This window comes from Clinocottus analis, unplaced genomic scaffold (genome assembly GCF_023055335.1).
Source record: "Clinocottus analis isolate CAN_PGR_092001 unplaced genomic scaffold, fCliAna1.0.p SCAF_21, whole genome shotgun sequence".
Taxonomy (NCBI): domain Eukaryota; kingdom Metazoa; phylum Chordata; class Actinopteri; order Perciformes; family Cottidae; genus Clinocottus; species Clinocottus analis.
The window spans coordinates 7,262,121-7,334,025 of record NW_027175943.1 but is presented as its reverse complement, the minus strand read 5'-3'; the positions used below and the strand labels follow the sequence as shown (position 1 = coordinate 7,334,025).

General features: G+C 42.0%; 3 protein-coding genes across 8 annotated transcripts; 2 read left to right on the top strand and 1 right to left on the bottom strand.

The window, feature by feature from the left end:
* Positions 1–3,016: 3,016 nt before the first annotated feature.
* On the top strand, positions 3,017–6,320 carry LOC137792202 (5,6-dihydroxyindole-2-carboxylic acid oxidase-like). Its single transcript, XM_068587751.1, has 7 exons — positions 3,017–3,371; positions 3,795–4,117; positions 4,783–4,987; positions 5,085–5,252; positions 5,340–5,519; positions 5,634–5,780; positions 5,881–6,320. Exons 1-7 carry the CDS (start codon positions 3,017–3,019, stop codon positions 6,066–6,068), a joined length of 1,566 nt encoding a protein of 521 aa, XP_068443852.1. The 3' UTR covers positions 6,069–6,320.
* Positions 6,321–7,595: 1,275 nt separating this feature from the next.
* On the top strand, positions 7,596–11,461 carry LOC137792414 (leucine rich adaptor protein 1-like). The gene is made up of 2 exons (XM_068588081.1): positions 7,596–7,959; positions 10,084–11,461. The coding sequence occupies exons 1-2, from the start codon at positions 7,741–7,743 to the stop codon at positions 10,471–10,473; spliced, it is 609 nt and encodes a 202-aa protein (XP_068444182.1). The 5' UTR covers positions 7,596–7,740; the 3' UTR covers positions 10,474–11,461.
* Positions 11,462–27,231: 15,770 nt separating this feature from the next.
* On the bottom strand, positions 27,232–71,301 carry LOC137791988 (multiple PDZ domain protein). 6 transcript variants are annotated; one of them, XM_068587287.1, is made up of 48 exons: positions 71,216–71,301; positions 68,273–68,358; positions 66,218–66,384; positions 63,699–63,860; positions 63,240–63,379; positions 62,744–62,957; positions 62,234–62,356; positions 61,745–61,942; positions 61,122–61,224; positions 60,465–60,553; positions 59,497–59,761; positions 57,324–57,410; positions 56,948–57,027; positions 56,654–56,800; positions 56,209–56,379; positions 55,291–55,476; positions 54,651–54,860; positions 53,089–53,241; positions 50,895–51,239; positions 50,371–50,482; positions 49,329–49,527; positions 48,433–48,474; positions 47,208–47,315; positions 46,434–46,514; positions 46,011–46,188; positions 45,656–45,766; positions 43,258–43,350; positions 41,859–41,921; positions 41,525–41,596; positions 40,577–40,754; positions 39,396–39,592; positions 39,127–39,218; positions 38,351–38,429; positions 37,899–37,967; positions 35,812–35,907; positions 35,655–35,729; positions 35,383–35,491; positions 35,151–35,296; positions 34,333–34,416; positions 33,097–33,290; positions 30,870–31,017; positions 30,695–30,781; positions 30,512–30,608; positions 30,242–30,405; positions 29,448–29,552; positions 29,095–29,189; positions 28,858–28,981; positions 27,232–28,746 (listed from the first exon to the last, which is right to left on the bottom strand). In XM_068587287.1, exons 2-48 carry the CDS (start codon positions 68,286–68,288, stop codon positions 28,600–28,602), a joined length of 6,201 nt encoding a protein of 2,066 aa, XP_068443388.1. In that variant the 5' UTR covers positions 68,289–68,358; positions 71,216–71,301; the 3' UTR covers positions 27,232–28,599. The 6 variants fall into 6 exon arrangements, with proteins under 6 accessions (XP_068443388.1, XP_068443390.1, XP_068443391.1 ...); XM_068587289.1 differs by lacking the exon at positions 37,899–37,967; XM_068587290.1 differs by lacking the exon at positions 41,525–41,596.
* Between the last annotated feature and the right edge of the window lie 604 nt (positions 71,302–71,905).

Sequence of the window (71,905 nt, the reverse complement as noted above, 5' to 3'; positions counted from 1 at the left end):
GGTTTAAAATAATTGATCGTTAGGACTATTACGATATTCATCTTGACGTTTTTAAAATAATTGTGGAGAACGAGGTTAAGTCTCCATACAAATGATGTTTAAATGGTCATAACATCCATGACACGCTAATGAATCTCCTGCTAATTCTCCAGGGGAACATGGGAACTCCACACACATCAGGAATGTGGCAGTATTGTTCAAGTGTACTTCATGAGAATGAGCTTAGCGCTAGCTTTGTGTAATCCTCGCCGTCACGCCCCAATTATAAAACAATACATGCAACTGGAATAATGATGACCAACGTGAAACACATGTGACTAGGTTCCAAATATTTGCCCTTCATTGTGTAAGATCACATTGGAAAAGATCCACCTGTACAAAACTGCTGTTTTTTATGTGCCTGAAGGGTACATTTAAATATAAATCATTTGGGTTTCAAGGTTACGTGCAAAGTATTCAGCCTGACAGCATCGGGGTCATCACATCTTTCTAAGACAAAACGTTATAAATGTTCTTTTTACCGAGGGTGGTAAGAGTATAAAATAACTGTTACTGAACAAAAACTAACAATACAACAATGTAAATGTACTCCATTATATCATCTGCATTCTAAATCCTACTTAAGTAAATGTGAAAAAGTCATTGAAACAAAATGTATTAAAAATATAGCACTAATTTCACAGAAAAAGATGCCGCTACTACAGATATAATTCTGTATTTTCTTATTCGATTAATACTTACTGTATGAAGCATTTCACTGTTAGGTATGTATTTTCCTTTTCATGCACTTGTGTCCAGTGCTCCCAACCTGTCGGCCACAAGATGAATCAAAGGGGTTGTAAGGAAATAAGGACAAGTTCTGCTTCATATATGTGTATTCATTCCATCACAAAAAAAATCACCTGTTTCACTGCTAATAGTGATGTCTTTTTCCTCTTCGTCGCCATCATTTGATGGGTGAATCGGTAGAGCATTGGTTTGCTAATTAGTGAGTGTTGATCCCCTTAAGGAAAACTGATAAACATGTTGGAACAATGACTGCACCCAAACTACTGTTGTGCACGCCGTCCTGTGTCCTCTCCGTGACCCAGTGTGGCGTTCACTGTGACTGATGAGAAGAGTCTGCGACTTAGGAGGGTTTTTTTTTCCGAAAGAACCGTCCTTGCTGATCTTGCCCCAGATTCTAACTCCCTGGGGTTAGCTGTCGGTTTTATCAACAATAACAGCCAATCATTTCCCCTCGCTCAAAAAATGTGCTGAGGTTATAGCAGAATGCCAAAAACAAACTTGTGATTTTGTCATTGGTGTCATCAGCTCATTTAAACTAATCAAAGGTTTTTGTTTTTTCAGCCCGGCTCCTCACCTGCAGAACACTGAAGCAAATAAACAAACGGTGCACCTGCTGGAGGGGCGATCAAGGGGAGAATTTAAATGCACGGTTCATAAGGTAAGCAAAACATAAATGGTGGTAAGAAAAACAACTTTCTTTCATACTAGCTTTCACCTGTAATTTACACTTTGTTTGACTGAGTATCAGTTTACTAGTCAAGAAAAATGCCAGATGATGTCACATCTCAGCATTGGTTCAAAGGTGAAATATGTGTTCAACGTAATGGAGTGGAGTAAGAAAGATATGGGCATTTACCAGGCAAGGAGGGTGTAGTGCTGCATTCGTGTCATGCTGGAGTTGTAGTATGTGCCGGTTCCCTTGTCTCGAGTGTTTAAATTAACATCAAGTTTGTCAATTATGACAACTCTGATATGCCCCACGCTGAAAGTGCCTGAAAACCAAACAAGCCTGGTGTCAACCAACTCATACAACAGTCAGATGACATGCCTGCTGGGTATTTTTTCCTTCTCTACCATCCAGGAAGATGCTATTGATTTGCATCATTATGAGTGGAGGATCCATTGCTGGAGTTTCTCCTCTAGGGACTAAAAGTCAGGATGTGTCTGTGTTTGCTATCTCAAAAAAGGCTCATTTTGTAAACCATAAGCCTTCTAACTTAATGGAAGTGTCAAATGAAATCTCTCCAGAACCCTATGTGTAACGCTTTCACAGGCCCGCTTTTGCGAATATTACAAACATGTTTTTAAATAGGATTCATAAAAAAATATCTTTTGAATGTTTCACTTTGGTTTGAAACGTAGAAATCACAGAAAGAGTCGTGCATTCCTTCAGGATATCTTTTTAGAGAGCAAATACCCTCGTGCCTCCACGGCTCACATGCTCATGGCAGCACAAGCAGCCTGGAGGTGGGGGAGAGGAAGAGGAGGTGGAGAGGAAGAGAGGCCTCCTTGAGAAGTCAAATGACCAGAAATCACTCAAACAAAAACATTAACCTCTTCAGCTTTTCAAGATTAGATTGTTCTTTTATTGCTGCGGTGGGATTGACCATTAGGAGAATAAACTAACACATGTGGTTATGTTGCTTTTCTGTTTATTGTTTAGTAATGGACAAAAGTGAATAAGTTAAAAGAACATTAGAATAAACAAGACCAATATTGTTTGTCTGAGCTTGTTTATTTGAAGTCTAAAAACATCTATTTGTGTGCCAGCGGCTTATGAAAGGCTAAAAACCTAAATCCGTGAACTCATAGTAAAGTTCATATAGGGCTACTAATTCATCTTAATTTGTGTTGACACAGTATCGTCAACCCTCATTTAATGTGGGACTCATTGAGGCAACTTTAGAAGCCCAGTGAGTTTTTAGAAGAATACTACTGTTCATAAAAGGATCACACTCCTTGCCCAGTAGGAAATGTGAAGTTGTGTGATGCCATCACGCGGGGGAAAATCCGGTCATGCGCTAATCTGGTATTTAAGGTTCATCGGTTTGGGGGAGGTAGAAGCAGGGGCCTGGGCGCATGAAAGGGGACACAGAACATATCTGATGCTGCGCTCAAGGGATTCACATTCATTTAGGGTAAAGGCTTAGTTTAAGTGCATAATTACAGTAAAATCATCAGTCGGTAGAATCAGCCGTGCGTAAAATCTGACGACCGTTTTTGGAAAATGTGGCAGTGCTGTTGGTTGGTGCTCGTGGGCGCGGTGGTCGTGAGCGCGCAGTTCCCCAGAGGGTGTGTGACACCCGAAGGACTCCGCAGTGGACAGTGCTGTCCGTCGCCCTCTGGACTCAACGACGACCCGTGTGGCTCCAGCGCGGGGCGCGGGCAGTGCGTATCCGTTTCCGTGGACGCGCGCCCGCACGGTCCTCAGTATCCGCACGACGGACGGGATGACCGGGAGCGATGGCCGGTCCGTTTCTTCAACCGCACTTGTCAGTGTAACGGAAACTTCAGCGGCTTCAACTGCGGCCGCTGCAGACACGGATGGACGGGGCCCGGCTGCGACCAGCGCGTTACTGTTGGTAAGTGCGCAAAGATGGGGACATCTTCACATCATAATCATAATGCATATTATTATAGTATATGGAGTCGAACTCAAGTTGAGAGGGGGCATAGCAAGCACATCTGGGGGTGGCTTGATTCTGTATTGTTGCACAGTGGCACTTTAAAGCACTCCATTGGAACACCACGCCGACCAAAATGGCATGATTTAACCATGTCAAAGAGATTATTTTATTATAATTAATTCCTATTATTGCCCCATGAAAAAACACGGAATGCATTTGAAATAGTTACAGCCTGAAAATAAGAAAAGGGCATTGGATTGAAAAATGAATGGATCAAAACGTCCCCTTACGTGCTTTCCTCAGTCATTAAAACCTGATCCCCAATTACCGCATGACTGGCTGAGTTAATCCACTCTACCTCTTCCGTAATCCCCGCAGTAAGAAGGAACGTGATGCAGCTCAGCGCGGACCAGAAGCGGGCCTTCGTGAGCGCGCTGGACCAGGCCAAGCGCACCGTGCACCCCGACCTGGTGATCGCCACGCGGCGCTACCCGGAGATCTTCGGGCCCGACGGCAACAGCGCGCAGTTCGAGAACATCACCATCTACAACTACTTCGTGTGGACCCACTACTTCTCGGTCAGCAAGACGTTCCTGGGTGCGGGGCAGGCCAGTTTCGGGGGAGTGGACTTCTCCCACGAGGGCCCGGGGTTTGTCACTTGGCACAGGTTCCACCTGTTGCAGCTGGAGCGAGACATGCAGGTGAGATAGGAGGCGTGGCGACTGGAGTGATGGTGACGTCATCACATGCTCGATGTGATGGGCCATGGCTTATCCACATCTTGGAATTACCCCAGCTTGTTTATTTGTCACTAATGCTTTTCCCCACAACTGTATTGTTGAAGAAACCATAACCAATGCCATGTTTTACGAGTCCATTCAAAGTATATATGTTTCCTATTTAGCGGAAATTACTGTTTTAATGCACTATACAGTCAAAACTAGTTTCTAAGATGTCTAAATCCATCATCTGCTGCCCTGTAGTTGCATGTGCATGCTCATTTTCTTAAATCTTTGTATATATTGTATATATTATGTTTTTCATGTTGAGCTATATTAGAGAACATAATAGGATTTTCACAAAGGCTTTTAGATCATTATTATTCAGATGTATTCATGCAGTGTAAACAGACATTGTTTGTCTGCAAATGCCTATCAGTGTGTGTGTGGGAAAATGAAACGCGATATACTCCGTGCTCTGACTCCATAACCAAATGAGACTCGAAAAACTGACACATACTTAAGGAGGTGGAAATACATCGTTAGCAACATAAGAAAATAAACCCTCAACCAAACTCCAAGCCTTGACCTTCACATTCACAAAACTAACTCGGCCGTGCTTTCGTTCATGCGTTTCAAACAACCAGGACATGCTGCAGGACCCCTCCTTCGCCCTGCCCTACTGGAACTTTGCCATCGGTGGGAGCACGTGCGACATCTGCACAGATGACCTCATGGGAGCCAGGAGCAGCTTTGACATGAATTCCCTCAGCACCAACTCCCTCTTCGCCCAGTGGAGAGTCATATGTGAGAGCGTGGAAGACTACGACACACTGGGAACCATCTGCAACAGTGAGGCGCTTGTTAATTCACCGTGCCACATGATCCCCCTTTATGCTGTTAGCGTTGAGTTAAATGTGTATTTAATGTGGTTCCTGTCTCCTCCCAGACACCGAGACGTCTCCCCTCAGAAGAAACCCCGCCGGGAACGTCAACAGGCCGATGGTCCAGCGTCTCCCGGAGCCAAAGGATGTGGCCGACTGTCTGCAGGTCAACGCTTTCGACACGCCGCCCTACTACTCCACGTCCTCTGAAAGCTTCCGGAACACCATTGAAGGTGAGCCATATTTCTGTCAAAATGTTTTTCACACTGACATACAACGTTTCTGCATTTTCATGAGTTTTCGTGGTGTTTTGTCGGCAGGCTACAGCGCCCCCCAGGGGAACTACGACCCCGCGGTGAGGAGCCTCCACAACCTGGCCCATCTGTTCCTGAATGGGACGGGAGGACAGACTCACCTCTCCCCCAATGACCCCATCTTCGTCCTGCTGCACACCTTCACCGACGCTATATTTGATGAATGGTTGAGAAGACACAGTCCAGGTTTTTTTTTCAAAACACTTGTTCTTGTTGTTTACTTTATGAGACCTGCATATTTGTACTGCTTTAATTACAGCATGGTGATTTTATAGGCTAATTTTAAGTATTTCTTTACAGATTCCTCTCTGTATCCTGAAGAAAATGCCCCCATTGGTCACAACAGGGGCTACAACATGGTGCCTTTCTGGCCTCCGGTGACTAACGCCGAGATGTTTGTGACTGCACCGGAAAATCTGGGTTACTCTTACGAAGCTGAATGGCCAGGTAATTCCTTTTGGATGACTTCTCGGACTCTGCACATTTCCGTGCCTTTAAATAAATCCAGACGACGAAAGGTAGTAATCATCCTCCTCTATCCCGCCAGCTCAAGCTTTCACCATGACTGAAATCATCACCTTGGCGATAGTCGCCGCCCTCGTGCTCGTCGCGGTCGTCTTCGCCGCCACCACGTGTGCCGTGCGTGCCAGGTCTCACAAGATGGAGGGCCACCAGCCCCTGCTGGGAGACCACTACCAGCGCTACGACGATGAGAAAAGCCAGTCCGTGGTCTAAGTTTGTTGTTTGAATATGATCCTCTCTCTTCTTTCTACTTTTGAGGTCACACAGCAATGCAGGTTGTTGAGGCGTTGATCCGTTCTCACTGAAGAGCATGTGTAGATTCTTTGAATGCGACAACAATATATTTTGGCTATGTTCATTTACGAGTAGTACAAATATGAAGCACTCATCGAAGATGAATTTTGGGGTTGAAAAGGTTTTGGATACATTACTTTACAGTACTTTCTAAGAGATTTGTTTTGCAATGATTACAATGGTTCAAACTTTGACATTTTCAGTTTCGGGAAATGGCCAACTGAAGTGTTGGTGTGCGAGTGATGCCAGCAGATGGTGCTGAACTGGTGCTATCAGAGCTTTTACTGTAAATGACTTTTTCAGGGTCAGCAATGCTGCCTCCTGTAGTTTAGATTTTGATATTGCACAAAGTAATAAAGTGATCAGCTGTAAAGACTATCGATTCTGATTTGATATTTAGCTTTTGAACACATTTAAAGGACTAGAGTAAAACAAATTAATTAAAACATACACAACTACTAACTAACTAAGTCCCACTATGTCTGTAGTCCGTAGATCGTTATAGAAGTGGATGGTTTACAATACACTGCCTGTGTAATGGAGGATTAACGTCCACAAGGGGGTGCGAAAGCTCAATTTCTAAAACTTCATGTTGTTGGGAGGAGAGCTGTGCTTTGAGGTGTGGGGAGCGGGGGTATTTAAATGATAGATTAAGATAAATGTATCAAAATGGCTAGCTGAAATGTAATTCACGAAAGAAGAGTTGAAAGAAAATTGTCTATAAAGTGGTTATAATCCAGTGTGCTTACGTCATATGTATCTCTTTTGGTCTTTTATTTTATTTTTTACAAAGCATCAAAGTGAAATGGTCATTAAGGCTGTTTTACATGTATACTTTTTACCAGAATGTTGTTGAATATGGGTTGATGACAAAACTATTTAAATGAGTTACGTGTATGTTCACAAGGTAGTTTGTTCGACTGGGTGATTAAAAAACATTGATAAAGTCAGCAGGAATATAGTTATGTACATGACAAATCACAAGTTATTCTATGTCATCTGTTGTCATCTCCTCTGCACATGTATAGAGGGTTGAGTTGCTTTTCATTAATGATTCCGCTTCACTTTGTTTACCTGCATTCATCTCTGCAGAAACACATAAATAAAGAAATCGCTTAGTGCGTATTCCATATTATTGGGGAAAATAAGTCCAGCCATTTGCACAACTCCTGAATTTGTAAAGGAACACCTGAAAGAAAAAACACAAACACAAAAAACCGGCGGGTTTGTTTGTTTTCCATAACTGCGCGGTGTGGCTTCACCTGTCAGGTGTCAGGTTTCAGAGGAAGCTCCCTCGTGGGCGGGTCTACCGAGCACGTTGTTGTCCCACAGTCTCCCTACTGGTCAACCGCGTAATTAGGGAGGTCTGTCGGCGGCGTGTTATTGGCCCTTCAAAACGTCGCCCTGTTAGCCGGCAGAGCTCAAGTCCCGTGTGGAGTTAAGCGCCTGTTGCGACTCCAGACTCGACTTTTCCTCTGAATGTGGCTCGCGCGCGTCTCCCCCACTGCCAACTCTCAAAGCGCTGCGCGTCAACGCGTCCGCTCGCCGCTTCCGAAGTTTAAACGGGTGCTTCTGCTTTTGACGGTCCACCATGGATGAGGACAAACACGTCATGCCGGATTTGAAGGATATAGAGACGAAACTGGGTCTTAAGGTCCCGGACAGCCTCGCTCGTTCTCTCGCCGCAGGAACGCATCCCGACAAGCACGAGAAGTCTGCAGCGCCGCATTTAGGGAACCGCAAACTGTGCGCCGACAATGCGGACTTGAAGAGGCTGGAGAGCAAAATGCTGTTCCTTAAACAAGAAATGGTAAGCCTCCTTTTTCTTTTTCTGCCGCCTATTTAAACTTTTAAGGGACGCATGCCAATTGATAAATAGCCTTAATGTGCTACAGACCATATGGCTCCAGTTTAGAGTGTGTTGAAAGTTTACTGACTTGTAATTACAAGCTAAGCTAGGTCACTAATGCTGAACATTACAGCTACCGTTCTAATTAGGCTAATGGAACAGGAAGTACAATTGGCTGCATTATTAAACCGGCTATTTGAGCTTAATGTCAGATGAGTTAACCTCTCTCTCTCTCTCTCTCTCTCTCTCTCTCTCTCTCTCTCTCTCTCTCTCTCTCTCTCTCTCTAATGCACACATCACATGTGTTGGCAGCCAGGGCTTACAGGAAATGTCTGGTGCTCGATGCAAAACAAGTTCACATATCAACAAGTGGTTGCATGTAGGTGCTCTGTGCATCATTGTATCATGAAGCACCTTGAACCCGGCCAATCTCGAGGCAATTAAACCTGAGCACTGGAGGTAGCAGATACCATCCTCATTATTTAAGAGGTAAATAGACATAGTGCCTGTGTAATTACCTTTAAAAAATATTAATTGCAAAGTTATATCTACAATTACACATTATTTCCATGTGTTATACTTGTTAGACTGAAGCTTTGAAGATCCAGAGTCACTCCCCTCCCCATTTTAAAAAAGGTCACGAAAGGTATTAAGGATTCCTGAGCAGATGTCCAAGTTAAATGAGTTTTGTCGATTGCAGTGGTGCTGCATCCCGGCCAGCAGACCCAGAGAGTTTGTGTTGATGGGCTGACATTTACGTGACGGAGGCATGGAGACCGGTAACACGCCGATAACAGTATAGAAAAAATGCATCGGCCTTAGGTGGTGTTGCCTCGCTTGTGTTTCAACCTGACAGTCCACGCTGTCTCGTAATAGATTTGATGTAAGAAAAAAGAAAAGAAAAAACATATTTACTTGGGTTGTCTTGGGCTTCCCTGTTGCAGCTACTAACACAATTTAATCACAAATCCAATCAGACCTCTTTGTATTGGTGCGCACATGCCTAGTAGACACACACATTTTATAATACTTAAGGGGCCTATCAAAGGAGCAAATGAACTCTGAAATGTGCAGTTCAGAAAAAAGCTTATGGATCAGCCCTTATTAGGTTCATATGACAAATTAAACTTGTGTTTCTATCCAATGGAGACAAGATCATGGAGCGCTGATGGTGTTGCCCAAACTCATCTAGTGCTACCGAGCCACAGTAGCTACCTTATTAACACGAGATCGCCGCTTGTATTCAGCGATGTGACTACATCTGCTCGTCTTCAAGTGTGTGTGAAGCGGGTGGTTATTCTCACAAAACAAACACACCGGGAGCAATGCGAGTCAAATGCAGCCGGGTTGTAAATCCACTCCAAAGAAGGGCTGATGTATCAAGCCAGCTGTCTGGAGCACTGTACCAGCCTTGTTTACCTTCATCTGCCTTGTCGTGTTTTGAATGTCGCAGGCTGTTACAGCTGTTCCTTCCCCATGTTTCATTCTGACAGTGTCTCAGTGTTGGTCACTCAGTGACACAGCAATCCCTTTAATTGACCCCCTATATGCTGTCCACTTCCATCCCCCAGTCAATGGCCTGGTTTGTCATGGCAGGGAGTTAAATCAATGGCCATACTGTGTCAAGTAGGCATATCTGTTTAGAATCTTGGAAGCAAATGGTTTCCTGTATGTGCTGTTAAATGAGTAGTATGTCCTTTTTCCGGTGCCACATTGTTAAGTCTCTTTGTTGACAACAAAGCTTGATAATCTAAACATAATGGCACATGGTGTTCTGCCCATATGAGGAAATAAGAATGCTAACAATTGTTGAGAAAAGAAAAATGTAAGCACAGGGTTCATTCAGCACCTGACCCAGAGCTTTTCTTCATATCACATGATCTTCGAGAGCAGTTGGAGATTGCCCCATTGTTATAGAATTGTAGATTGCACTTTCAGCTCTTGCATCGATTTTGGTTTAAAAGCTGAAGTTTAGTCTGCTAATGAAAACCATTCTATATGAACTGTTGAACCTCTAGCTTTTAAATGTTGGATCACCCCATAAGTACCATGACCTTGACCAGGATGCTTTTCTCCAACCCATAGGCACATCTACGAGCCATCGATGTGAAGCTGATGCAGCAGCTTATGTCAATCAACGAGGGCATCGAGTCCATCCGTTGGATGATCGAAGACAAGGGAGGCGTGGCCAGCCAAGAGGGCAGCCTGACGGGCAGCTTGTACAGCCTGTCAGACAGCCAGGACGGTACCTCGCTGCGGGGCAGCTTCAACAGCCTGAACGACGGCAACAGCGACGGGCTCGATAGCCTGTCTGTGGGTAGCTACTTGGACACTCTCGCAGACGACCTCCCGGACGACCCCTCACCGTCTGATCTTGACTGTTTTGTTGATAAAACAGTTATTGATGGGGATACTTTCAGCAAATCACCACTGAAACTCAGGGTGGAATCTGATGAATACTACTGCTTCGGATAAGGGGCTAAGCACAGCGGGGACAGAGACTACTGAGATGTTGTGTGAAGAACGATTTAAAAAATGGGTTCTTCACTTTGACAAGTCGAAATATTTTTGGTCAATGTGTTGGCAAAGACTTTCCAAAAATGACTCGTCACTTTTCACCCTAAAACCAGTGTCCTTATGCTGTGGTTTGAACACACCTCATCAAACCCTTTGCCACTTACTGTCACACCACAAGTGAAAACATCTTCACGCAGTTCTTTGAGTCTTAATATTTTTATCATGCAGGTCAATTGAATACAAAAGGTGCTCAGTTCTGATTTAAAGATTGTATTTATTGTGAGAGTTATCTAATACCTCGGCAGTTTATTTTCACAGACGGAGTACTTCTCGGACTAAAATTGCTGAAGATGGGGTGAATGAGAGTCGCAACATAAGCTGACCAACAAATCTTCTTTATCTGTGAAAATTTCAGCTTTGTGTTAGGTCAACCCCAATCACCTGACAGTGAAGGAGTAGATTAGGATTTAGCAACCACTTGGAAAATTGGACGTTTCCTGCCGAGCGATTCAAGTGGAGTAAACTATTTAATGTGGAAAAATGGTACATTTAAGTGTTAAAGCAAGTGCAATTTGCTTCCATGCCAAATTTTGGGCTCCACCTGCTAAAAATGTTAAGCTTGTAATTATTTTGACTTCAATATTTAGACTGATGGAAGTTTTTAAGCTAAATCACAGTCTGCAATAGTCAAACACACATGTACACTCAAGAGATTAGTGCATGCAGAGCACAGATGCTTGACTGAAAACCAAAGCAATTTGATTGTCTTATAGATAACTTCGGCCTGAGCCAAAACCCTGCTAATGCCTGATGGGAGATGTTGATGACGGTGGACACATGGAACGTGTGTTTGCTTTGTGTGCACATTTTAATTCTCTGTTGTCAAAAACAGGTTTGTTGTTTTAGCTTTAAACGTTATGTTGATTTGTCATTTGTACTTTACACCGCCTGCATTTGTAAGAAAAAAATACATGTTTTTTTTTTAATTGGTTGCTGTTCATTTTGTTGTGGAAATGAAATAATATATTGTGATTTTACTGCTCACATTGTCTTTTATGCAGAGTTTCTTCCCCCCTACTCCCTCCCCCAAAAGAAAAGAGTTCACAGACCCCGTTGTGGAACCTTAATGAGATGGGAAGTGAACATTGTGGTGGTTTCTTTTTTGGGTGTATAATTAAGTTAAAAATAATCTCTTGCCCTGTGTAATGCAGCATGGAAAATTACCCTTATTAATTCACTTTGTCACTATTCTCGATTCTAAATTTTGCAAATGGTTGTGTACTTGTGCCCTTTAAACTTCCCGAGCTCATAGCAGAGGAATGACACTCAGGATTATATTCAGGATGGCATACCAAGTATTATAATAGCTGATGATTTATATTACCAAAACTCTGAGCACAATGCTAAAGTTATTCTGAAAATATCTCCAAAGGGGAGACTGAATTGAAATCCCAGTCCTGGAGAATATTTGATAGTCCAGTAAATTAATATTTATTTTGTTATGCATCTCACTCGCTTCTTATCTTTCATGAGATAATTGAAGTTCCAGACAGACTATACAGGGAAAGTCATTAGAGGAAAGATGAGACCCTTGGTCTCTTTGGCTTGCATGTGAATGACTGGCCACGGGGCACAGCGCTCCAGTAGTTCTCAGACTGGGATCTGACAGCCGGACTTTGCTTTGGAAATGTTGCCGTGTTGGATTAGTCGTCATTGACTCACTTTGTCCAAAAAGCTGTCTCGCGTGATGATTTTGTCTCATTTGAAACTGGATTCATGACACCATGGCTGAAGGGTCGTGTGGATGTTTTCTGAACGCGTTGCAGTCATTGTGCGTAACATGAAATGCCCAAAATTAGTAGGTTGAGCACAAAGGACACTTTTAGTGTTGGTCAGTTCCAGACAGATATAATCACTTTATCCAGGCACGTGAAGCACACTTGTAACTTTGTCTCGCACCAAGTGCAAAGCAGCTTTATTTGGTTTTATGCTGCCTTTCCTTATCTCTCCCTCCCAGAGGCTTTGGCAAGCTTAAGCTCCCTGTCTAGCTGAACCACACTAAACCAACGAGCCTTTCGAATGGCAGCATGACCTCCTTGTCAGCAATTCAATTAAAAACACACACAAGTTCCCTCAACTTCCCTAAATTTCATGTCTTGACAAATGTAACCGTGTCATGACAGTTAAGTTAAGTTAATATCCCTCGGGGAAAATGTTGAGTCGAACTTGTGTCATTGAAATAATTGGACACACAGAACAGGTTCTGCAGGTTTACATTGTAATAGCTCTGAGTCAAGATTCCTCAGAGCTACATGGTACACCACACTTGAACAGAAGTTGCCTTTTGGGCCTTTCTCTGCCCATGTAAGTGTGCATTTCCAACATAAAAGGGAGAACCATTTGACACTGGCTTTGTAGTAAAGATGAGTGCATTTAAGAAAATTCAAGCAAAAACTATTTAACATATTCCCACATAACTGTCCGGTTTAGGAAATGTGAGAGAGAACCCATTATATTTTTATATTATAGTCCAGGCTTTGTGGAAAGCAAACGGAAGTAAAATCAGCTGCAGTGCCCTGAATTTGGCAGCCGAGTGCATACTAATTACTTTTTTTCCCCTTTATTTTCTTAGTTAGTCCTCAGTTACTTTGCTTGAGCACAAATATTAACACTTGTGCACAGTCGAGACAGCAGCATCCAGCGGGAATTCATTAACAAATTAGACACTGGGGTTGAGACTTTGCCACAAGATGAAGGGAAACCAATACCTCTGCTATCTGGGAGACTGTCACCATGCTACCAAATGAGGATACAGGATACGGGTTACTGGAGTTGGTTTTGGGCGGAGGGGGGGATGAAAAGAGCCGAAGACACAGTCGACCCCTCAGACAGGAAGCTACAGATAGCTGGTAAATATACACAATTGTCAAGTTACTTTATTCTGGTTCTATTACCTTTTCCTTCTTTGGGCCTCTGGTTTGGTTCACAGTTCTGTTGGTGTTCCCACAGCTTTATAAACATTACAGTTGTATTAAAGAGAGTGCACGTCTTGTGCATAACAAGGTTGACTTAAGAACCAATGTTTGTGATGGCCCTGCATGCTATGCAGAAACAGTAATGCTTGTGATGGATGAAGCACATTAGATCCACTATGTCGACCCTATTACATTCCCAGACACGAGGAGCTCCATGTCGGGAGATTTATGAAGCCGTGGAAAACTTAATAAGGCCTGTCCCATAGCATGAATATCTTGTTTCGTCTAGGAAAATACTTAATGAACGTCAAGGTTAGCCACAAGCTCAATATTGTGCTTGACATGAGATTTTCCACACTGCCGACGCGATGATGGTGGCAACTTCAGACCAAGCATGTACCTCATTCTGAGAAGATTACATCAGGGGAAGTCATATATGTTGACCGTATACGTTAGGAAAACATCCGTTGCGGAGAAGTAAAGTCTTGACGGAGCTCCCAGCTGGTCTTCTGCCAAGCTGTGGATCTGTGAGTCACTTCTTGGGAGCCTTGTTAAGCTGCAGGGCTCCTGGGAGCCACCGTTAACCAAACGCAGCCGAAGAGATGCAACACTGCTAACGTCAGAGCAAATATTAAACATTAACAATGGCTGCCACTGCTCTCGTAAATTAGCTCAGCAGAGATTTAGAACGAGCACCCTCTGGGAGCTCCTGTAAACATGACAGAAAACATCCGAGAAACCCAAATGCAGAAAGTGGCCAGCCTGAGAACGTCGCGCTCTTGCAGGCTGGTCCGGCTGCATTCCGTTCATAACTCATGGAGTTATTTTTAATCAGCATGTACACAAAAGAGTTCTTGATTATTTATCAGATGTAGTTTCAGCGAAAAAGATTAAAAATCGTCCCGTGAGACTTCTCTTTTGGGAAATTTCTCCTCTGGTATTTCGGAATGAATCGCTACAGTCTTAATTGTTGAACCGAGTCAATGACCCTTTGGTTTGTTTACATTCCAGCGCCACACTTTAACCTATGAACCACTGATGATTTAGCAGACATTATTGGAGAGCTTATATTGTTTGGGACGCTGCACTATGCTATGTGAGAACATAAGCTGCACTAGCTGTATTAGTGGATATAATGAACCAGACAAAATGAATATTATATTGAAAATGTTTCAAGGTTTTTAATATACAATATAAAACTACTTTCTACATAGTGTAGGAATGTCTACCTGAGTAGAGAAAGTAGTTCTACCTCTGTGTGTGGTGTTGTTCAAGCTTCTCCTTGCCTTGTTGACATAACTGGGCTAGCTGCGCATGCCTTTTAGTGCGGCGGAGTGAGCCCAACTGGCTAGCTCGCGGCTGCTGCTCTGCACGACACTTATACGAGGGTTAAACCCGAGAACACCGAACCTCCGGTGCCCCCTGCGGTTAACACAGTTAGCTCTCAATTAGCTCTCAGTTAACACTGTTGCCATTGTTTGCGATGTTATCACCGTTAGCTGAGCTGGGTCAGCGGTCCGCATCTCGAGAGCTTTGTGGAGGCAATACGGTACTTTATTGAGCACTTTTAATAAATGTGAATTGTGAAGATTTTCCACCAAATGTTGCAAAAACAACACCATGTACCTCAAATTACAAAACAGCATGGCAATGACATTAGCCTAAATGACCAAATACAGTTGGTTAAGTTAGCATAGTTTGATGTGTCCTAGTTATTCTCAACTGAATGAATACTAACTAATTACCTCTGAAACATATGTAGATATATTTAAAATCAAAGTCATGTCTACATTTACCAATAATGTATTATTCTTCTGAACAGCTATGACTCCCTTTTTTATATGCGGTAGTTGATTTCTTTTGTATCTGCTCTGCTTGATGAATCACAAGTTTTAAAGCGGCGAAACCTAAGAACGTAGGACACACAAAAAGTAACTGATTTACAAATATCTCAAACAACCTAATGCTAATATCAGAAAGAATGACAAAACAAGAAACTATTCATCCCCTTGAAAAATTAAAAACGATGAATTAAACCTAATTGATCATTCATTATACATTTAATTATGCTGTGATGCTGACGCAATTAGGGGCTCGTTGCGAACTTATTTTATATTGAAAGAACACACTGGTTGAACCAGTTATGCAATGTGACCACCGCTAATGTCGGCATACTCAGCACCTATTACGTGTTCCCATTCATGCTGAAAACTAAGGATTGGCCAATTAGTCATCATTAGTCACTAAAAGAGTGTGTCCTTTATGCTGAAGATCAGTGAATATCTCCTTCGCTCTACTTACAGCCAGCAGAGTTTAAGATGTCACATTTTGCAGTGCAGGTAAAGGGCACCACAGTGGATATGTAAACTGATGATAAGTCGTGAGCAGTGTACAGTAGGTCCAATCATAAAAGTAGCTATAGTCGTACATACAAGCCACCCTGATCAACTGGTTCAGATTCAGTTCAGTGTCTCCAGTATTCTCAACCAATTTTCCATTTGTCACTATTTCACCCCTTGTATCTTTTGCGTCACCCTCTCCCTCCCTCTCTGTGTGTGTGATGGCTCTCTGCATTGGGTGCCTTTTCCTCGACCACACTACCGCGGGCCGAGCCTGTTGAGCCGGGTGAGATTAAACAGCAGGCTCCATCAGCCAGGAACCTTCAACGGATAGAGAGGAGAGAACAAAACAAACCTCTATCCCATTTGATCCCCCCGTTTTTCACTCCCTTCCCTTTCTATCCGGGCCAGGAAGCCTTTCCATGACTATATTAGGAATCAAAGGGACTTCTACAGAAGCCACTGACCCGGCCACAGCTTTTGAACTTTTGCTTTGCTCTTTGATAGCCAAGTTGTGACTCATAAAAAAGAAATACATGTTATCATGGTTGCTTTGAGGCTTACGGAAGTTGCAGTGTATGTGATTATTCCAGCTGTGCTGCGCGTTTGTCTGTGGGTTCGCCTTGTATTTGATGAGTTATGGAACAAGACAGACATGCAATCAAAACAGACACAAACAACCATTTAAGATAGCCTCACATTGATTATTTCCACACTGGCTTTAACAGCATGTGCATGGGAAACCCTCCCAGCAACATGGCCAAAGCCAAAAGGTCAAAAGTCTTTTCAAGTGTTTCCTGGCAACAAGATGACCGTGTGTCGTTAAGTGAGCAGAGCTGCGGCTACTCCTTCGTTGGCAAACATGACCGATGCTTCCCCGTGGATGGCTGCTTTGTAATTTACCTGGACACTGCTTCAGTCAAATGAGGGCGGTTTGGGGTCAACAGGAAAGCAGTACAATCGATTGACCCAGAAGGTCAAGGAACGTTCATCGGGTGACTTTTTGTTGAAGTCGTTTGGATTTTCTACTAATCTTGTGTTTATGGTCTTCTGCCAGGAGGTGTTTTCGGGATTTTGTTATTTTATTATCCTAACTGGTCCACATGTGAGCCGGCTTTGTTTTAATCCAAGACACACATATGATTTTAAGTGAAAGATTGCCAGTACAGAGAAAGAAATAGCGGCCATAGATCATGTTTGTTGTGTTTACTCCAAAGTATTTTTCTTCCTTTTGTCAAGATTTATTCATCTGTCAAGCATTATTCATCTGTTGCCTCAAGCTCTCCAAGTCTTGCCTTCTGTCTGTTATTTTCTGCCTTTCTTTCTTTAAATTCACTCTTCTATCTTTATTACTGTACACAAGAGTATCATAGCTTTCTTGTCACCGTGGGATTCCATTTTCCCAATCGTCGTGTCTGTCTGCACCCTCTCATAAACTGTCATCCTTCCTGGGAAAGAGATGTGATCCCCTTGGGAAAGAATAAATAGTTTAGTCCCCCACAACTGTCCTGCGAGGCAAAAGACACTCCCATGGTCATCTCATGGCACTGCAGTAGGCAGTGCTGTTGTCTGATGTCCTGTTTGGAAATGTATTTTCTAATATATTTGAAAACAATACAACTTTAAGATTGGTTGGTAATGAAATGCTCAAATTGTTCATCCAATTTTCAGCACTGACAGTTGTTTAATAATCCCTTTCGTGGCTTATCAAGATGCATTCTTAGCTATCATCCGGATTTTGGTTTCTCTTTGTGTTCAGTGTATTTCTGCTCATTCTCAGTCTTCTAAATGTTTATATCTGATCGCCATGTTTCTCAGCAAACAGTTTGATTCCGCGCTGACTGACAGACGTTCTTGTGGGACCCTTCATCCCTATTGTGCAAAAATGTGCCAGGAATTGGAATTCATCATTCAGTTCTGATGTCGGCCCAAAGTAAAATCCTCGTTTTCTTCCTCGTAGCACTGATTCCCAGGGCCATCCAAGTTCAAACCTTGAGACTGAAACCCTCGTCTGCATCTCAAAACTGTTGTAACAGGACCTGGAAGATCTCGCTCAAATGCTTTGGTTTGAGACCTTCTAATATCTGCAGGGATTAGGATGCAAAACTGGCGTGGTTTTCTTGGCACCCTCTTAAAGCCCCCTCATTCAAACCCAGAGCTTCAAAAAAAAACCTCTCCTACTTGAGCGGGATTTGAATGGTCTCCTCGTGGAAGTGTTTTTGGAGGGTTTGGATTACCGGCGGGCATACTCCCTGAAAGTTAGCAGGCAAAAGAAAAGTAGATTCAGAGTTGGGTGTAAATATGGAGAAACAGTTTAACCATATGTTATTTAATTTACAGTCTCTTAAAGAAATCCACAGGTGTCATTTCCTTTATGGATACAAAGACAATCAAAGGCATTGCTTTTTAAATGTTCATACACACATCTATTTAAATTAGGGACGCTATGGAAAGTATTGTCGGAGAGAGGGGGCAGAACTTTATGTTGGATTTTTACATTTAATTTTTTTGTATTTGTATTTGAATTTTGTATTTGTTGTATTTTTTTTTTTTTTTTAAAGCATAGGCTCTTTTAGTGTTCATATTTATTTGGACATCCCTGAAAACTACTCAGAAAAAAACCACAGCCTCCCACCACAATGTCAAACATAGAAATATATGCAGAGCTTCGTCGGGTGCGGCTGCAACGGCCGCTGCTTTATTGTTTGATTGAATACATAGTGTCCACAAATGGCTTACGTCTGTCGAGAATGAATTATATCAGACGTGTTTTTCACTCGCATTTCTCACAATAGATACGCTCTCATTTTAATTTATGCAAATGTCAGCACCAGCTCAGTGCCAGCGTAACCAGGACTTTAAGCGTTTATTTAGGCTTCAAGTCTATTTCTTTGACAGTAGGTGGGTAAACATAAGGTTGCATAAAAAGACAACTGTGTTGTCAGCTGTGTTCCTGGTTGCTTTAGCTGTTAGCTGACAGTCACACTTGTCATCTGAAACAAGGGCAAACTTAAGAGTAGTGAGTGAGGAATCACCAGTCAATCAATGGCAGTATCAAACATGCAAAAAAAAGGTGTTTTGAAAAAGTGTGAGTCACTGCGACAACGAGATCCTTAAGCATACAGACTAAAAGAAGTACTCACAATAACATGCAGTTGGGTGCAGTAGTATATGTAAGATTATCTCTGGACAGATAGACAAGCATGGACTCAGTCACTTACACAAACAATCTCATTATCCCCTGGCGGAGATCATGATAAAAAAAAACATTTAATTGGTTCCACTTATTTGATCAAAATCTGAAAGAGGCTTGATGTACCTCAATTCAAACCAATCGTAGTGTTTTTTCTTACATTAAGTTGTTTAAGGGGAAGAACTCACAAAAAATGCAACCTTACCCCACACATTATTCTTTAACAGCCCTTAATTGAAAAGCGTTCGGAAATATGTAAATTATTTATTTTCATGTGTCTCGGCTGCAGTTCTAGACACTCGAGATGGACCAAAAATACACTCCTTTATCTTCCTTTGCTGTGGTGTTGCCATCCACCAAACATTTAACCCAGACATTCAACAGTAGGAAACCCACACGCTGAAATAACGACAAGCTTTTGTCTTGACTTGTCTCTGATTACTCCGGCGTTCAGCCTCCCAGCCCCCACATACATACCCTGTGGGGATAGCCACCTGTCTCGGCTGACTCCTGGGATGCCTCCCTGGCCCAACAGACAGCTCTTTGTGCTGGGGGGAGTAAAGCCTCTTAGCAGGCTGTTACTGATAGGACTCGCCACTGTCGGGGAGGGGCTACAGTGTAATACAGTGACGTCGTTCTCCTGCTGTCTCCCGTGGGAAGGATAGTTTCATGAAACAGCTTCTGGTGGGCTTTTGTACTTGTGAAAGTTCTCAAAAGCAGGGTCAATAGCACAGTGCAGGCGAGTCCACGTGACAGCAGCTTGAAAGCACACCGTATGACCGCAGGCACCAATAAGTGACCTCACAGTGTTCAGGCCACTGGCAGTTAATGATTGCTTCTACACCGATCATCATATGAATCACTAGGGCAGCGCTCACTGACAGCCTGTCCGCTCATGTAGTCAGATGGCTTGACGTGCCCACACACACACACACACACACACACACACACACACACACACACACACACACACACACACACAGCTTCTCTGAGTGCCATGACCACATAGGTGAGGATGTTGTAATCAAGATTAATAAAGACAGATGATGGTGCAGATTGCAGATAGGGTAAACGTGCAGGAGGCTTATGGTTCATTTCCTGGCCTTTGAAAGTGAATGGATTCAGTTGTGAATTCTATTAATGGCTTTCAGAGACGTTTCCTCATATATTTCCACTTAAATGGAAAAGGTTCTCTGGTTTTCTTCTGTATAATTGAGGCGTACAAGACATTGGCCGTGCCATTTTATAGCTAAATTTGCAAATAAATATGTATGACGTGAAAATGATTTGCAGCTCCGAGTTTTTAAATTTTTTTTATGAAGTGTTGGAAAGTTGAATTCATGGGAAATATCTGGATCTTGGCAAGCAATGCAACATAACAGGGATTCCACTACAGCCCACTTCTCAATGAGAGAATAGATGCACGGCTGCTGAGCTCGGCAAAAAGCTCTCTTTCTTGTGGGGACGCTGACATTCCATCTTCAGATCATAACAATTTGAAGCACTATGTTTAGAAAGAAAACGCTTTACTTGGAGAACAAAACATTCGTCAACTTGTTGCAAATTTCTAACTCAACATTCAAAGCAGCTGAATGAAAGGTGTGTTTTCAAAGCTATTTGAACTGGAGTTAAATGTTTCATAATAAAAAGGGAGTTGGCGTTTACATAATGCTGATTCGTCGTGTTCCCTTCCTCTCCAGAACACGGAGCATTATGTCGAAACGGGTGCACTGTTCTCCAAAGGACATCCGTGACACTGCAAACACAACAGGGCGTACATTTTCAAGACATGAAGAAAGGAAACCTGTCAAGTCATGTGCAAGTGTCCTCTGATGATGTCATGTGCCAGTAAGACCGCCGCTGCCGTGTCTGTTGGCCGCTCACTCTCCGTGCCTATCGACTAACAGGAATGTGCTGACTGTCTCATTTTTAAAGACAACAGCACTGATTCTCCCTGCGTTGATACTCAAAGTCATTCAATGAATCCTCCAGAGCAACGTGGCAATTAAGCAAAAAATATAAGAGATTGCTTTGTCATGAACGATGATGGATGGTGACGCCCCCGTGGTTTGATTTACCTGTAGGAAACAAAATGAACACATCAACATATCAAGAGTGCATGAATCTCTTAGGCTCCTTGCAAATAACATGTCCCTGCAAGCTTGATGGAAAGTTTTTCCTTAAATACCCTACAGGTTCGTTGTGATGGATTCCTTGTAGGCCGCAACACTTGTGTGCTCTCTCCTGCTCTTGACATTCTCTCAGGCATACGCAGAGAAATCGTCTCTTAATCAAACAACATCGAGTGTGTCATAAGAAGCTGAAGTGTATTCATTGTTGAGTAGGGATTATGTTTTCTTGAGAATAACTGTCCATATGCAGATATTTACCCTTTGCATTTCACGTCGTTGCCAAATAGCTGTACAGGTACGATCCTGTGTACAAACTTTACTTTAAGCTTTACAAATGATATTGTGTTTGGCGTTGTGAAGGTTTGACAGGTGTTTAAATTCCAGTCATTGCCCCAGCTCTTCAATGTATTTTCCCCTGAGGTGCATTTTGCAGAGAGGGCCAAACTCTGGCATGTGTTGCTTTGTCTTTAGACGACAGGCAACATTGTCACCCAGTTGCATTTCGATGTGACGTGTGGCATTCCAGAGAGCCATCACTGGAATCCAGTCTGAGAGTCACCCATGGGTGCTTCTTTGGCCGTCATCTTTTCAATTTGCATTGACATAAGGGCAGTGGGGTACTGTGGATGAAGGCGTGTGCAGGGAACATGTTTCTGTTCCCTCTTTTACAATGACTAGAGGACATGGTTACACCTGTTTTAAAGCTTGGAATCCACTCAGGAAGTCAAAAGCCAACAGAACTATCTGACATCTGGGATCTCTAGGAAAAGCAACAACATGCAAACACTTTAACAGGACAGAAAGACATGACCCACGTCACCTGGTCAGAGGCAAAACATGTTTTAAAGCACTGCTGAGGTCTTGGGTCAACATGCTGTGATCTGGTTGAGAGGCAACTGGAGGTCCTCATAAATCAAGCAGAGGGGGCAGACGAGCTGGATTTAAAGTGCAGCACCTAAAGTACTGACACAGCAGCGACACAGAACAGGTTCATGTACAGCTGCTGTGATATAAAAACATGTTGTGTAAAGTCACCTTTGGAATGTAGACCTTCTTTAGCTCCACAACGAATACCCCTTTAAATGAAATGTGACAACTTGATTCAAATAAGCACGTGCAGGGCTCCCTTCAACTGTGGGAACGTGACCCTGTTTTACGATTTACGGGTCGGTCTGAGAATGCAACCTTGCAAGAATGTCCTCAAAAGCCCAACATTACACCTACCAGTATGTGTTTGACATCGTCAAGCCATAACTGGAGCGCTACTCAACAGATAAGATTATGGGGTAAAAAATACTTTTAAGGCTTCCGATCAAAATGTTTCCATAAAACTTCCCACAGGTGGAATGGTATGCCTTTGTGGCAGAATAACAACAGGTTAAGGTGAGATAATGATTGTGTGATACAAGTAAAGACTGCAGAAAGCTCGCTGGGACAACAGGCTTGAATATGACATTTTACAGCTCCAGATGAAGCATATCTCCCCCTTCCACACTACATATTAAAATCCACAACAATTGTAGCCCAGTTTTAAATAGGGGTTAAAGCCTGGGTTGTAAATGTGGGATTGATAACAGGCTCTAAAAGTGTCATCCTCAGAATAAAAAAAGGGAGCTCGGCATGAATCAAAAGTTAGACATTCAAGTCGAAGTGCCACTTTTAGAAAAAGGTTATTTATGGAACGCCATTTAATTTGGCACTTGCTTCAATTTAATGGCGCAGGCCGGTTTGCTGAGCGAAGATAGAAAATGGGATCAAATAACAGCGAGGGCCGGAGGCGTAAATGGGCTTTCATCACTGGCTCATTTTTCCATCCTGCCTTAAAATCAATAGGATGCCTTTGTTTTTACACCAGCAATGAGGGTTGGCAGTCAATAACACGGACCATTAACACACGTGGAACAAGCACATCGCAGTGTGTTTGCTAGACCTTTAGTTGTGTTACAGTACTGTGTTTCTTAGCTTCACTATCGCGGCAGCACTCGCAGCTCGTCCGTCTTTCCACCACTTTGGTTCTACACTTATATTTCTCGATAACTATGGGATGGATTATCTTCACATTTTGTACATGCAGTCATGGTCCTCAGAGGATACGGCCTGCTGACATTGGTGATCACCAGATTTTTCCTCAGAGGATTAATCCTCATAACCTAAGTGACCTTTCCAATATTCACTTATCATTTAAAATATCTCCACATCTTCTTTTATATTTACACTATATTCCGGTTCAAATGTTCATAGTTAAAGGCTATAAGTAAATGTAAGCGTGCTAATATGCTAAACTAAGGCCACATGCACCTTTAGCCCTCGCTTAAACTGTTGGCAAGGCGCTGCTGTGGCCAATCAAATAAGCGCAAGTTTATAATTTTCTTGTTTGATTACAGACAAAAGTTCAGGACTATATGCTCTCATAAAATCTTCAGTAAAATGAGTTGTTGCCATACTTGGCATGCATCATTTGACTTCATGCTGTCCTGGGTCTAAAGGTTTTCGTCCATGAAAGCTGGTTCACAGCCCTGCAGTTGCTGTCCTTCCACAAGGTCAGACATGTGCAGCTCTCACGGGCGCACAAAGGTGATTCTTCCAACCTCGGTTCAGCAAACATTTCAAAGGGATGTGTCACCACATTACTCTACACACAGCTCATAAAAGGATGATTACACACTCTGACTTATCAGGCCTCAGCTGCGGTGATGTAATTTGAAGCTGTAACAGAAATGCAAACACACCAAGAGAAGCACGCAAGGTGTGTTTAAGGAGAAGCCGTGGCCTTATGGCGAAGGGGCGTCCTGTTATCACAGACAGACTGTAGTGTACCGAGATGGGTCACTCACAGCTGAGTAGACATGTTTGTATTGCTGACATGTAATAACTGCAGTTAAGGGCCGAAAGACCAAACATTTAATGTCAGTGTTTGGTGTTCCCTCGTTGGACATGTGCTCTGTTGTCTCTGCAAACACCAGCCTCGGCCCTCACACACAGCTTTGTGCAAACACGGCAAAGGTGAGGAGGAAATCCGATCTCGCATGATGTCATTGCTGCCTTGGTTAACTCCCAGCTTTATTTCAAGAAAAAAGACAGAGGTGTGTGCTGAGCTGACGCTATCCTTGTGATGGGGACAATGTCAACGCTGATAACATTCAGCGTCCTGCTTGCAAAGTGTGACGAGGGCATAATTACAGGTTACGTAGAAGAATGGAAGTAGGGGTTCTTAATCTATCCACTCAGAACAACTTCATTGTCAGCATCTAAATGAAGGAGGATGGTTTTATGTTTTGTTTGTTGTGGAAACAAGACACCAGAGTGAGACATGTAAAGCTCGAGTAAACAAATGAAAACACCACATGGGGCTGGGTCAAATTTGAATCAAATTTGACATGCAAAAGTTTTTTTGTTGTAGTTTTTTCTCGCTCCCATCTCATTCTACTAGCAATCCTCATTCTTTGTTTGAGTTGTGAGACTTGTTTTTCAGCCTGAGGACATATTTCCCTTCATGTTTAGACTCACCTCCCATTGTTTGTCGTTATCATTGATCCTAGTCCGATGAAGTTAGTCACAGATGCTAATCTTACAAAAAAAGAAACTTCCAAAGTTCCAATGTATATTAGTCATTTCCTGATACTGTTTTTAATTACATCTATTCAAGATAGAAATGTTCAGCTGACATGTTTGTCACCAATAATCTCCACCCAATTAGTCAAGCAGTCACACCACTGTCTTGAGAGGAGGGACTGTTAAAGAGCAACTAGTACATGCTGACTCAAACAATGCAGGACTGTGTGCGCCTGGGATGTGCTAATCTTTTTGACAGCTAATAAGTAAAGACTCGAGGCAACTGTGTCACAGAGCAGAGAGGTCAAATGATTGCCTCAGAGACCTTTTTTCACAGAGTAGGTCCTTTCCTTTAAAGCTGGTGAAGGGAAAGTGTTGTCTGGCAGAGCAGTGTGCTCATCGAGCGGCAATTTTCCACCACTGCCGCAGTGGAAATTTAATTATGTTTGCTAGTTTGTGTATGCAAGGGCGGCATCATTGTGAGGGCAGGGAAAGGTGACTCTTTAAGACCTCTGGTCTCCGAGGCAAAAAGGTCACTCACCTTGTAGTGGAGATGTTTAATTATGTTGGACTCTTTTCCGTGACGTTGAAGAGTCCACAAGGCGGATCGGGTAGTCAGGAGATGAATGAAGTTGTTCAACCAGGCGTGTGTGCTCTAAGTTGCATGTGTTCTTTCTGACAGTTTGATATGTCAGGGCAGGTTTGAGGATGGCGAAATTATTTTTATCATCTGTCATGTGTCAACTTTCCTGTGTGAGACTACAGATTAAAATCTACAGTGGCTCTGTGAGCTGTTTACGCAAACATGGCAACAAACTCACAGTGATGAGGCTAACGTGTAGACGTTTAGCAGGTGTAATGTTTAAAGTGTTTGCAGTTTTAGTTTTTTACCTTGATGTGCTGTTGATCATGAATAGATGTATGAAATACATGGCAATCCATCCAATAGTGGTTGAAATATTTCAGTCTGGACCAAATTTGGTTGACCAACTTACAGACATTAGCATCCCGAGGCCCGTCACAGTTATTGTTATAACCCGACAGAATCTAAACCACATTCACTTTGGGATTTTTTCTGTCAGGTCCATTCTTGTCAGTTTTGGACTCAAGCAAAACCCCCTTTTAATGGTTTAACCGGCATAATGGCGTTTGCTGAGTCATCATTGCCTAATCATCAACGAGGTGGCTGCTTGCTTCACCTCTTGATAGCCAGTGTGGAGCTTGCATGAATCATGATGAGTCTGAGCTCAGGGCAGCAACAAACTTATCTCACAGGCCGCAACTGAAGCGGCCTTTGGGTCAGGCGCTTTGGTAATGGAGTGGACATTTTGCATGGACCCGGACAGAGAAAAAGTGTCTTTGTTACAACTCTCATTTACAAGGTCAACAAAGAAGTCTTGTTCATGGTAAAATCCCATGAAAAATGTACATAGGGGCCTGATTGACATCTTGATAATGCAGTCTTTTAAAGTGATTAAGCTTTGGCGCCATCGACCTGGAACTTTACACCGCTCGCCCACATTCAAGCCAAGCATGACACGGCGGGAACACCTGATCTCACATCTGAGAGAGGCTTGTACAGACATGTCCCGTGTGTAAACCAACCAGCGTCTCCTGAACCTGAAGGGAGACCGAGCAACCTCAAAACCCACAGGGGCCATTAGAGCAACAGGTGCTTGCAGAGAGCTCAGCTGTTGAGTGCAGGCGGTGGCTAGCTTGTGGCTTAGCTAGCAGCAGCTGCAGGTAGCTGTGTCGAGTCTTGACCCCAGGGTGAAGGAGTCATCCAACAGTTGAGCCTGTACTTTGACTTTTAAAGAGTTCTTCTCTCTTTAAAATAGCCCGTGGAATCTTAAACAAACACCAGACCTCATTAGATGCAGATCTTCAAAGGTCCTGCATGACTTCTGTGATTAATTGGCAGCCCCCATGTTTGCTGTAAACCAACTTAGGAAAAGTACTTCATGCTAGGACTCCACCAAAAACCACCTGACAGGCTGTGAAGCGCTGTGTCCGAGTACAGACAGATGGGATGCCATATTTTAATAGGGAACTCTGTCTCTCTCTATCCAGGCTTCAATTAATTAAGTCTCAAGTGACAACAGAACGTCTACTCAAGCAAGTCCGCGCTGTTCCACATGGCCATATTATCCCTTATCTATAAATCTTAATTTGTGTGCATTTAACTTTAACGGGTTTCAGCTTGACTTCAAACCATTTGCCTTTCATCTAAATGTGACCCTACTGCACTAGCAAATTGCTTTAATCTCATGGATAGAAAAATATATTCATGTGATGTATGATAGATGTCCGCCGTACAATAACTTAAGCATTCGCTAAGGAGCAGTTAGATTGAGTAACAGCTGGTGTTCTTGGAAAGTTGCCCTGCGTTATTTATTGAAGATCATTTTTTTTTTTTTCTTATTTAAGTTTACAGGCTGCTCTGCAGAGATTTAACAAGCTTGTTTTCCTTGTGGAATTAATTGTGTTGTGTTGACAAAAGTGGAACACATTGATTGAATCCAAAGGTCACTTTTATTTAATTCAGTGTGAATAAATTCAATACTGTCATATTGACAGTGCTAGAGACACATAAAATAAGGTGTAAAGACAGAGAACAGACAACTTTCTCATAAACTAGACCACAAAACACAAGCCTACTGACTTCAGGAACTACACACTAGAAGACTGTTTATGGTAAACAATAAGGTCAAAATGAGCTCTGGTCCATTATATAATCATTTGACAAATGAAACACGTCCACTTAGATCTAGTTAGCAGGTCATTTTCCGCGCTTTCCACTTTCATGAAGGGAACATTAATTAATACTTAAAAAAAAAGAATAATACCTTATATATCGGCTTTAGCAGCACTATATTTCAGTGAGTAGGTCATACATACACACACAATTCCTCTTCTTGTCAAATGTGCACTCAAACCTCTTCGTTTTAAGGATTTCACATCTTTCTGTGTATTTACAGTATCAGACTTCTAGCCATTAGCACTTCAAAATGCTCTATCGGCCACTTCTTCTAAAACAAGTTGATTAACACCAGTTACAGCAGCATCAGCTTTTCAGGAAAATCAGCACGATGAATTGCCAACAGCAGTGCAACGTAAAAGACAAGTAATGCTGTCATCAGCTAATACAGCCATTGGCCAAGTTCTGCTTATCTGTTAATTACCTCATGGGCTGTTTAATGCTCTTAATTTGATTTTACCCCGATAAGTAGGCTGTTTAAAAACCTTGAAAAGTAGCCCTCTCCTCTGTAGAAACATTAAGATTTTCTCTTGTGTACTTCCTGTTGTTAAATAACGATCTCACAAGACGTTTATTTCTCTACAGAAAACAGCAAAATACTTGACTACGTTCAGTGAACACTTCAATCCAGAGCCATGGAATGGAACAGAGTTGGGCTATAATGCTAATACTATTTACAACCTCTTTGAGATTCATACAACTAATTAAAAACAATGTCTGGCAAACTATTTCTGAATATATGTATCTACTTTACATATATCATACTATTTTGGGTTTCACTGATGAAAGCAACTTTATAACGAGACATACATAAACGTACTTGCTGTCGGCTTACGTGGATCACAGTGTTTAAAGCTACATGAAGCTTATTTATGATTATCAGAAACTGTTGTTCCTATTTCAGTATGCATATTTCATCTACATCTGGGGAGTTTTGCAGAATCTTCCCGTCTTGAAATATTTGCCGGTTTGAGTTCTCCTACAGCTAGACAAGACATCACACCTGCGAGGTGTCTCGCTATTTTAAAGTTTCAGTCTCTACAGATGTGGATTAACATAAGGGTTTGATAAGAAGCGTAAAAACAGTTGTAAAGACAGTGTGTGTGTGTCTTTGTGGGTTATTGCATATGTGTGTCTATGATAGCACAGTGAGCGTGACAGTTCCTTTGGTCCTTTTCAGGATGCCAACGGCTTCTTCATGTGTGACGCCCTCGAGCGTCTGCCCGTTAACGGCCATTATCTGGTCTCCTCGCTTCAGGCGGCCGTCTTCTGCTGCTGCCCCCTGACCACACACACACACACACACACACACACAGTCACACGTAGAGTTTTGCTTAATAACACACAATTTGTCAATTCTGCTCAATTTAAGACAAAGAAATGTGCTATGTACCTTTCCAAAAACAGTTTTCACATAGATCGGCAAGTCTCCATGGGGGCTGCCGTACCCTCCGACGATACTGAAACCCAGTCCGTCTGGTCCTCTTTCAAGATTGATGGTCTTATACTGAGGTGGGCTGATGGAAAGACGGGGACAGTTAGGGACTACACTGACTGCATTGCATCGCCTTCAGAGTCCCTGAGGCAGACCGAATTCAGATGTTCTTTCAGTGTCATAAACAGTTCGTACCCGAGGTCATCCTGGAAGATGCAGCTGGGCGTGAGGCCTCCAGCTGCCTGCTCCTGAGATGGGCCTGTCACGGTGGTGTCACCGCCCGCTACCACCTACACGTGCAAAAAAACACACACACATACAACCACTCACTTTCATGGTATGCTTGACTTGCAAAGACTGATAGCATGTTGGTAGCGCAGGATGAGAGAGGCAAGTTTTATGGTGCTTCAAAGTCTGCCGCTGGTCGCCTTCAACTGTTCTTTTTGAGGTGAAAACTCAAATTCAGGTTATCAACCTGTATCTGCGGGTTTATCTCATTAGAACAAAGAGGCGTATGCGAGTGTGTGTGTTAGTGTGCTCTAGGAGACCTGCAGCTGTATTGTGCCTGTGGCGTTCTTGAGCAGAGTGACAGCCTGTGAGTGGGTCATGCCTTCAGCAGAGGTTCCACAGATACTGACAATGCGGTCCCCAATCTGGAAAAAAGTGGGAGTTGAGTCACATTTAAAAGGACACATGAGAGGAAAAACAAGCACATGGAGCGGTGAAGCAGACACATCAGTGTTTGGGATGGAAACAATGACAGAATGCATATGTATCCCCACTTTAAGAAGGTAGACGAGTGTTGTTGCTTCACAAACGTCTGGATCGCTCTGCATGATTATAGGATGTGGCCAAAACTATTTGAAAATTTAATTCACCACGCCATACAAAAGCAAAACTATGCTTGTGTTCGGCTGAGTCATTTCATTATGTAGTGTTCTCGTCTGTCATTCTAGCCGAGAGGATAAAGCAGCATGAATATACTATTCAATATCCCCCTCATTCATTTCAATGAGCCCTTCTGTAGGCTCCATGGTCTGAATGCAGGAGTGGGAGATTTATTATCTGCATTAGCAATGCTATTGTCCTCCTCCGGTCTGTGTCACACAAAGCTGCAATTGTCAGTTTCTCTGTCATTTAACTGCGAAGGTCCCTGCAAAAGGCTGCAGCTCTTGACCTTTCGGAGTCACAGGCTGAGTGAAGTGAGTGGGAATGAGATCGCTGTACATAGTTAAGATTCACATTAAATCCCACACAAGAATGACTGGCATTCACATTTTTACTCTTGTATTCCGCTGGACGGCGAATAAAGGTTACTGAGAGGGAGGTGTGAATGTCGTACCTTGAGCTTTTGTGTCTGAGCAGCCAGGCCGACGGGATTCATCATGGCGATAAAGATGGGTATATCGCCCAGTGGGCTGCCCACGCCCCCCGCTATGCTGACACCTAGAGAATCACTGGGACCTTTAATGAACTCAACCGTTCTGGTGTCCTGATCCTCTGGAGCTGAGAAAAGCAAACACGCAAACTATGGGGATGCCTTGTTCACAACTTATATGTGTCCTATAGATGCCTCAAATGAATAGGGGTTTAGTTTTTTCAGGATACTTACAATCCGGACCCCCACTTAGTTTGTCATAGTCACCAGGAAGGTTCCCGGAGTCAGAACATGACAGCGAGGCCACCTTGGTGCTGCCCGTTTCGCTCATCTGAAACACAGTTATTCAGCGGCGTTGCTTCCTCTGTTCAGTTGTACAGTCAAATATTGTCCTCGAAAGATGTGCAAATACAGTACCTGACTGCTTTGAGACAGCCTTCTTTCTGAGTGGAAGGGGCCTGCCTTAAACCTCCCGACATCCATGTTTATCGGCCCCACACAGCACTACATCCAACACAAGGCACCATATTTTGACTCAGTTTAAAGACAGTTTAAAGAAGGTGTGTCAGTCACTAAATATACTTTGATGTACCTTGAGTAGTGCAGCTACGGCCTCCTGAGTGGTCGACCGGACATCCTCACCATTGACTGACAGAATCTGGTCGCCCTGCATCAGGCGGCCGTCACTATCCACCAAACCTCCTTTCACAATATCGGACACAAACACGCCGGTGTCGTTCCTGGTGGGAAAGGTTGGAAGGCAGACGTGGCAGTGAGATGACATGCACTGGAGGAGTCGTGCTGTATTTTTCCTCTACTAGCTGACCTTAACTGCTGACTCTGGTTGAGCATGTAATGGATAATACACTATTGATCCAGCAATTCCACGTTTTCCCATGCACAAATGTTGCTTATTGCTGGTAAAATGGAATATTTAATAGCAAGGAGTGCATTCAGCCCCCAGCTGTGACCTCAATCGATGTGTTTTCCATCTTGAATCCTGCATAATGCTAGCTGTGGTCTGGTACAAATAGAGAGAAGCTATCACGTATTTTTTCATGATTAACTTAGTTAATTCATTTTGATTTATACGTGTTATTGAATCTTCTTCCCCAAAGATATGTTTCGGAGATATGAAGCCTTCTTGAAACGCATGTCTTGGCGCTTGCTTGATTGATTGACAGTGTCTACACCTATCAAAGTCAACTGTTATGATTGCCATCTGTTTCCTTTTTACCTCTGCCATAAAAGCAGCGAGTGAAAACCCAAATCCGAGCTTCAAAAGACGTAATTTGACAAACCAGTTGGTTTTGTCTCAGGAAAAAACAGTGTGTTCTTGTTCAGCTAAGCCAAAGACAAACATGGTCACACAATATTTACTTGGTCTGAGCACTGACCTCTGGGGCATAAAGTTAACTGCAGGCAAGATGATGGCTTGTGTCTTTTTTTCCCTGTCCTAAAAGTGCATCGCTACTGTTGACTTTGCGTATCTGAAGTGCAAATCTCCACGTGGATAAAACCAACACAGGCTGAAGCTGTGAAGCAAGGCAACCCGATCATACAACCCAAAGTGCCAGAGACAGTTGGCTGTCACAACTTCTCACCACTAACTGCTAGCTTGCACTTTCCATTTTAACTGAGGGTTTTAGGTTGTCTATTACGTTGTTGCCTTTTCCATCCTGTTGAGCATTTTACTAGTTTTTCCCCTTGTGAAGCAAAACCACTGTGACAGAGGCAACGATTTACAACTACATTTAAAGTTGATATGCCTACTGCTGCCCAAGCGGTTCAACCCATGTCCCCCAACATGGGCCTTTTAACCTGCACTTGGACAAATCCAGAATAAAAAAGTTAAACACACACACACATATAACCAGCAGTGCATATGCATGTGTGGTCTGTGTAAGCCATTCCTAAGGGTTGTCCCAGAGGTGAGATCATTCAGCACAGTCTACACACCTGTCAGTAAAGAACTGGCAGCATGTGAACCAGCAGGCCTTTTCCCTCGTGCACCTTAACGCATAAATGCTACTGCGAGACTAGAAGCCTCAGTGGAGTTTATGTGTAAGGAGGTTTCCAATTTGCCAGTTATAGGAGGACTTCAGTAAATCTTCCTCCACAGCTCTATTGGGAACAATGGTAGCAACATTCCCAGATATAACCAATGGTTGTTTACAACTCTGTCTCTGGCAATGCTGGAGTCATGAGCAATGCTGGTAGCACTGAAAATCATGTCTGGGCTGATAAGAAGCTCTGCATGTCCTCATTAGTGGAATCATGAAAGACATTTAAAGTTTGAAATCAAGCAGAGATCCACACACCTGTTGTGCTGACACATTCATCATTTCTGGGATGTTTAATGTCAGTAATCCTGCCAGACAGCTAAACTGATTTTTTAACCATAAAATAAGATTTTAAAACAGTATGGTCGATCGTGTATTGGAAGCTCTAAAATTCCTGGTGTGTTTGTTTATGGACACGATCTGTCTATGCACTACACTATTTCTAACCAGTGTTTTTTTTTTACAACAATTACCTCAGGTCCCGTGATCTGCATTAAAAAAGAAAGTTCATACAGTTAATGTCAAACTATGTTGACTCTCAGATTACTAGATTATTATGTTCATTATATCCCCAACACCATCCTACACCTATAGATTATTTATAGTTGTAGTCTGGCTCGTTTTACTTTGATTTCATAGTCAAGAGACGAGCCAAATACAATATAATTAAAAAAATTAAACCTGCATTCTAATACTTTCAGGTCTTATGAATAAAATAGTAGTTAAGTAGTAGATCACATAATACATCTCTCTCACCTCCTTCCCACAATGCTCAGGCCCAAACCTTGGCCAGGCTTCTTGTGGAGCTCCACAGTGAAAGAGTCCCACAGGTCTTCCTCCTTGTACTGGGCCTCGTCCCTGTAGACCACCAGGCGGACTCTCTGTGGGGTCTGCCGCAGCACATTGATGGCTTCATCGTGACTGGCTGCACGCAGGTCGATGCCGTTCACCTGTGATGAAAGAAAAGAAGGTTAGCATCGGCCTATTGTTGTGACCATTGGCCTCTTTTATCAATGCAACAGAAACATTGAACTACTGCGTTACATTTCAACACTCCTAATGTCTTAAAAGTGGAAGAAGTGATCGCAGAAATGCACAAAAAAGTAGCAACACCCTTTGGTTATATTCCTAAAATATTGCGAATGCAGCAGAGAGCTATAAAAAAGGTGCTAACAGCCTAATTGAATGCTAAAACTGAATTTTCCTTTGACCGCTGAGGTTATGTTTCTTCTTTAGAAACCAAAACTGCTGAGCTATCTGAACGCTGGATCATAATATGAAAATCTTACAACACTTAGATTTAACTGAAGGGATGCAGCCTTCCCACAGACGTTTGGGACAATCTTGAGTGGTCACTTTAGGGTTTGATGTCCACTTTATTTTACCACATTAGAGGGGGGAAATACCCCATCAGCTTTCGCAATGGACGTTTTCCCATAGCAGCTAATGGCATCGCTGTGGACTGGGAAACCACTCTTTTCAACTTTTCCTCTCTGACCCCATTTTATAAACACAACAGCTTGGCTCGAGGACAGAAATGAATAGCGGAGGGCAATTAAGTCATTAAGTGTGTGTCCGTGTGCGTGCATGCATGTGTGCCTTTCAATAAAGGTCCACTGATTGAGCTACCATAACAAAACTCCGGAGCTCCACCCCGGCCCTCCCTCTGTGACAAAGCATGAGGGTCAAACGGAGGGCAAATCCAAGTTGAGCTGGGATACTTAACTCTACGTTCCTCCCTGAGTTCTTACGCAGAATCAATTCATTCTTCAGTACTTGTCTCACAAACAATAGAGCGATTGGTTTGAGTGCGAGTTAGATTATTTATGTTGCGGCTCCCATATATTTATTTGATTTTTGATCCTTGACGGGACCTGGGAACTCTAGCTTTCATGTTACCGCTCCTCAGCCTGCCGCGTCACTAGTTATTGAAATGTGTTCAGCCTCTTTTTAATCTAGGTCATCTGCGATGCTCATTATACGGCACAGCACCTCCAGGATTTGGTCTCCTGCCCAGAGTCTGCCATCTTTTGAGGCTGCTCCCTCTTCATAAACTTCATGGATAATGATGCCCCCCTGGAGTGAGAGGAAAAAAGAGAGCAAATTAGTACAGAATAGGAGAAGAAGGTGAACAGGAACAGTTGCGGATGAAGTGAGATCAGTAATGATTTATTTTGAGAAAATGTAAGGCATTTTTACTGTCCTGAAGGACAGTAAATAATGGGGAAAGTAATTATTCAAAGACCCTGTGGGTGGAGGAAAAGATTGAACTTTTGACAGCAAACAGACATTATTTTAAACTATCATTCTGAATGTGTATGTTCCTGACTTTAAGTGTGTTTTCTCTGCGTTCCAGTGTGTGTGTCATTTGGGGTTCAGAGGTCACATTCCAGGGCTGGATATTGTCTGCTGCGGCCGAGGCCAGACAAAGAGCTGCTCGCCCCAAGCCTGACTGAGCAGACAGAATGAGGAGAGGACGGCAGGAGGACGAGGACGAGGAGGAAGGCTGTGACAACATCATGTTCTACATTCCTGTGCTATTCTGAACCAGGGTTATACCACCACCAAAGATTCTAAGTGGGTGGCATGGTGGGTGTTAACTTAAAAGTACAGTCGCGTAACTTTTACAAATGTACAGTTTATTAAAAAAAGGATTGTAGATTGTAAAAAATGCAATTATGTATATATTAACCTTATGTGCGTTGTTAAATCAAATACAGGAAATGAAGTCGTTCGCAACTCAAGGAACGCTTTTGATGAAGTGCTACATTCTCGTTAACATAATGTATTTAATGTTTTGTGTCGCCTACCAGCAGGGTGTCACAGCCTCCCACAATGCTGAGGCCCAGGCCTGTGTGGCCCTTGGAGATGTCAATGGTGGTCTCGCAGCCGGGGATGATGGGACAGGTCGTTGGGTCACAGGCCAGAGTGGAAGGGGTGGAAGAGCGACTCTGACCTACAATAGAGGAAGCATATAGTAAGCCAACTGATACATTATGCATCCTCCTGAATAGGAAGTCAAACTCCTTAATGCAGACTCACTCGTGACTACTTCCGCCTGTGGTTGACTCAGGGTACTCGTGGTGGCACTAGGCATGCTGGGTAGGCTAGCAAAGACGTCAGCCGAGCTCTCCTCCTCCTGGCAGGTTTCCTGGAGAAAAGAGGAGGGAGAGAGGGTCTCACTTTGGCTTTTCTCAGTCAATAATTTACTGTTGTTGTTTTAGGTCATTTTTAAGTACACAACAAATGTGTAAAATGTTTGCCTTTACAAGAAATACAATATGTCGATTACAGTCTATTTCCATCCACACTACCTTTTCCTCAGTGTAGCCGAGCACTGATTCACCATTCACGGCTAAGAGACTGTCCCCCAGTGTTGTGCCCTCCTCCTGAATGAAGCACATCACCATTTTGATTAGAAATAAACTGTATAATGAACACAAAACAGGAGCTACAGTATGTAATACATACTTTGCCTGCGTGTCCTTTTACTTCAGATATACTCTGAATCTCAACTCCACTGTCAGTGTTTCCCTCCACACATGTGATACCAATTCCTCCGTCCTCCTATTGGAGGAAAACAATAGAGTGCAAATAGGATTTAGTTGACAGCATTTAGTACAGTACATATAAACGTAGCATGCAGATTGGCACATGGCTGTAACATGTGCTCCATAATAAATCTGCACCAGCATGACTGACGACTCCAGAAAGATGATTCGTCACAGCTTCCCCTTACATCCTTCGAACCTCATGTTCCCAGCGGGGCCTTTTTGTGTTTGTGTGTTCCTATCAATGAGTTGCCCAGATGGTGCTGTGTCATCCCGTCTCCTGGCATACCACATGGATTGTCCCAAACTGAGCAGCCCATCAAAGTCTCTTTTATCAGTGACTGTTAAAAACATGCCTGTTCAGACCGGGCCCTGACCCCGGAGAGAACTTTCCTACTTAAGGGTGAATTATACTTCTGCAACTACAACTACGGCCGGCCACGCAGTCGGATTGACGGACTCGTTTTAGTTTATAGTTCCCGTGTGTTTTTCACACGCCAAAACAGTAGGTGGCGTAACGACCGTTTAGAGTCGACATGCACACTGACATTCACCGATATCTCCCTCCAGGAATTCACCTCCATCTGCGTGTCCTTATACTCTGTCAGACGGGTTTCATAAATTTCTTATATTTGCGGACCTCTTCAGCCAAACGTTCTTCAACGGGATCCATTGTTTGTGTTTCTGCTATGGCTTTTAAAAACAGCGGTATACCTTCTGTCTATTATGCTATGCAACCGGAAATGCCTTGTGGGCTTGTGTTGCTTTGACGAATAGTCATAAATGTGGGGTGACGCACACAAGCATGCAAAATGGCCGATTTGACCACGCAAGGTCGGCCATGCGTGTCTTGCGTGCTTGCGTCTATGCGTAAAACCTGAGTATAAATCATCGTCTCAAGGGAATGTTCGCTGTGGGGGTCCCACACGGAAATATGTTTACAGGGAAGTACATTTAATAGGCTACATTGTGCTGACAATGCCTCTTTCACTCCTCACACACAGTACACATTTCAATGGATTTTTTCTGTGGGGTATTAATAGTTTTACTTTTAATAGTTATTTGCTTTATATTAGATTTTGATTACTTCTTTGAGCACTGAAACTAATTCCAGCCCTGAAAACACACTTTTAAATCAAGGTTAGTCGACTTCTGACGGACGGCACGCTGGACTTCCCTGAAGCTCCGCCCCCGCTGCTATACAGAGCTGTGTTCTTGTTTATTCAAAGTGTCCAAATTGTGTAAAGTAGATCGTGGGAGCAGTTCTTGAGACATGCGAAGATCAAACAGAAAGACAGAGAGACTCTTTGCTTTATAGTTTTAAAGAGCCACTGGGATCACAATAAAACCTGTTTTCCAAATTACCACTTGTTGTATGTAGTCGTGCAGATGTTTCAGTTTAATAGGTACGCTATTGAGACATCACCGGTGACACTTCTGCTATATAATGGAACTGCATGAATGGTGTTATGGGTGGTGCTCACAGTATGTAAAAATGACATAAAAAAACTTTTTCCACAGACTTCATTGGAAGCACTTTTCTGTAGGAACTATTTCCCGGAGAGACACGTTGCTGCACGTTTTTCAAATGGGATATTTTTCAATCTAAATAGCTTGGCAAATAAAACTGAAAAATATCCGCATGACTAGTAAGTCATCACAAATGTGTTCCCTTTTCTATTATTTGGGTGAACGGAACTTTTTATGTCCATTTGAAACAGCTCTTCTCCCATTCATGTGCTGTTTTGTTTATTCTCCCATTTATTTGACAAGCTGTCTCTCGTCTCTTCGCTGGCAGCTCGTCAGACTTGACTGCTCCTGTGTGCTCCCCCTCTCTTTCTTTGTCATACCCCATTGACCTTTTTGTGTACACCTCCCTCATTATAGCAGTGCTTCCTCTCCATTATTGTCTTTATTTTTTTGTTGTTGAAAGAACAGGGTTGCCCTATGTGTGTGGTGTGTATACAGGGGGTGTGGTAGGGGGCGGGGGAGTCCAGTGTACCTCACCTCCGGCTGTATGCTGTGATGCACATATTGTGAAGTATCGGCATCCCCATTGGCAGCAGTTGTTTCTAGCTGTGAAGAGACCGGCAGCAGTTGACGCAGTGACATGTGTGTTTGTGTCTGCTGGCTGGTGGGAGTACAGCGGGTCGAGTGTGTTTGTGGGTTTTTAATTGCCTCGGGAGCTACACAATGGCTTGGGAGAATGGGAACTCCAGGACCACACATAAAAACCTTTAGGAGCAAAACATACATAAAAACAACTCTGGGGCAAAAAGTTAATTACACAAGGCTCGAGTCAAAGTAATTATAATGGAATGTGTGTGAGTTTCTCTTGTTTTCGCTTGTTATGCGGACCCTACTTCACCGCCTGACGTCTCCACGATGTCTGTTGCGGCGTTTGTGCATGTGTGCAACGTGTGTTGTGTGTGTGTGTGTGGCCATGGGCGCAGCGTTACCTCAGTGTGGGGCTCCACTGTGTCTCCCTCGTGTTCTCTCACAGGTCCCACGGCCATCTGGTTCAGCGCCTCTGTGCTCCTGTTCCAAAGAGTCATGACTCACGTAAATCGCGGCTCCTCTGCTTGTGTGACAGCGCAGCCGGGATTTACGTGGGCTGATCACAGTTTCAGGGGTCAGGGAAGGGATGGAAAGGTTAAGTAGAGAGATTTTGGAGAGGACTGTTTAAGAAAGGGTCAAGGGTCAAAGCTGCAACGTCACGATTCCATACTTTAAACTTAACTGTACTATACATGCATTCTATGTTTTAACATGAGAACATACAATACTTATATCAACACCTCACAAAGAGAGCAACATGTTTTTCTAAATATATGTTGTGATATATTTTGAAAGCAGCAAGTAAATCCTTAATATTAGATAAATGCCACCTTGAGGCTTTCAAACATTTGTATATATACATTTTGACACGTACTGTATATATTTGATAAATCACTGGTTCAAGAAAATATACACACACTACTTCTTCTTTTATATGTGCATGAGGGAGACTCAGTTAGTTGCCACTGAACATAGAGCCAAACTCTTCACCTTCAACTGCGTCCTTCTGTTGAATTGCAATAGCTCCCTCTATTGAATCTTGACTAAAATTACAATAGACTTAAACATTTTTAGGCCAGTTTTCATTCTAAGCTGTCTGTCACAATGAAATGTAGTTGCTGTTGCCATGAAAATGTATTTATACAGGCTTTAAAAGGAGAAAAATGGGTTTTAATACCTGACAAAGATGATTTTGACTTGGGATGGAGAGCTCTTGATTATGGAGGATGCATTCTGGTGACTGTGGCCATAAAGGACTTGCCCATTGATCTGACAGGATACAAATACATAGAATTGTAGACACTTGTAAATATGTCCACAAATCAGAAAATGATACACTTTCTGGAGTAGATTATACATATTCCAAGGGTCACATATTCCGCATATTCCATAAACTTTGGTTACAAACCCACTTGAGTTGAAAACCACAATCGATACACATCTTACCTCCAGCAGCTCATCCCCCACTTCCATACGTCCGTCCCTGCCTGCCGCCCCGTTGGGATCTATTCCCACCACGAACACGCTCATGCGAGAACGGTCCCGGTTCCCCGCCAGGCTGAGGCCCAAGCCTGTCTTGCCTTTCTCCAGCTCAATCATGTGTAGGACACCCGGGAGGCTGCCATAGCGCTGGATTATGTTCTCTGAAAGAGGCGGGTGAAGTGGTAGCAGACAGATGTAAGCTGACAATACTGCTGAATGGCGGCAGAATTGTTTTGTGTCTAGAACTCTGCATCAGTTTAGGTCTTGTCGCTCAGAAAGAGGCCCGTGTTTGGATTGGGTGAGATTGGATTTTGTGCAAAGGCACAACATGTAAATGGTAAAAGTTATAAATGTCAGACTGCTGAGTTTCTATCTCTTTGTCTCAATCTTGTCTCCATTGTATCCCTCCTCTTCTCACTCCAGCCCCCCTCTTTCCCTCTCCACCTCTCCTGTCTCTGGCGTGTTAGATAGCCACTGTTCAGACCAATGGGAGCCTGTTGTTCTGGGCTCTCTGCCACCGTTGGACCATCAGTCCTGTACTAATCTCCACAATTCACCTCCCCGGGCCTAACCTCATCAATCTTATCCCCGCAGGATGGGAACACACTTGCACGCACACACACACACACATTCGCCACAGTCCCAGGTGTTCAGAGGCTGGAAGTCTGTCCTTTATGCTGGTTGCCGGAGTTGAATGGGGCTGACTGTGTGACCCGTTCTCCTTGAAGCGGTGACTTCCTCCTACAGTTGACATTTGAGTGTCTGCGGTATGCTAATGAGTTCTTCAGGTTTTGCTGATGTACAACCACCTCAAGCATGTGAATCTGTGCTTATTTCATTGCAGACTCTGGATGAATTCATGAGCAGGGGAGAAACAAAATGTACATTGGAGGACCTCTAGTGGCAACAGGGGAGACAGCATGTATAAAGTCAGTACATTTAAATGATTTTGTCTACATTAATGGATGCTATGTAGGTAAAACTTCCAGGAATATATTATGATATACACACTGTCCCCACATGTCACATTCACACCAAGAAGTCACCCAAACCAGAATGACAAACATGTATCAAAATAAATGTTTTGACTGTTGTTCCTCACAGAATATATCATTTCACCCAAAGAAAACCGAAACTGAACTCACTCCAACTGTATCCAAACTCATCCTCCACCTCCTCCACCTCGTTCTCCTCCTCTGCCTCAGCAGGTCTGCCAGGAATCTCTGTCAGCGTGTCTGTATCAGTCTCTCCCACATGGGGCACCACTGGCAGGAGGAGGACATGGCTGGTGGGAGATGCCTTCGCCGCTTCACGCTTCACAGGCTGTCACGCCACAGACGGAGTTGAAAAACGGTTTATTAGTGAAAGGTAAAGAGAGAGCTGAAGGTTGTGCCTTTGTTCTTTAAGTTTGAATCGGCTTAATGTGAGGTTTACAGAAATAGGAGGGCACATGAGCGCTGGCGATGGAATCAATAGAAATGATTTACTTGGTTTACATTCACAGCTTCATCACTTTTAAAAGGATATTAGTTTTAGGCTGAAAAATAATTATTTCATACGGTTCCAAATAGATGCCGGAGGCTCAAATCAGAATTTGGTTAATTGGTAAATAGCCGTATTTATAATAAAATTGTACTTACTGAGTCAAAAATGCTAAATGTAAACACTTTACTGTAATCAAATTAGTACTAAAAATCAAATATCCACCAATCATGTGTTCACTTACCTGAAAAACAAGACCAAGAAATCACACTTGATTACTTTGTTTAAATACAAAGTCTGTGGTCAAACAAGATATCGAGGAGAAAATCTCTCAAATTAGTTTTTGCCATTTATTGATGCGAGTACCAATCATGTTGTCTTTTTAAAGGAAGAAACAAATTGCAAAAGACAGAAAGGTCAAAACACTCTGATTTTGTACAAAAAAAAAAAAAAAAAAGCAAACGGAAATCCAGACGGCGAGAGATGTTAGGACATGTAAGCGTGTGCAGCGTGTTGGGATACATTCAGTGCATGAACTGCATCATGCTGAATCAACATGTCTGCACGAGCACACGCAGAAACTGGAAAGCACAACACAGAGACCCACAAACCTTAAACGGGGTAGGAGTGAAAGGGTTAGTTGGGGAGAGGCGGAGGAAAAGTCTACTGTGACTGTAACCCTCCTACGGAGAAGAGACAAAGGGCAACAGTTTTAGAAGACAGCACATTTCTGACAGATACCCACAGCTATTGACAGACACGCGACAGCGCTGCGTTTGGCGGCATATTGAGTTCTCGGTGAAAAGTTGAACACAAGTGTCGTTGATGCAATCAAACTCGATTCCCGCTGTGGTGAGCGACACTTCCCGAAGGTTGATAGTGGAACAAGGACAAATAGAAAACACTGATTCAAGTTGTCAGTGGAGGGTAATTGAAAACACCAACCTTGTCCTTGTTGTCCCTTGTCTTCGCTGCAGCTCGCTCCTCACTGGAGTCTGTTACCGATGACTGCGGCGCGTAAGACAGACATGGAGGTAAATTAATGTGGGTCACGTATTATGGAGAGCATATTCATAGTACCGTACAGCAGAGGATACTATATCCTGTTTAAATCTCATTAATAATAATAAGTTCATGCAAAGTCAAAAGTGTTCTGAGTGAATGAAATCTGGACCATATGCTGTATCATGAAAACCATCTGTTTAGAAATGATACGACTGAAGAAAGAGCCACATTTCTTTTTTAAATGAAACTTGAAGAAAAACCTATTTCTTATAAAAAGAAACAAAAAAATCTTGGCAAAACCACTGTGTTGAGTGAAAGAGCTTAGCCAACGGCACATGTCCGTCCAAGCTTCAGCATTTCTCCGCAATGATTGAGCTTAAGGGACTTTGCCAAAAAGTCTGATATTTTGAAAAAAAATGTTTGCAGTGTACAGTTCTTCACATTCTACTGTCTTATCAAGTTGTCGTCTTTACACAGGCAGTAAGACACTTGGGAGAATGTTTGAGGGATAGTTGATAAAAAAAATTGGACCCTCAAAATATAATGTGCTTATAGTAAAAGCTTGGATTTCCCTTGCAAAAGAAGGAAGCAGCAAAGCCCAGAAGGAAAGGGTGTACATGAAGCAACATATACGAGGAAAGTATTGATTTAAAACAGGCACACACATGCACATAACGTTCGGAATAGTACTGCCGTGTCTGACAGCACAGGTTATACAGAAATGCGAGAAGAAACTAATTCTGTTGATCCATTTTCTAAGTCCCTTCTAAAGAGTTGTCTCCCCTGTGTTGATGACTTAAGAAGAGGAGAGAACATGTTTTGCCAGTGCATTATTTTATCACTACTAAAAGCTTTCTTGTTTATTTGTTTTTAGAGGAGTGCATAGAGAAATTAAAAACGTTTCGCAGGAGAAAAGGAAGTAATAAAGAATATCTTGGCCTTTTGTTCACTGGTTCTGAAGTCAGAAACACAGGGGAGAAAATGAGTAGGATCAGACTTTAAAAATAAAATGTTTTTCTCACTTTCCTCTCAGGGCTTCCATATGGTTTACCATAAAGGAAAATAAAAATTGGGCGTTTGGAACAATTCAAATAAAATGTGTTCCAACGCATGGCTATCTTGCCCTGAGGTGGTCAACCAGCAGGCAGACTGAATTTAAACCGAATTATCCGTCACATTTTAACCCAAGACTCCACGCACGCACACATAGGCGTCTTCTCTCACGCCATGCAGCTCATTGTTACCACAGTTTTAACAAGTCAAAGCAGCACAGGTCAAGTGAAAGACATACCCATACACAAGCAGGCAGACACAGACAGACATGGGGTAGCTTTCTAACCTGAGGGAGGGCAGGCGCTAAGTAGGTTTGATTAGTGCAGCAAAGGCTTGACCCGCGGTGGCTATTTAGCTGCAGAAAGGGCAGGGGCGGCCTCTAAGAGCAACACACAGGACCAACAAGCTGACAACATGACGAATATTTAATATGACGGCTGAGCCTTTGTGACAAAATTGAATCGGAGGCCATTCGGGAGAAAAAAAAAGGGAGGGGAGTGTTTGGAGGACGGAGGCACCTCAGGTTTTATTTAAATGAGGAACCATTAAAGCAAGCGGCTTCCTTGAGGACAGCCATTCCTCTACATCAAAAAAATAAAAATCAGAGCAAAGCCGCTTTCTCTGAAATACTTCCACAAAATGTTTTTCTGAGATTCCTCCGGGCTACGTTGAGATTATTCACTGCTTACAAGAGAAGGATTGGAAACTTAAAGGGAGACAGCATGGATGTGCTATTATCCTCTCTAGGTGGACCCCAGTGGCTGCATTTAAAAACAGCATTACTGACCCGCCCACAGCACTTAGGAGGAATCATCCAATCAAAATAATATTCTTTCAAACTGTTCAGGCCATCATTATGAATTCCAGTCGCGCTGCAACCTGATAGTAAATCAAAAAATGTTTTCTTTCTGTATTTTTTTGTGTTGAAGCAGTCTTGAGCAACATTTTGAGAGCCGCCGAGCAACACCGGTACGAAGGATTTCCTTTTTTGCTCTTATATCGTTTACTTGGAGTTCCTTTATAAAATATAGCATTATCATTCAATAACCTGCATGGTGAGATTGCAATAAGAACGTTGCACAGATTAGCATAGAGGTTTTCTGGAGAAAAAAAAGGATATAGCTTTTTGTTTGAAACCTAAATTGTGGGCCACGTTATTGTTATTGTTAGATGACTGTGATAGAAAACTAAGCAGGACGTCTGCGCATCCCACGGCTCTTTTTCTCCCATAAGGAAGCTCCAATTCTACTTTGTCTTCAATGCCGTCAATGCACACATTATGCGTATATCCAAGTCAAAGATGCAGTTAAAAAGAAAGACTCAGCTAACAGTTTGAGAGACGGAACGAAAGCGGATGAAGGAGAGATAATGCAACAAAGATTAAAGGGTGATGGATAGCTGATGCAACAGAAATGAGAGGCAAGAAGAGAGAAAGACAGATTACCTGACATGTGCGATGTGGCATGCATGTGAAAGAGGCGGTGTGTTTCTCTACATCAGGCGATGGGGCGGGCTTACATATTGACACGGGCTGAGAAAGCAGTGCGGAGGAACATATAGATGCAGGTTTGAGGCAACTCATAATGTAGTCACTGTGGTTAAAAATGAAGTGGGGACACTTGACATGAGGGAATATGTTCATTTGTTTTATTGCTGCAAATTGGATTAGATTCCATTCTCATGTCTGTATCCTAAATATGAAGCTACAGCAGGCAGTCGGTTAGCTCAACTGAGCATAAAGACTGGAAATAGAGGGGTACAGCTAACGCTAGCTTTGCCCCCGTCCAAAAGTAACAACACATGCTGTCTCATCATGAAGATTAGCGAGCTTCATAGAATTATTGCTAAAATAGTATCATCTGATAAAATAGTTTGCATTAGCATTGATTTGGTATGTTACTTGGCTGATGCAAGTCCAATATATGTTCTCCTTTTAGCTACTGGGGCAAATATCTGGCTGCGTAGTTAGTACCTACTAAATACTAAATACTTAATACTGATGCTACCTGCTAGGTGCTAACTTTGTCGGCTGGTTGGTGCTGGACATTTAGCATGCCGTGGATTTCAGAGCTTTTTCATTCTATACAGCTGCCAGATATTGATTATATCTGTGACCTTTAAGAGGTTTTTGGAGTCACCACCGTCTAGTGTGATTCTCCTTTAACATGAATTCCTACCCCTCTTACACGTACCAATTTACATTATGAGTTGCTCCGAGGCTTAAGGAGTAACCAGAATGTGAAAGGAAAGCAAGCGGGAATATCACATGGATGACAATGCGAGTGATTGACGATGAAAGATCTGACACTGGAACCAAACCAGTTGCCGCCCCAGCGGGAAACTACTTAGTCATGCTTTTAAAAGCCTGAGGGCACTTTCAAACAACAAACAATGCTTTATTGATATGGTTTCAATGAGTGTCGCAATTAGAGGTTAAAACTTGCTAATATATTTAATATGTCACACGGGATTTGTTGTGGCTCTCATGAAAGACTTCAAAATGGCATTCAACAATCAAATGCAAAATGCTAACTACAGGGGTTGTGTATTTTACATTGTGGGGTTTGAAAGTGCCCTTAATGGGCTTTTCAGATTAGCCTTTACATGATGTGAAAATGGAAGAGGAAATTGTAACCTTCAGTCTTTAAACAAGCAATTGGTTTGGCGCTATTATACACACTTACCCTGGACCTGTGGATAATACTCTGGACCAAGAAGGACACAGGGTTGCCCGCCCTGCGTATGGCCTCCACTGCTTCCTCGTGACTAGCATCTCTGAGATCTGCTCCGTCCACCTGAATCAAATCAGGGAAAAGACTCTCAGGTACCTGCAATCACTCCATAGGAGTATTTTTCTTTTCAGAATTTCAAACCCGCCTTAGGTTTTTTTTTGGTTCTCTCAAATTATAGCACGATAATCAAACACCATGGAAAGTAATTTGTCCAAAAAAAGCCTTCTGATTGAGTCAAATCTAAAGAACTTAACTTGTATATTCTAGTTCAGGCTAGTTGGTTTGTGACCTGAAATGTCCCTTTTACCTCTATGATTCTGTCTCCGGTCTTCAAGGTCCCGTTCTGTCCGGCAGGACTGTCCTCCAGGATGTGCTTGATAAAAATACCCCTCATCACCTCTCCATTGTTCAGCCGGCTGCCCATCCCTCGGCCCCCGACAATACTGATGCCCAAGGACTTGCCTGGCGCTCGAAAAAGCTCCACTCTGAGGAAGGTACGCAGGCCAGATTTTTAGTTTCTCTTCAAAGCTCTACCGTATCCTTTTTTGTATGCTGAACAGAAAAGTATAATTTATTTCATCTCAGAATTCTTCTTTTGAGTTTAGTTTCTTTTCGTGTCAATGCTTCAAAGTTGATCAATCATTTATCTCATATAAAGTTCTGCAATCCAACTCTGTCTTAGACATGTTCACACAATTAGATCAGAGGCGTAAACACAACGGGTACTCACTTCCTAGGTTGGTTCCAGTTGCTATACGCGGCACTTTCCTCTCCCTCACCATCTTCGCGTTCAGGGAGGCTTGGAATATCTCTAGATAGACAACAACGGAAGGAGAGAGTTTGGTAAAGTTCTAAAGAAAGCTCAAGGAACAACACACTATTGATAGACTTTGTTACATAAAATGGGTAAAGGTACTCTGTGGAGGTGTTGACCAGTAGTAATGATATGTGGCAATGTTTTTACAAGTGGGTCACTGTTTTAATTCATGCTGAACCACTGATTAGCTGGTAGTAGAGAAGCCAAAAAATTGTCTTTGCTTTGTTTTTTGAAAAAAGGGAAATTTAACACGGATACAAACGACGACAAAAGACACATGCGCACGTATGTAAGTGAAAAAAGCAGACTGCCCCATTTGATGTATCATGGAGAAAGCGGAGAAGTTGTTGCAAGAGAGAAGCATCACCCCGAATGTAGAATGTTAAAGAACATACTGAAAATATAGGCATTTCCATAGCACTTGAAATCGTTGGGAGTAGCCGATCATTACAGACCAAATCAATAAAAACAGTGAAAACCCAAACTGTGTTATTTACATTAGGACTTTCTAATGTACTCCATTGTAAGCTGGAACTGGGCCACAGTGTTTTTATAGAATGTTTTAATTATGACAATGATTGATGAGGATGAAAGGGCGTCACTTTTATAGTTAATACATTTTAAGTTGACCTGCTTCTAAGTGTAGCCACGTGACACACGTTACTGACGTCGAACATGAGGACATACTTTGGGTCTGCTACTGGGACTGGAGCTGCTTCACAGAAGATATCCTCTTTAGTCTGCTCTTGGCTGGCCTTGTACTCCTCCAGATACTCTGCTGGAACATATGTAATACTAAACACACACACGCAGACACACACAGACACACACGCCAGCACAGACACACATACAAACAAATGAGTCAAACATTTCTTAAAGCAAACAACTTTATTCATTTTTAGACTTTCCATCACCTTCCTTTGTGGCGATTATGCCCCTGTTCCCAAAACTCACATTGTAATTTGAGCTAAAAAAAAAAGAACTGGAATTCAAATGCAAACCGTATGTAATCACTAAAACTACCCCTCTTTTTCACTGAACAAAGAAGTGCAGTTACACTGAACTGTTTACTCCTCAGAAGCATTCTCCTGATAACCAGGCACATGTTCTGACGGTTCCAAACAGATGTTTACCTTCATAAATGTCTGAGCAAATCAAGTCTTTTATCACCTTCTGGGTAATAAAAATGTGTCAAATCGGAAGGGCAGGCCCATCATAAATTTATGGGCAGATCACTAATGTGTGTTAAGAAATGAGCCGAAAGATAGCTGACAAAATCTGACACCCATTTAAAGTCCTATTTCCAAACAATTCAGAGTGAAGTGGATTCTGAAGGGCACAATAAACACATTTAAGTGAAGCTGACAGATCCTCAACAGAAGGGTTGATTTGGTTGTTTTTTGTTACATGATGGCATGCAGACAGAGAGGAAAACCAATCCCGGTGAAATGATGAAATGGATGCAGAGAAAGACGTGGCGGCGCTTAAATACCAAGGGTTAATAGAAAAGAGAAAAAAACATTCAGGTAATGACTGAAAATGTTAGTCACGGAAATAAAAAAATAAATAAAAAGTGATGCGGCGAGTCAAGTCAGTACGTGGTGCAGTCGATCAAGATTTATCCAGATAGTATTTTGATATATGTGTTATGTATGTGTAATTTTAAATACACAGTGCACTGTTTACCATCATCAAAATGTTAATCAACCAATCAGAATGATATTTGGAACCATATCTTCGTCAATTGCACTTTGTTGTTGTCATTGTTGCGACACTCTAAATGCGTCTGGATAAAGCTCTTTAACAGACTGCAATGAAGCCCGGCGGCGGGTGGAGAGAATGAGAGGAAGGAAACCAAAGACGACAGCTTCTTGACGTAAACACCACCAGTGTGGAAGTTAGTCATACTCACACATAAAATGGGCACAGATCGTCCTCAGGTGCACAAGCAGATCTAGAATGTGAAGAGTTGGCTTTTATGCACCGGAGCAAACAAACTGCCAAGTTTAGTTCAGCAAGCAGAACTTTTTAAACACCACATCCAATTTTCTTGGAGAACAGTAACTCCTTTAATGCAAGATCTGACTTTTTCAGGAATAAAGAGGTCCAATTATGGAACATCATTTAGTTTTGCTTCTTCTTTTTTTGGAATCACTGACTACCATTTCTGGCTGCTTTTCAAGCATTGATTTGAGTTTGGAAAAGTTTTCAAGGTTTGGTTAAGTTGGGACTAAAGCATACCTCTTTTAAATCAGCCAGTTATTGAAAACATAAGTGCCCATACTCATCTAAAATATCATAACTTAATTACATCAACATGTATGTATGTTTTTCTTGTTTGTCGGCAATATGTCCTCCTTAATCAATCCTGATGTAATTGAGGTTGGGCCTTGAGGTCCACCTGTGTGGGGAAAATACAGGACAGCTCTACCAAGCACTAAGAATTACAAACTAGTATGTCATGTAATGGACAATAATATTGCATCCCTGTCGCAAGGGTTGGGAAGAGGTTGTGAAGAGGCATTACGCAGTGTACTGTGAATCAGAAAACAATGACGCAATCAGACCAGAAGAGTCGAGCGATTAGTGACAATCAAACTAAAAAGGTAATGGTCTTTAAATCACAGTTTGATCCATGTTGTACTGTATTACTGTTCGTTTTGGCAAAATTAGACCATAGCTCTAACACAAAATCAAACACTTACATTTCACTGTTTAGACTTGAAGAATCACAGTAATGTTTTATCAAGCCAAGTGTTAATATTGGTTCATATGCAGTATGTGTAAACATGTGTGGCCACTGCTTACCCCAGGTCTGGTCCAATGAGAGAGTGGCGTCTGAGCATGGCGCGAGCCTGAGCGTTGGTCATGTTGGCCGTGGGCTCTCCGTTGATGGCCAGGATGAGATCACCAACGCCCAGACGTCCATCACGGCTAATGGATCCACCGTGGATGATACTGCGGATCAGCATTCCCAAACCATCTTTCATGGCGCTCACTGTCATCCCTTTGAGGTATATTAGAAGAAACCGTTACACACTAATACAATCGCGGATAAGTGAGCTCCTCAAGTTTAAATCAAGACCGTTGTGCCACCAACCAACATGTCAGGACGGACTATTACAAAAAAAAAGGTACCCTTCGAATAAATCTGATTCACAATAAGGTTATCAGTTCTGAAACGAGAAAACTTCCCCTTATCTCAACAAATTATCCTAGAAACGGTCAAATTATTCACAAATGTGGTTTGAATATATTCTCATTGAAGTGACTTCAGAGTGTGGTATAATATATATTGAGACTCGTCTCTCTTAAACTGTCAAACCCTCTTGCACAGTGTAAAATGACTCAGTTGCCAATATCATAAGGAATAACATCATATGGCCTATTCAGGAGTGGATTGGGTTTTGAAGTCCACATAGTAAAAAGATTAGAAATATAAAACCCAAATGTATTATGAAGCCATTTTGAATTCAGCATGATAAACACCCTCAAAGAGTACTAAAAAGCAAACGGATGCACTGCTTTCAATGAGGCACCGGAAATTATAAACAGGTTCTTCATAACACTTTTGTGTCGAAGCTAAAACTTAGTATTCTCTGAGCCAGTTGCAGCCCCATGGGTAGCTTCTGAAATGGAAATACCCTGTATAGCAATGAAATTACCCTTTCAGACTGGGAAAAAAATCGTTTCTATCATTTTGCTTCAAATCTGGCATTTATAAAAAATGACGCAAAAGTAAAGGCCAATACGCCTTTCAGGTCCAGCAACCTCATTTACACTTCTGTGAAGGATGAGAGGAAAATAAATAAAAGAACAAATCAAAGAATGTGAAGAAATTAACACAAACCTAGGCTGGAGTTGCCCTTGACAACTGTGATAGTCCTTTCAAAATTGCTCCCTGAGGTCAGTACTTTCTTGTCACCGGCTTCTGCTGATTCTTTCACACCACTCTCCTCGCCCTTGAGGGTGATAATTCAACACAGTTATTCATGAAAGTAAATTAAAATGTTTGGCTGGATTCCAAACAAAGCAATGGTCTTGAGAGAAAAAGGCAGGTGCAGCTGATTGGCTGTGGGAATGAACTGGAAACAAACAAGCTTATAACTTTGCGTATCTAATGATTGAAAGAAGTCTCATATCTGCCTGTGGAGAGGTTACCTGAAGAAATTATATTTAAAGGAAGATCAAGGCTGTATATTAACTTGCATTTGGAATGCACCTCGACATATCAGAGATGTTCACAGCATACCAATCAATTATACTCATTCCTTAGTCAAACAGAGCGCTCATTGCTCATCTTATTATTTCCTACAAGCCTAGTATACATGAAATCCTCCAGATCTATAGTTTGTTATTCGTTGATTATTTTACCTTCATCAAGATCTTTATATCTCCAATATCTTCGAAAGACATGGGGGGCTCCTTCTGATCGTAAAAGGACTCCACAGGTTCATCTGGGACAGACGACCTCGTCTCTATTTCAGCAAACGGACTGTATGAGTTTGAGCTCTCCGCTGGTTCCTCTTGGGTCAAGTGCTGTGCCAGGAACTGATCAGAACTGCTTAAGATGGACTGAAAAGTCGTATTGTGCCCTCTGAGACGTGGTGGAGTGAGAGAGGCCGACTTCTCCGGGGAGAACACTTGTGTGTCGTCTGCAAGGCCGGACGGCGTCGCAAAGCAGGGATGCTCATCCAACAAGTCCAGGCGAGCTGTCAGCTGGGGTAAAACAAAGCAGAGCAGCTGAATGAACGTTCCGCTGTGATAGGTAGACAATTGCCCAACAGGGGAAATTCATCTTGCTCAGTCGCCATCCCGCCCTCCTTGTAATGAGCCATAGAAAAGCCATCAGTGGCCAATAGAGAGGAGTGGAAATTACTGGTGATCTTGAGCTTGCCTTGCACAAAATGTAGTTTTATTGTAAAAGCATTTAAGACTTTATTAGAACTAGATTGAGTAGTGATGAATCTCAGCAAGCACTTCCCTTTGAGAGCCAGATAAGAGAAGTATAAATCTTTAGAAAAAAAGTTAAAATATGCAAATGCATAATACAAGTGGGGCTCAGTAAAGCAGACAGGAGAAAAGGTACAGTAGAACAAGAAATAGGCGGTTTCATTTTAATAAGGCAGTGCTATAAATCAGGGGTGAACTGGTCTGTGGAAACTAAAAGGTATTCAACTATAACTGTACATCAATTATGAAAATAGAAAATACATTTACAGGTAAGAGAGATATGCACGTGTGTTTAAGTTAGTTATCACTGTGTATATAGTGGATGGGAGGTCTATAATGAATGCATACCACTTTAACATGTAAATCACATTACGATACTGAATGTACAAGTCAATTTATAGCATGCAGAGGTTTTTCTGAAAGGGAGGTGAAGTACGAAGGACTGAATAAGACAGATTCCTCAAAACACTACGAATTTATGACACAGGAGTCATTATCATGAAAACTATTCAAACATCAAACTTTGACTTGGACACTAAATGCGTACCCAGATGAAGTTCAGGATGCCATTTAATCTGTGATTTCTTTGAAAATATCTTTGAAAATTAAAGTATGTCATAGCAAAAAAATATATTATTGGTCTAGTTTGCTCTGGGAAATGTATCTAATTGGTTGCATTATTTCAAAAGGGCACAGTCTTATCGGGAGAGATTACAGTAGAGTGCCGTTAAAGATACTTCAAATGTATTTTTATATGGTCTCGAACAGAACAACCCATGCTAAAGCATATGGTTGAGTCTCTTTAAAGTACTTCCAAGTAGCACAACTGTAATCTATCGATGCACTCATGAGAGTGGCTTGGCGGTTGTAGTGGACTCACTTATTTCATCTTGAACAACCCGTTGACCTTTATAGGTATGGACCAGAAAGAAGAAATCATTCAAATGCCTCAGAAAATATCACCATGGATTCTGTCAAGCAAGTCTGAAAAAAAAAGCTGGTCCACCATTTACTGTCTCTGATGTCGATCTGCGATTTATCAACAGACTTGTTGCCTCTATCAAGAGAGTGTTACTGGAAGAAACGGTTCATCGTCACAATAAGACTGAGCTGTCTGACCTCATCCAAAAAAAAATCCCCCAGTACCATAAAATGCCCCACGTTGTCCTGGCCCTTGTCGCTCCTTTTAGGCTGCCCTATTAAGGTATACATTTCTGAAGAAGGCCCGACAAATAAGGTCAACTGTGACCTTTTGGAAAACATTTTGTGTGCCCCCTTGCTCTTCTTTGTTTATTTTCCTTAATACTTCATTATCCATTTGGGGAGTCGCTGCTGCTCTTGGGCAGCCAGAACAACAAAAGCAGCCACAACTACATCCCTGAAAGAACAACAAATAATGTGGTTTCTGCCTTAACAAAGACAAAAAAACATTTCTCATGACATTTTGCTCTCGATAGCAAAAGAAAAAAAAAATAATGACTACATGCTGTATTGTTATTGTGACAAAAGGCAATTACTGTTGTAGTGTCTTATTTAATGAAATAAGAGAATGTTTTTTAAGCTGTGCTTTTGGTTTGTGCATTTCCTGTGCTGTCTCAAACAAAGATCTGCTTACCTTGGGCGTGGATGAATGCAGGTAATCCAGGTCCGCACTACAGCTGCTTCCATGAAGAGCTATCATGGATGCCTGGAAAGTGTCGTCCTCGATTCCAGAGTAAGTAAGACCTAACACCTTTTCGTCAGACAGGTCTGCTTCGCAGGTGTCAATCTGTGATAATAAACGGAAGTAGTGTAACCAACTGGGACACTGAACCGGCCTTAATTGTTGATCAAATTTGGTGGACATATTCTTTAACTGCAAAGTGCAACATATATGTATTCCTTAATTACTCCCTTAATCTATTTGTCAGGTTAATGCCTATATAAGATAACTTTATGCATGACTACAAACAAACAGACCCCTCTTGGTCAAATTAGGCAGAAGCAAATATCACATGTCAAGTACAATCTTTCCACTTTCCACTTTTCCAATAGCTAACTAACCAATGCAGGCTCTGCTCGGTAAACGATGCCCTCAGTCAGTCCTTCTTCCTCTCCTTCTTCAACCCAAATATTTATGAAGTCAAATGAATGGATGGTGGATGATGAAGTAATTTCCTGCTCACCATATGGGTGTGGAGAGTGGGAATATCCACATATTCCCTAGGAAAGTGGAGAAATTCTTTCAGTGTCTCCAGCATCATGTTATTCAATTATTGATTTTTTTTTTATTTTTTTTTTTGTGACCAAATCAGGTACAAATGAATTAGTATGGAATGAAAATTATATTAGGTGTTAGAAGTTACTAAGATTGTATACACTTGTTATAGAGTTTAAGATTGATTCTTAGTGGAAAAAGTGTTCAAACAGAAATAGCTCAAAACGACACATTTATGACTCTTGGAATTCTATCTTGAAATAAAATATGTTTTTGATATTGATGTCATAAAGCATGCAGCCTAGGCAGATATAATAAAACCAAGAATGCATACTGTCAGACTCAATCTTGAGTGGCAATACCCCCAAAATACCCCTCAGAGGTACATTCCACATCCTGCTGGAGAGTTGGATTATTCCACAGAGGCTTCCTACAGCTCTGTAATCCAGCTAACCTTGGCAGCCCAGATGTGTCACCGTGTAATCCAACCGCAAATTCAATACAAGAGAAATGTAGCTCTCAAGCTGGAAAAATGCAAGCAGCTTTGCAGAGAGAAACATCCCGTACGAAGAGCACAGGTGCCTCGAGCGATGAACATGCCGTTGGACCGACCCAATATTTTGACAGGTGCCCCGGTGTGTTTAAATGTACAAGAGGTTGTGTGCTCTTGGAAAATCCAATAACATATTATATGAAACAAAGGGCGCAGGGCATTTCAGGCTGGTTGCCTCCTCTGAATGAGCAGCGGGTGGAATGCTACACCATGCGGCCAACATCCTCTCTTTTTCCTGTATGAAAAATGCATGCCCTCGTAAGTTGATCCCTCATGACTAGATTCTAAGTCATATGATACAGAGACGACTTGACTCACAACCTCACATACACACAGTGGAAAAAAAAGTCCCCAACAAAAAATGTGCAAATTGTAGTCATCCCAACAGATAGGCATACAAAGACAAAATGCTATGGTTAATGCTTACAGGCAGGGGTTTGGCAACTCCGATCTGGACCGTGCCGAGGTTGGCTCCCTTCAGGGCCTGGACAGCGTCCTCCAGGCTGGCGTTCTCTAGATTGGTGGTGTTAACATACATGAGTCGATCTCCTGGCAACAGCCTGCCATCCTGTTCGGCAACGCCGCTGGGAACCAGGGAGCGAATCACGATCACCGTCTTGGCAGGGTCCAGTGGGTCCTGTGGCAAGCCGGTACAGTAAAATTGTGAAGATGACAAAAGGTAAACTATCACAGTCTTAAAACGTATATGGAAATTACAGAGACTTGTACATCTATGTTCCTCAAGCAACACAAAGGCTTAAATAAGTATGGTAAGGATGATACAGAATGTTTTTTTTCTGTGGAGATACTTGTGTGAAATAAGCATTTAAATGTACATAAGAAATACAGTACAGTAAAAATCTAAAATGTATTCAGATTATGACTTTAAATGTTAAAATGCTTTCCCCAAGACAGAATTTAAGGCTCCATATGTTCAAATACAACATCGATAAGAGTACAAATGTGTTCTTACGAAACAGTAACAAGTACAACATCTATAAAAGTACCAATACGTTGGTGTAAAAACAAATTATATTACAACTTTAAATCCCAGCAAGATTTCCCACCTGGTAGTCCAGAATGCTGAATCCCAATCCCCCTTCTCCCTTTTCAAGCTCGATGTTTTGGATCTCCAATTCCCACATAGCCAAAGGAGATCCTATCGCCTCCTCTGTCACATTATCCTGTGTCACTGCTGCTACATTCCCTTCTGAGTCTTCAGCAACCAGTGCGCTGCTCGGGTGTATTTGTTTCTGCAAAGCAAAATCCCAAAATCTCTATGTAACAGCATGCCTTCATCACTTTAACTCCCAACCCCATAGACTGCTACCCTCTAGTTGTGTCTCTGGCTCAGGTTACTGGCAGTAGATAAAAGGGAAATATCTTTGGGATGCCAGGGCCTTGGTACATTATCACAGATAAAGCTGGAAAGATGAAAACCCCGTCCCCAAAGGGAAGCTGCTTTTGATGTCTCATATCTCGAGCAAATGTTGCTGGCTGCTGCTGCTGAGGTTCGACTTAAATTGGTCTTAATAAACTTGCAGCCTCCCCTGTGTATTAAGTCTTTATCCACCGTCGTTGACAATGTGGAAAGCCAATGGCGCGATTGACACACCGGCTAAACTAATAACAGTTGATGGGTTATAACGAAGGAGGACTTTAAGAGTATTGCCCTCTAATCATACTCCCTTGTTAATTTTCAGAGGCGGAGAAACAGTTTTCATGATTCACATAACTGCATTTCTGGAAGGTGGGGGGGATAGGGGGGGGGAGTTTCCATACCTAAGTATATGCCTCATCTGCTGCAATAACCTACATTATTATAGCCTTGAGCTCATTCAGTCACTTGCTCAAAGATTATTTCTTCAAATGACAATACTTGACAAATTCTATGCAATTATGAGTTATGAAAGTCTAAAAATTAACATTAAAAAAATCATGCATAAGAGAAAATTGGATATAGTTCAGCAGTGCAAATGCAATACCTTTAATTGTGATATTGTTGACAAAATCTCTGACTCTGGTTGGACAGCATCCTCGTCAGTCTGCAGGTGAGGGGCGGGCCGGCAGCATGTCATGTTTACACAAAGTGGAAGCTCCTTCAAGATTCTGACTACTTCCTTGTGGGTTTCACCAATGAGGGATAAGCCGTTGACCTAAGAAAGGAAAGGCTAATATTAGCTTCATAACTTAGTACAGTCGCTATGGTTTAAATTAGCGTTCAGTCATTTATTTTAATTGTTTTTCTTGGCAAACCGTTGCCTATTTAGACATCCAGCAGGCACTGAGAAACATTAGCATTCATATGGAGTCATGTCTCTGGCCACCTTTTAGCTCTGGTATGTGTGTATGTAGTATATCAAAGAAACTTATCAGTGCTAATGGCAGAAATGGCATACAATATATGAAACGGTCGACAAGGCCGCGCACCTCAAGCAGTTCATCTCCACTGAACAGCTTGCCACAGCGACCAACAGGTCCCTCAGGTAGGACAGAGCGGATGTAATGATGTCCACTGTTGGCTTCTAGACTGATGCCCAGTCCACTGTTCTCACTATACTTCTCCACCTGAGCCACCTGTTGTGAAAACAAGAAATCACATTTCAGTGAACATATGAAACAAATTGTATGAATGACTCAATATATTTTGTCTGAGAAGCAAATGCACAGGAATCAAGTTCTAGAAAGTACATTTGGATGCTTCCCTTTGAAAAAGAAACTTACTACAACTTCATTACTTGGACCCAGAATGTCTTGCCACTTCTTCATTAGACCTTCCTCTTCAAAGGGTGTTAGCTCCATCCCTTGGATAACAAGACAAAAGTATAGATACACAAAACATAAAAGGAAGGTTTGCCGTAAACGATCCAACGGCCACAATAATTAGTTGTCTTCGAGATGAGACCTTTTGAAACAAAAACTTTTATCTGTGCTTATTAAAAAACTTGAAACTTCTGCACTGTCTGTGAAATTACCAACGACAGGCAACTCGGTGTCACCTCACCGTGTGTTTTAAACAGTGTGTCCAGACGACAATAAGCCTTATCTGTCACATGCGTGCCCAGTATCTCTGTTGGTGCCCCTGCCTCTGAGACCCTACCATGTGTGTCTTCTGTCAGCTGATCCGCGGCGAGGCTGACATCAGATCCTTCACTCTTTGTCTGGAGCGGCTTTTCATCTGTGGTGACTGTAGGCACACAATAAACTGTGAGACAGACAGCAGTGGGCAGCGACACAGACACACGACAGGAGACACACAGCCGCATGAAAAAAACACACATCTACTTTCCACGAACAGCAGACACACACACAAATATACTGTACACCAATGTTAAACATGTATAAAATGCTATATTTTTATTTGATACTCCACAACTTCATTCTTCAAAAATAGTTTGGGCACCTCCGACACTTTCACAATGACTTTAAAACAAACACCCACCCATCTAATTTCCTTATTGATCTGAAAAAGAATATACATGCTCTTGCTGATGTCATCCATAATGGCAGACTCTAAACATTATGGTATACTTAAATATATATTTAATGACCCTGGTATGTTTTTTACAACTTACTGCCACGGTTTATGTCTTTGGAGTTCCACAGGGCACCAAAGTGGTCACCCATGAAATTACTACCCATGCGCCCGAGAAAGCCGCTGTCTATTGTTCACCGGAACCTTTTAAGTGAGAACATAAAAACTAATCCCAGCTCATGGTACACAAGAAGGAGCTCAACAAACCGTAACACTGACTTGACAACAATTTAAATGTTTTAAGGTCGTTAATTTCTTTCATTTATCTCAACCATTAAATGACCCATTACCAGTTTGTCCATCAAACTTGTGACATCATGCTCAGTGAATTAGCTAAAATATATTCTTAGTCACCAAACTATTCTGTTTATAACAATGGAGCTCCAGGGACATATCATCATATAATACGAGGATGCATTGAAACAGTCCTTTTTATTATCTATAATATTTACAAGTGCTAGTTTCACAGCAGCCAAGACAATCCTGGTCCTCTCTTGTCTGTCGACTTCTGGCTGCTAGTTTCTCTGCAGGTTTTTGGGCTTGAACATCCCGTTGCCAGATCGAATCACTTTCAAGCTCCATCTATCATTATTGGCAACTTATGCAACTTGCTTTTCCTGCTTTTGTAGTGGCCTGGAGGTCCTGTCAGGACTGAGGACAAGAGTCTTTCTGTTTACTCTCCATCTGTCTTGTTTGATGTAAACATAAAAATAAATGTGATTTAAAAAAAGGAAAAAAACGATAGAAAAATAAAAACATTGCACACACATGCAGACCTCAGTTGAAACTCAATTGCCATGTCTCAGCTGTGTCAAAATGTCAAATGTTAGGGCATTACATAATGATTTATCATTGGATATAGTTCAGGCTTTAAATGACATAATGGAAAGCTTTGGGTTCTTTCTTTAGAAATGTGGACGTTAGGTCAGTCCAGCCAGTGCGCTATAAAAATAAATGAGAAGGACAGTAATTAAAAGGAATTGTTGGACGGTGTTGGAATGTGTTTACATGTCCTCTTGGCCTTTGTCAGAGATCATTTTGCTTTCTTAAGAAAGAAAGATGGCCAGTAATGCAGGCATACTCATTATATTGCTTTTATTAGAAGGAACCCTCTAACAGGCAAAGCTTAATTATCTTTTTTTTCAGGGTTAAGAATGGTGTCAAATATTTAATCAGAATATTAGAAAAATGTATTAATCCGAAGAACAATACAGACATCTGCTACATATTCAATAGAGGGCAATCTTATTTTATAATAAATGTGAAATATTCAATCAAGATATTAACAAATAAATACTTCTGTTGAAAAATACTGACACCTGCTACATATTCAGTAGGCGGCAATCTTTCTTATTCTAGAATAAATGAAAAATATTTAATCAAGATATTAACAGATAAATAAATCGGGAGAATAATACTGACATCTGCTAGATATTCAGTCGCAGGCCACTTTTCTCTTTCTATAATAAATCACAATGTTGACATCAATTTGGACTGCCTTTCAGTATGACTCAAGTTAGTGCTTTTATATGCGGGAGAATATGCTCTTTCTGTATTTGAACTATATTGATAAAAGTGACGGAAATTTGCATTTGGAGTCACTTCTTTCTGCATCATAAAAACCCCGGTCTGAGCCACATTTACATATCAAATAACAACTTTTTTGACAGGGTGATGAGTAACAAGGAATGGGTTTTCATCTGTCCTCATTAAATTCCTCTCACTTCATCCTTCCCACCTTGAGCAGCCTCCTCAGCCTTCTTCCTCTCCAGCTCCAGCTCCACAACCGGGGTGGTGACGACCGCGGTGGCGGGCATGGTGGTGGTGGTGGTGGTGGTGACGGTAGAAGGGGACGGGACGATGACAACAGGCACCACATTAAGGGGGATCTCCTCAGGCTTGAAGCCCCGCCGGATCAGCTTAAGGTGAACTGTCTGGCCTGTGTGCCTGAGCACCTCCACTGCCTGCTGATTGGTGTATCCCTGGATGTTTATGCAGTCGACCTGCAGAGGGCGATCATTCGTGAGGTCATGTATTTAAACAAGAGCAACTTGTGCTGACATTGTGAGTGTGAATCGGCATTCATACTCTTGTTTGACAGAGGAGAAATTAAAACAACATTAATCAAAGTGATTATAAACACCAGCAGGCGTAGAAGGGTGCTGAACATGACTATTCCCATCTACTTCAGCCATTAACTTAATTTATTTACATCATTTAGGACAGGTTAAAAAGGCATTGGTTTTAAAGAATTCAGTCAATTAGGTGTTTTTATGCAGTTCTTAAGTTCCCAAAGCACATTAACATTTAGGTTTAAGAACAGACTTCCATCAGACACACGTGAACATCAATACACCACAAAAACAAGAGTTTGTGAGGACTTTAGGAAACAAAGGGCAACATTAACTTGTGTTTCAAATGACGCACGAAATTACACAGTTTAACTTCATTGTTAATGTCCTGCAGTAATGAAACGAAACACGTAATTGCTCAGTGTGCTAATAAAAGTCTTATACTCACAGTAACAGGGACAAAAAATACTTAATGAACTATCAGTTATTAATTTTGCATTTCAGAATTTCCCTCCATTGACTAAATGTGATTACTATAATAGATTATATTAAACATTAACTGCATATTTTACCTCATGCCACTGAAGACAGAGAAAATAGTAATAGCTACAAAGAGCATAATTGGGATACTTACAGCTATTATCTGGTCTCCAACGTGAATACGGCCATCTTGATCTACGGCACTGTCTTTTGTTATGCTCTTAACAAAAATGCCAGAGGGCTCTGAGGAAGTATGGAACAATTAAGGAGATGGAAAGAACATAGCCATGAATGATGACATTAAGATCCAAGGAGAAAAGCAAACAGATGTCTCATTTGATGTTAAAAGTCAGGGTTAGTGAGCATGTTTTAATATTATAGTACACAACTCGTAAAAAATCATGTGATGAAAGAAGTGCACTTGAGCTACCCTTCAAAAATAAAAACTTATAAGCCAAGGCCATTTTGATTCCATTTAATGAAGCAGCTTTATAACAACAGGTTGTCTGTGGTCCCATTCTATTGTAGCCTATTTCTACATTTCATCAAAGTGAAAATATGATATTAAACTATATATATATATATATGTTGTGTTTCTGTCCAACTGATTGGAATTCTAAGATTTACTTAAAACAAAAAGCTAGCAACCACTTTCATATTTCACGCCAGATCCATTGATTATAGGTGAGAAAAATATGAATCATTGCAACTTATGTGAGTATTTAGTGAAGCGCAGAAGTAATTAATCATCAATATGACACTTTAATTGAAATGGCCATCTACTCTGAAAAGACAGGCTGCCATTTCTCACCTGCATTTTTATCTCCAACATAGCCAGCAATAGTGATCCCCAGTCCCTGGGTGTTCTTTGTAAGGCTCACGTCAAATGCTTCATCCTTCTCTTCCTCATAGCCCTGTGAAAAGATAAATGGTGTGGTCAACATCCACAGATAACAAAATAAAAATAAAGAATGATAAGTCATGGCACTGAAGTCATCCGACTGCACCACATGGGCACCAAAATACATTCTTTCAGTGCTCTGAACCTAAAAGCCATAAAAAACACAGCTTGTGTGCAATAAAAATTGTATGATGTCATTCATATAGCGAGCCACTACATTTCATTCATGTTTAAATAGGGTTGAGTACTGTGAATAGCCATGAGATCGCTGTTTTTGAGTGCAGTTTCTGAGGAAGTGAAGCGACATTTGCTCTCCAATGTGAGTCACAGGCGACCTGCTGTTTCCAATCATGCAGGGCTGTCGAAGGTAAGAAACTGGAGACGACGGACCTGAACTGTAGTTCTGAATCATCATCTTGACCATGTTATAGAGAAACTGAGTTACTTTACCAATACTCCAAATAATTCAACCAATTTTAATGTAAAACATTTCCATATTGTACGAATTTGTATCCAAAATATGTGGTTCTTACCTGTTCATTGACAGTGGGGAGCACCACAGGCATGACGGCAGAGAGAGAGGGATTCTCGTCCACAGGACCCCTGGTGACCACCAGCTTCACGGTGTTGCCACACTGCCTGAGGACCTGGGCCACCTGTTCGCTGCCCATGCCGTACAGGTCAGTGTCTCCGATTCTCAGGATGTGGTCCCCACTGCGCAGCCGTCCGTCCTGCGGTAGATAAAGTATGTTTTTTGACTTAGTCTGTTTTGCTTTAATAGAGCCCATAGTGACACTATCGCTACCAAATAAAAGACAAGAGTGACAGTTAATTATGTGCTTGCTTGCAATTCTCATTACACCTAACTGACAAGAGCCGTCTCTCCAAAACACTGAAAGTGTCATAAGACACAAAAATAAAAAAGCAATTTTATGGGAAACACTGTATAAACAACTATTAACAATGCTCAACACTAGGAAAGAAAATCCCCAAAGAAAGTAGAGATGCGTTAACGCCATCACCTGATCAGCTATGCCTCCAGGAAGAATGGTTTTGACAATAACCCCGGTGGTCTTTCCTCCCACAATACCGAAGCCAAGTCCGGTGCCATCGTTGACCAGCTCAATCGTTTCCACGTGCTGCCACTAGGCGTAGTAAAAGAGATGAATCAATAAAGCCAATCAATGGAATGTTTAACAAAAATACTTGTATTTATCCAGCCTTGATCATTCATGAACGAATAATGCAGATGCTGTTTTTACTAAAACTATTGTTGTCTAGTGTATTATAAGAATGCATTTGGATCAGTAGTGGTTGCAAAGCTTTACTTTATCAGCGCGTTACACACTTTGGCAAAGTGAGGATGAGTGCGTATTTTTTTTTATGTCTCCACAAGAATATTTGACACACGGTGTACCTGTTCCACATTCCTTGCCGACATCTGTTTGCACAATTCGTGTTTTCAATATTGGCAAGTGGCTGTGCAAATGCAGGTTATTATTCATGACTGTAGCGTGAGAATGTATCTTTACCGCGCTGGAGCTTGCTGACAGTGTACTGGCAGCCGAGGGCGTGCGGGACACCGCAGGACTGGCCAGCTGAGGTATTGGTCCTCTCGCCACAGTGAGTTGCACTCTCTCGGACGCACTCTGAAGGATTCCTATAGCCTGCTGGTGGGTCACTCTCTGGTCCAACAGCTGTCCATTGATGGCTAGGATCTGGTCAGCTTCTTTGAGCTTCCCATCACTGGGAGGAAAGGGAGCATGGAGTGTCATAGTGGGGGAGAGAGAGAGGAGTGTGGTACACTAAATGGTGTCTAAGCCTCTGATATCTCCGCAAAATCGGCCTCTAATTATTGAATAATATTATGTTGCTAATGGAGTAACATTCATGACATGAAAATGTTAATTTGAAGCAAAAACCTAAAAGCCACAGTCTCAGCAAAATATATATTAAAAAACAATATGTTTTTCTGCAACGTTGACTTTGCTATGACCTTTCAAGAACGGCATGTTGAGTCGTACATACCAGTGAGCCACACTTCCCGGTTGAATTTCCTGGATGAAGATGCCGAGCTCTCCTCGGTTCTCGCTCTTCAGGCCCACCACACTGAAGCCAAGACCTCCTGACACTGGCTTTTGTAGGTCCACGTGTGTCATGCAGCGCCCCTGGGTCATAGGCACATACACACACACACACACATGTACACATACAGTATATATATGTACACACTTTGGCTCTGTGCTGATACACTAAAGCAACAAAGCCGTAGGCTGCATTCAGAAGTCGATCTGAGGTGCCCTTAAGAGAAAAAATAATGCAGTGTGCAGCCTGTAGTTCTCATCTTGGACCATCTTCAGATATTTGTTTTGAGTTAAGAAGCACCTGATCAATCTAATGTACCTGTTTAAAGATGAGGTGCTGACTTGTGTGAGTGTGTTGAAGTGATCTGCACAATGATTGCTCTGGCTTTACAGTTGTCTATACCTGCGCCATGGAGTTAACGAGGTGTTCAAACTCGTCACACGAAGTCTTGCCATTGATGAGTGTAGAATCTGACAGGTCTGAGTAGGGAGCATGGCCGCCATTGGGTTTGACAGCTGCTACGTGATCGCTGAGGTCACTCCCACTCGACACTTGGACACTCTCCTGAAAAAAATGAACAAATGAACATGTAGTGTGTCATGTGTCACTGACTCTAATATGCAATTTTAACTAAATGTCTCAATGTGATGTCTGTTTGCGGCGACATAGTAGAGTTGAATTTCTGCAAAATGCACTTGAAGAGAGCAGCAAGTACCGGCGATAACTCAGTCAAAGATTAAAAGTCAAACAATCATCATCCCAATTTATTCCTCCTGTGGATGTAAACATTGAACAAGTTTAATTTCAGACACCAAAACCCTGATGTCCCGGTGTCTGGAACCACTGGGATGACAGATAGTTTGTTATCCCACAATGATTCGCTGGATCTACGGCTGCCTAATCCTTCAGGGTATAATGGCTCTGAGCTGATGTTCCAACAATGACTAGTAGGCTCCAAATAGAATATTTCTATCATGTGAGGTGGGGAGGGGGGGCGCAGAAGCATCACTGGCCATCTGGATGCCTTACTATGCGTTGGTTTTAATTACTGCAATGACTTTACTTGTGTGACAGATGAATTACATGAATGAGACAACTGCATGAAACAGGGTTTTTCCAATTTCATTAGCCAAAGGGCATAATGTTTATGGCCATCTGAACTGGATTTAAAAGGACGGATATAACACAGCAATAATTTCATAAACACTCCATTTGGCATATGGCATTGCCAAGCTGAGGCTGTCCTTGTGACTTTCCGTATTTGAATTTTGGGAAGTTGACTGCACAACTTTCAGCTTTGGAAACACGTACTGTACGTCATGCCTCCCTTTTAAATACAGTCCCAGATTAGTCCTGAGAAACAAAACGGCATTGGACAGGACACATTAGTGCTGCAACTGCAAACAAAACCCTATGGGCCGGGCTAACTTAGCGTAGCATGCTGCTAAGTTGCTGTCCTCATGCATGAGCTTTGTTAGCTGGGGCCTGGCTAAGAGGATTAAAGTTCCAGTTTGGTTCTTGCACATTTAAGAAATTGTTTCTGCCCCACTTCATACAGTGGCCTCGTTCTCATTGGAGAGTGGGGCCTTGTCGCCATAGCGACATGGGCTGTGCGAGGCCTAACTAGCGGAGCTAGAAGACGGACAGTGTGTGTGTGTGTGTGTGTGTGTTTATGTGTCTGGCTCTTGTCTCACAACAAAACACATCCTCTCTCCAAATTGGTTCTGTTTAAAGGGGCCAAACAAGTGAAGTTGGGTTTGGAGGCTCTTTAAAAATACTGACTTGTTGCAGATTGTAAAGATAAGTCTCCATCGTTTTTTACAACATGGAATCGGTCCATTTCGAAATCTGAAGGGGAATTTGGGATGAATGGTTGCTTGATAAATTTGACTTAGTAAAACACATACATCAGCAAACACACACACACACACACACAAACACGCACATACAGAAGGCGGAATGTACCTCTTTTGAAATAAGCTAAATCACCAGCACACAAAAATGCCAGCAGGGCTTTAATAATCTAAATTCCACATGGGGTAAAAAGCTCGAGCATCCCTGCCTCCCACTGCATAGCTCAAATATTTTCGTCTGTATTTCTCAAATGCTTACCCTGGCCCCTTTCCACTGTGACTTAAGAGCTCTTTCCCTCAACTCAAATGTTCTATTCTTAATGGAGAGAATCAGCTTGAAAAAGAGTTCCTGACTTAGACTAAGTATCTCTGCTCATGTACACATATTATTTCTTCCTCGTGTGAATGCTGACAGTAATTTGTCCACAGAGGCAACACTATTTGGGGATGGAGATTTAAAGGGGTGGGGGTGAGCCAAAAAACAGAATCAGTGAGGTCACCCAAGGAGCCGGAAAGATAAAGGCAGTATGGAGGATATGGAAAAAAAAACTTTATATCATACAGGTTATACAAGATTTTCAATTTTTTACATTGTGTGCAAGATTTCCAGCAATTCTCTATACACCAACACAATAACTATGGCTGGCACCCCTGCCTCAGCCCCAGCTCCTCCAACATCATGGTAATAAAAATAGACAGACAAGCTCCTATTTATTATTAAACATGACCACTTCTGTTTATATTACTTCTGTGCTAACAAAGTGTGATGCTGCCATCTGGCATTTTGGCTGTTTGTACTCATATATACTAATGATGCAGAACTCTAAATGACCATAACCGTGTAACCTTCCACGGGGCCTCGGTACTCTAGGAACCCAGCATCACTCATTTGTATGCAGCATTGTCATTTTAATTTAAGAATGGCCCGGTTCGGCTTACAATAATGAGTACTGCATTGTTTACGTGAAAATGTAAAGTTGCAATTGATCAAAGAATCCTGTTGTCGCGCTTGTTGCATTATTATAAATAATACAAAAAGCGGACACCGTCAAATCATTATCCATTTACCTGGTCTCTGAGATGCTGGACAGACTTCTGCAAGGCCAGGATCTGGTGGAAGAGGGGGCTCTGGAGCACTGATTTGAGCAGGCTGAGCTTCTCCTCAGTGGGCACCTCCCCCCGCTCCTTCAGTTTGGCCTGGAGACGCTCCACCGCCTGCAAGGCACGCTGTGTATCTGCAAGCCGTCGCATATTTCAGTGACAGCAACGGCCAGATTGAAGGAGTGGATGCAGGGAGAGGCAGACGTGGTAGAGATAGAGGTGGAGAGAGGTGATGAGGAGAGAGACTTTTATCAGTTCATACGGCGAGATAGTGAGTCCAGGAGGGGTGTTTGGACACAGCTGCCTGTATTCATTTGAATCCAATTCACTTTTCATAATATACTATGTTCCATACTGCATTTTAACACGTCTGACTTATATGAGTACAATGACATGTAAATAAGCAACGAGGAAGGAAGAAATTGCAGAGCATCATGTTTGCACCAGAGGAAGACAACTCACACTATCTGTCTCCGGCATAGTAATGTTTCCCTTTTTCGCCTTTAGTGTCAATGTGGGGTTTCACAGGAGCATTGAATGGGTATCGGCAGGAAAAGATAAAAGAACCAGGCCCTGCACCGTTTGCTTGCTGGACCCTGCATAAGCCCCACAATCGAGCAACTCCAGAGCGGCTTGTTAGTGAGGATGGGCCAGCCCAACGTCATCTGGACAAAAATAAAGCAATTTCCGAAGCTCACCAACTGTGACTAACACCTAATAGGGCGTGCACGAGGTCCAAAGCACTTTTTGCACTTAGAAGCTTTGTTGTTTGAACAAAGGTTGTAAACAAGCCAATAGCACTGGGGTCTCAGAGAGGTATTTTCTTCGCTGTTGGCCACTTGTACTTTGGAGGTAACTGTATCATTTTCATTGCCCCCACCACAGTTAGCATAATGAGGAGTCTGTCTCCCCCCCAGAGCGTGGCATGTATGTGTGTGTGTCCATCTGTTTGCATTTGTGTGTGTTCCAAAAGACAGGGTGTTCTGAGCATAAGGATGGCACTATCAAAATTGGATTCCTATATTTTATATTTCATTCTGTACTTCCGAATACAGTTTATTTTAAGTATGAGGAAAATTTCAATAGAAATTATTTTAATTTTTATTTATTTTTTATTTAGCTAGCACCATGTAATTTTAACGGTTAATGTCATGAATCTGCAACGTTTAACGGAGAGGTGTGTGTGGCACAAGGCTGGGCTATATGGCCAAATTATAGAGAAAGAAATAACGACATGTGCATCTATGCACTGACTGTTTATATGCATGCAAACTAATACATGGACATTTTAGTTAGTATGTGCATATTAATATTCACTTAGATGACGTAATTGTGTATCACATTATCTCGATATATGATTTCGTCACAATACAATTTCATTGAAAGTCAATAATTATCACATTTATAAATTGCCTAGTCTTATGTGAAGCCACAGTCCTCTCTCTGTACCGTGTTACAGTCTAAGCTGCCCTCCTTTACAGTGGTCCATTCAAATAGAGAAATAATTTGATATAAATCCCTCTTGTAACTGTACACTGCTCAAGTGAGGTTGTACAGTATGTTTCTGGTCCGCATGCCAGTCTTAAGAGTAACTACTGATTACAGCTTTAAACAAAAGAAGCTGGCAGCAGCAATGTGGCTCCATGTTTGACAGTTGGACACATACATATCTATGGGGACAAACAAACAATCAAGTATATGGCAACATTATCAGATATGGCAACATTGGCAGTACCCACGCCTTGAACTGAATCCAGTGCTTCCTACTCTGGTTGAGAGAAACTCACAGCAGAAGCCAAATACGGATGCCGAGCCAGCAAAGACGGACGCTCAATTGACTAAACCCAACCCTTATGCAAAAAAACACTTATCTAAGAAATTTAGATAAAAAATGACAAAGGCACAGTTAGTGTGTGGTTTGTCTAGTTTATTATGTTAGCAATTAATATTAAATAGATTAAGCATTAGTCATTGGTTATATCTAGTTAAGCAATTAAACAATTTAAAAAAGTGATTACTTACCCATTGTTTCTATCATTTTTAGAACTCCAGTTGAATGCGGTTTCTCCCCATTAACAGAAAATTCAAACGCTTCTCATTTTCAAGGCCTGCAAAGAACAACACAATGTTTTATGTTGTTTTCTTAGATGGGTAATGCACTTTTTTGTTTTATTTGTTGAAATTATTGTTACACACCAACAGCAATGCATTCAAAGCTCAGGCAACAACATTGTTATATATATGTATGTATGTATGTATGGTTTTTTTTGTACACTTCACAACACACTTCCAAACTGTAAGTAAGCACAAGAACTCATTCTTCTCTGAACCAGCTTCTTGGAACCGCTCAAAAAAATCAACATGAAAGAGAAAAAAAAGAATGTATTTCCATTCCATCAGAGCCATATTCATCTCCTAAAATATCTTCATCATAATCACAGAGTACCCATTGTGCTGAAGAACTGTCGGCTATTTACTCAGTCCACAGTGCAATGATGTGGTCTGCCTGTTTGTTCACACATCGACTGTGAGTTGTTAGTTCCCTTACATTTGACTAATGCTCTTATTGATGGATTATCAATTTGTAATTTACATTCATTCAGTGCACTTTGGAAGTAGTTTTATAGTATTTGCAACATGTCTGCAGCCAGTAATAGGTATGATTATCTATTTTACTCCTATAGATAAATAAAGTAATATTTCTTACTGAAACGCACATTCGGGTGATACATAAGCATATTTTGGCAAACAGTCTTTTTTAGATCCCGCTTGCAACAATTATTTTTCATATATTGTATTCATTTGCGGATTAGTTTCTTAAGTATTTCACAAGTTTATTTGTCTACTAAATGTCAAAGTAGTGAAATCACCCACAAGAATTTCCCACAGACTAAGATGACCATGATGTCCCCCACTGGTTTGTGGAGTACAGTTATGAAGTCTTGAGTTGTGCATTTTGATCATCACCCCCTTGCTTTTTGGCCATTGCCATCCTGGTTGACGGAATCCAGAAGTGACACTAGAGGGTGGACTTAAGTACAACCAAACGCTGATAAAGATAGTTTTAGGCAACAAAAGCGGTTATAATTGACTTTCAGACTTTCAAAACACAGAATCACAAGTCCAAGACTGGAAAACGTCTCAGTAGCGACTTGCCAATCACAACGTAGCCACGGCCTAACGCATCCCCTGCTATTGATTATTTTGCACATCATGCTGAATTGAAGAAGACTTGAAACTAGCCATTGAGATCATAAACTGATGTTTACAATGTTTACTATGAGGCTTGTTTTTGCAATCAGAGGAGTTGCCCTGTTGTGGCCTTTTGATTCAGCGCTGTCAGAATTGCAGTCGGCAGTTGATAATTAGATTTGTTTTTCTCTTAAAAACAAAGTTCATGTGGTCTTTTATTTTTTTTTTCACTTCTTGGCTCAAAATATACATAATTTATAAGATATATTGAAGGTCCTCATTTTTTCATGGCCATTCATTGCTTCATACATCTGATTTATAACTTGCGATAGTTCATGTAATTACTTGTGGTTCACTTATTTGTCACAAGCTTGAATCAGAGAAGAATCCTTGACACGTCGCAACTTTGAAACCAAATGGTAACATATGAAGGTAATTAGGTTAGTGTTTCTTATTTGGCTGATGCTGTCATCAGCGGTGTCAAGGCCATCAATGGAGGAACGTCACACATGACTAGATATTGGCTTTGTACAAGCATGGTATGACTCAGGGAGACATTACACGATTAAGGAGATTGGTAAGACAATTAAAAGCCCTATATAGAATCTCAGAATAGCCACAGTACATGTGGCAAGCGGATGACCACAGCACTGGTTTGTTTATGTTCATTTCATTTGCTCCATCAAATGTTTAGAACTTGCCAAGCGACTAATGAGCTAAGCGTGATATGTGGCCCCTGTGTATTCCACTTATCTGAGAACTATGTATTAATAGGATGCATTTGTTGTGCTGGGGTAGAAATAAACTTACTTTTGATTAATTCATATAGAGGCTAACACTTCAATTATGGTCTTGGGCTTCAGCAGTCTGTCCATGTACGTGGATTTATATGTTTTCTTATTGTACAACAATATAATGGCTATACTACGTGTAGGTGTGTTGCGTTCAGGGACCTGGTGCACACTGTCCCTCAGAATGTATTGAAGCTATATAGTTTATATTCTCCGGCAAGGGCAGACGTGATTCCCTCTTTGGGTTGTACATATGCAGTTGCGTGTAATGATTCGCAGAAGGCCTCAGGAGCTCGTCTGTTGCTGTTACACGGTGGACTTCAACCCAAAACACCGGAGCTTTAAGGTGGCGTGTGCTTCCAAAAATAACCGAAGGTGAAGTCATGCGTGAGCTTTTGCCGTGACCACGGATAGCTAATAACGGGTTGTCACTGCACCGTGCGGCCCTTCTCCAAAACAATAGGACATGTCGGCCGAGAATGTACCCATTTAACACATGTTGATAGTAATAAAGCATTTGATACAATACAAGTATGCGCATTGCTGGTAAATTCAGTCAGGTTTGATCGTATTTTGAATAAAGTCGCCAGAGCATTTGGGACAATCCGCTTTTCTCAACTCCTCCTCCTTCTCATCCATGGAGCAAAAGCAACAGGCTTCCGAGAGGGAGGCGGCAAAGAAGTTGCATAGTATCGCTGGTTTGGGGTTTATTTTATTTATGTAAACGCCCAATGTGGGTACTCACAGTGACGGCATGAAGTTTAAGCTAGAGAAGTAACACCTTAAGCTATTTTTGAATCCCGTAAATTTCTCTTTGTAAACCATCGCAACGACAGGCGTCTCGGAATATTCCCCTCTCATTAGCGACATTGTAGCTCACAAAGCGGCTCTCAGCCGAAGCTGAAGTTTGTTGTTGTAGTATTCCCCCTCGCCCCCCCCAAAAAAAATCTTCAGCGAAACGTCAAGAAACACAATGACTTACATGAGTGTGGAGCGTGTGGTATCCTACCCTATCCGCTGTTGTCCCGCGGCTAACGGCGCACTGCCACTGACTGGGGCTTAAAGATGGGGCGTAGTGTAACTCGATCCTCTCTGGACATGTTCAGCGATAGCGGCACGCAGAGTGCGCGGAGCTGGGACAGAGGCGCCGCTTACTGGTGGCCCAAGGCCTGGGACGTCGGGCCTGTATCCCCAGCTCCTGTGGCACACTTCTACGTTACTGAACTGCTCATTCAAGCCTCAAGAGCAGTCCACTTGATTCATTCAGGGAGAAAATTAATTGCTGCACTGGGATTGTCAATTCATTTTTTTTTTTTTTTAAACTTACATGTGGATATTGGATGTTAGCTGTGATATCATATAATTAACATCTGTAGTACTGGAGGCTCGTAAATCTCACTGAGGACTTGCGTGTAATATCACTATTTTAGTATATATATTTTTTGCAACTCCAAGTTAAGTCCGATGCCACTGTGTGTGCGACTTAATTAAATCCACTTCCCAAGTCCAAGTCTCTCCAGCTCTGCTTTCTACCTTATTTCTACCAATACATATAGTAATACTAGTAATAAACTAGGACATATACAGCAAATCTTTATACATATCACCAAGACTGATGGTGTACCAAGTGGCTTACTTCCCAGTGGCTCAAGACACCCAGTGGCCCATAGAT

Coding starts and splice junctions, on each gene's coding strand:
- LOC137792202 (XM_068587751.1), top strand. CDS start 3,017: ATGTGGCAGTGCTGTTGGTTGGTGCTCGTGGGCGCGGTGGTCGTGAGC. Junction 4,118..4,782: donor AGCTGGAGCGAGACATGCAG/GTGAGATAGGAG, acceptor TCAAACAACCAG/GACATGCTGCAGGACCCCTC. Junction 5,253..5,339: donor CTTCCGGAACACCATTGAAG/GTGAGCCATATT, acceptor TTTTGTCGGCAG/GCTACAGCGCCCCCCAGGGG.
- LOC137792414 (XM_068588081.1), top strand. CDS start 7,741: ATGGATGAGGACAAACACGTCATGCCGGATTTGAAGGATATAGAGACG. Junction 7,960..10,083: donor TGTTCCTTAAACAAGAAATG/GTAAGCCTCCTT, acceptor TCCAACCCATAG/GCACATCTACGAGCCATCGA.
- LOC137791988 (XM_068587287.1), bottom strand. Junction 61,943..62,233: donor CTGGAGGCATAGCTGATCAG/GTGATGGCGTTA, acceptor TATCTACCGCAG/GACGGACGGCTGCGCAGTGG. Junction 30,609..30,694: donor GGCTGTCTCAAAGCAGTCAG/GTACTGTATTTG, acceptor ACTGTGTTTCAG/ATGAGCGAAACGGGCAGCAC.